This window comes from Musca vetustissima, unplaced genomic scaffold, assembly GCF_032173495.1.
Source record: "Musca vetustissima isolate MV318-11 ecotype Yass unplaced genomic scaffold, APGP_CSIRO_Mvet_v1 utg16475, whole genome shotgun sequence".
In the NCBI taxonomy this organism is placed as follows: domain Eukaryota; kingdom Metazoa; phylum Arthropoda; class Insecta; order Diptera; family Muscidae; genus Musca; species Musca vetustissima.
The window spans coordinates 123,630-195,718 of NW_026879763.1; the positions used below are offsets into that span (position 1 = coordinate 123,630).

General features: G+C 35.8%; 4 protein-coding genes across 4 annotated transcripts; 1 reads left to right on the plus strand and 3 right to left on the minus strand.

Moving 5' to 3' along the window:
- Positions 1–7,340: 7,340 nt before the first annotated feature.
- LOC133324887 (uncharacterized) lies at positions 7,341–8,219 on the minus strand. Its single transcript, XM_061533713.1, has 2 exons — positions 7,980–8,219; positions 7,341–7,667 (listed from the first exon to the last, which is right to left on the minus strand). The coding sequence occupies exons 1-2, from the start codon at positions 8,217–8,219 to the stop codon at positions 7,341–7,343; spliced, it is 567 nt and encodes a 188-aa protein (XP_061389697.1).
- A 6,076-nt stretch (positions 8,220–14,295) lies between these two features.
- LOC133324890 (protein TAPT1 homolog) lies at positions 14,296–18,682 on the minus strand. The gene is made up of 5 exons (XM_061533716.1): positions 18,478–18,682; positions 17,694–18,289; positions 14,943–15,730; positions 14,779–14,849; positions 14,296–14,715 (listed from the first exon to the last, which is right to left on the minus strand). Exons 1-5 carry the CDS (start codon positions 18,680–18,682, stop codon positions 14,306–14,308), a joined length of 2,070 nt encoding a protein of 689 aa, XP_061389700.1. The 3' UTR covers positions 14,296–14,305.
- Positions 18,683–27,972: 9,290 nt separating this feature from the next.
- LOC133324888 (peroxisomal N(1)-acetyl-spermine/spermidine oxidase-like) lies at positions 27,973–60,328 on the plus strand. The gene is made up of 5 exons (XM_061533714.1): positions 27,973–28,240; positions 55,701–56,106; positions 56,175–57,003; positions 57,089–57,209; positions 60,143–60,328. The coding sequence occupies exons 1-5, from the start codon at positions 27,983–27,985 to the stop codon at positions 60,323–60,325; spliced, it is 1,797 nt and encodes a 598-aa protein (XP_061389698.1). The 5' UTR covers positions 27,973–27,982; the 3' UTR covers positions 60,326–60,328.
- A 6,024-nt stretch (positions 60,329–66,352) lies between these two features.
- Positions 66,353–69,621, minus strand: LOC133324889 (protein takeout-like). Its single transcript, XM_061533715.1, has 4 exons — positions 69,539–69,621; positions 69,103–69,340; positions 66,730–66,863; positions 66,353–66,665 (listed from the first exon to the last, which is right to left on the minus strand). Exons 1-4 carry the CDS (start codon positions 69,615–69,617, stop codon positions 66,364–66,366), a joined length of 753 nt encoding a protein of 250 aa, XP_061389699.1. The 5' UTR covers positions 69,618–69,621; the 3' UTR covers positions 66,353–66,363.
- Between the last annotated feature and the right edge of the window lie 2,468 nt (positions 69,622–72,089).

A 72,089-nucleotide genomic window follows, 5' to 3' on the forward strand; every position in this document is an offset into this window, starting at 1 on the left:
ATTTAAAAAAATGTTGGCAGGCCTCGAAAATTTGGTTTTTATACCCTCCAACATAGTATGGAGGTTATATTAATTTTGTCATTCCATTTGTAACTCATCGAAATATTCATTTCCGACCCTATTCTTGATTAGGGTAACATTTTAAGACGATCTAGCAATGTCCGTCTGTCCGTCCGTATGTTGTAATCACGTTATCTTGAGATAGGGTGCTGAAGGGTTGTCTTTTGTCTGCAGGCAGGTCAAGTTCGAATTCATTGAAATTTGGTACATTGGGTTCTTATTTGTCTCCACCAAAAATTATAAATATAGCCCCCATTATAACGGTACACATCAAGTTTCGGTATTTTGGGGTTCTTGAGCGCGGTTTTCAACCGAATTCGCTGAAATTTGCCACATTGGGTTCTTATTGGGTACTGAATGTCTCCACAAAATTATAAATATAGGTCCACTTTTTCTGGTAGCCCCCATATAACGGTACCTCCTAATTTTCAATATTTTGGGGATTTTGATCGTATTTTTCTGCCGAATTAGCTGTAATTTATAGTATTTTGAGTTCTTAATAGGTCCCAAATCTATCCACAAAAAATTAAGAATAGAGGTCCATTTTTTCGGATAGCCCCCATATAAAGGTACCTCCAATCTTCGGTATTTTGGGGTTCTTGAGCGCGTTTTTCAACCGAATTTGCTGCAAATTGGTATTTTGTTGTCGTATATGGTACCAAATCTCCCTACCAATTTTGGGGTAGTCCCCATATAACCCCCTTTTTTATATTAAAATGGTTATATGATTTGTTCCGCGTTTTGAGTTTGGTTCTAAGTCTCTGATGTAATCATTTCACCTGCGGAGGATATCGAGATAAACAAGTGGAACGTAAGTTTCGATAATGAACTATAACCCGCATTTAGACCTAGCCCCTCTATGGAGGTTCCAGAATAAGTGGACCGATATTCCCCATTTTCGAATTTCAACTAAGATTGGAAGAAATAATAAGATGGACAAAGTTTGGATGAAATGTAAATTTTTTGGAACGGATTTGGTCCAAAGAAACGTGGGGTCTAAAACCAATATTTCGATTAGTCACATTTTCACCGTGTTAAAGTCGGCCAGGTCGAACTTAACGCTTTTTCACTTGTTTAAATTCAGTATGCTATGCAATATAAGAACTTTGGTACATTATTTACATTAAATCGGACGAAAATATATATATGTATATCTATACCGATTTTCACAAAATTCGGCACACATCAGTCCAGACTCAGTTCAGTACGCTATGCCAAATTTCGTGCAAATCGAAAGATTTTGGTGCACCTTTTACATTAAATCGGACGAAAATATATATGGGAGCTATATCTAAATCTGAACTGATTTTTCCCAATTTCAATAGGGTTCGTCCTTAAGTCAAATAAATGAGCTGTGCCAAATTTCATCCAATACCAACAGACGAACGGACATGCATACATCGACTCAGAAAGTGATCCTATACATATTCTCAAAAGGAACTATGGGTATATCATGTTTCTTTTTGTCTGTTACAAACATATGCACAAAGACATAATATTCTGTACCACAGTGTGGTGAAGGGTATAAAAAATCAACGCCTATAGTCCTTTAAAAATTATTTTTAAAATTCCAAGTTTAAAAATTACACTGTGCGACACGAAAATTTTTCAGGTGTTCTAATGTACCAATTCTGTTTAGTTGAAGTCCCTGGACCACGAAAATACCTTTGGTTTTTCTGGGTCACTTCGAAAATTAATTTTATAACGGTAAATATGGAGAAAAACGTAGTTTCATGGATTTTCCATTTGAAAATTGAATAACTTATTTACTTTATAACGGATTTATATTATTCTTTTTTTCTTTCGAATACTACAATTTTTCCTTTTAAACAAGATATATATTTGGTAAATCGGTTGAGGATTGGCTGAGTTACAGCGGTTGAAATGTGAAAAAATACGCATAAAGTGACAAAATTTATTTTTCTTCGGACTGTACGATGAAATTATGATATCAAGCCATATAAGTTTTATTATATTACGGGGAAGAAAATTAAATTAGCTTTCGAAAATGATAAAAATCAAAAAAATCGGTTAAAAAATGAATGACTTATACACATTTTTGTATTGATTCTATGCATATTCTCTAAAGGAAATATGGGTCTATCTCGTTTCCCTTTGCCTGTTGCAAACATAACGGTTTGTAACAGGAAACGATACAGACCCATATTTCCTTCAGAGAATATGCATAGAATCAATACAAAAATGTGTATAAGTCATCCATTTTTTAACAGATTTTTTTGATTTTTAACATTTTCGAAAGCTAATTTAATTTTCTTCCCCGTAATATAATAAAACTTATATGACTTGATATCATAATTTCATCGTACAGTCCGAAGAAAAAAAAAATTTGTCATTTTATGCGTATTTTTCCACATTTCAACCGCTGTAACTCAGCCAAACCCCCACCGATTTACCAAATATATATCTTGTTTAAAAGGAAAAATTGTAGTATTCGAAAGAAAAAAAGAATAATATAAATCCGTTATAAAGTAAATAAGTTATTCAATTTTCAAATGAAAATCCATGAAACTACGTTTTTCTCCATATTTACCGTTATAAAATTAATTTTCGAAGTGACCCAGAAAAACCAAAGGTATTTTCGTGATCCAGGGACTCCAACTAAACTGTATTGGTACAATAGAACCCCCGAAAAAAATTTTTTTTATTTTGTAGCACAGTGTTATTTATAAAAGAGTTCATGTCGTTTGCCGATCATTACTAAATATTAAAAACCGGTGAGCGGAGCAGTATAGTCGGACGGGGCCGACCATATGATACCCTACACAACTACCACTGAATTCAAATTTTCTACGGATGTGTATTCTGAGCCTGGGCAATATTTCGTGATATTTGCACACTCTTGCCCGATTAGAGGTAAACAGCACCTCTTCCCCACACTGACATATTTTCCGAATATTACGAGTATTCAGTAAAGTTATTGTCCAGATTCCCTTCACCGTGGGTTGTGTTGTTGTAGATCGACTCGAAAATAACACAAAAAATTAAGTTTTCGGTCCACTTCATTCCAAAATTATTATCTGATCATCACCGAAAATTATAGGCGTTGTCCTTGACCATAACTGGAACCTCATGAAACATTTCAAAGCGATCAGCGCTATGTTCGGCTCTCTAGAGTGATAATGGGTTACTAAATAACATACAAATACGGAGATACCTGTAAATATTTAGGTGTAACTCCCACATCAGAGCACATGCAACAATATAATTGGTCTTAATTAAAAGGTCAACCACTCCTCTTCTGAAGGTCTATGTCCTTCAGGGGTAAATATATACGCTATAGAATACAAATTTTTTCATTTTTCACACAAAAGTCAGGGTCTATTTGACCCGCTAAATATTGACCGATCTTTATCAAAACAGACATGCTTATTCTTTGGCCCGACCCCCTTCTCCATGCAAAATTTCACGATGTTCGGGCCATTATTGCGGCCTGTGGAGCGACCAGAAAAACTGACAAAAATTTAGTATTTGGTCCATTTCATCCCCTAAATATTAATCGATCTTTCCCAAAAACAATAGGGGTCTTCATTGGCTAGAACCCATCCTACATGCAAAATTTCGTGAAGATTGGTCCATTACTGTGGCCTGTATCGTGTTTACAAATTATAATGGACAGACGGACGGACGGACACACATGTCTAGATCGACTCAGCTAGTCGAGATATGACGGTCGGTATACTTAAGGTGGGTCTAGGACCAATATTTCGCGGCGTTACAAACTTTTGGGGCTGCACAAAGCTATAATACCCTGACAACATAGTTGTGTAGGGTATAAAAATATGACCTTGGCACATCTTAAACCATATTTTTAAAAAATCCACTCCTGATATTTTTTGAAAAAAATTTTAACATATTCCTAAAAATCCTCTCTACTATCGAAAAGGCCTTTCCTGTTCTATCATCTATGCAATCACTTCAAGCCACAATTGTTGCATTGATTCCCACACACACATGTTTGAATTTATAAGTTCGCATCCAACATGTTTTGGTGTGGGGTGCATAAACGATAGTGGATATCACATTCATGGACAATTCCTCGAAATAGAACATAGAATATTTATTTCACTATTAGCGTTGTTTTGTGCTGCAACGACTTTCCATTGTTTATAATTGCTGGAAAATTTTATTGTCCAGCAGGAGCTCCTACAACAATTTAACGGTAGTTCAGTTGTGGTGATTAGTATACAACAGTATCATAGTTCAGATTGCAGCATTCAGCTCGTCTATAGAGACTTCAACCTTTAGCTCGTCTATAGAGACTTCAAACTTCAGCTATAGTGACTCCAGCCTTTCCTAGTCTATAATGACTCCCATTCAGCTCGTCTATAAAGACTCCCATTCAGCTCGTCTACAAAAGTCTCCCATTCAGCTCGTCTACAAAAGTCTCCCATTCAGCTCATCTATAAAGACTACCATTCAGCTCGTCTATAAAGACTCCCATTCAGCTCGTCTACAAAAGTCTCCCATTCAGCTCATCTATAAAGACTACCATTCAGCTCGTCTATAAAGACTCCCATTCAGCTCGTCTTATACTATATTGGTACAGGTGTCGCATGATTAATCTAAATACTAATACGCCACCATGGATATTTGGAATTTATTTCCCTTTTAAAGATAAAGGTAAATTCGTAGAGCTTCTCAAATTCGTCTTCTATCGTAAGAGAATTACTACCCTTTACCGTGAGGGTGTTGGTTTTAACTTTCACGTAGCCATGTAGAGTGTGTGACATTTATTGTAATTTATTGCACAAAAATTGGCAAAAGTAGTGGAAATGACTCGCCACACACACACACACACACACAAACACACAGTTTATAGTTGCAGTTGCATACGACTACGCACGATGCAGCATCAATGAAGAGAGGTGTGTGTGTCTGATTTTGTCATCTGGGAGTAGGTGTTTAAATGTGTATGTGTGTGTTTGTGTGATATTTCAAGCTCCGATTGCAACGTTTTTATGAATGAATTTTTATTCCCGCGTGTGTGGGTTTCTAGTGTAAACACTACGAGACGCATACAAATAAGGAGCAAAGCGTAAAACCAAACAAAAAAGTCAATTTACCTAGTAAACTTATTTCATGCAAACATACATACAATATTTGCCTACACACATGTCTGTGCAGTTTTTACATGGATTTTAGAAATGGCGGAATATGGAAATTGCAAATGGATTTTATAAATTTAAAATTAATTACAATATTCAGTATTCTTTAAAAAATCCGCGCTTTGTTAGGTTGTTTAAAAAATATTTTTTATAAAATCCACGCCTTGTTAGGTTGTTTAAAAAATATTTTTTTATAAAATCCACGCCTTGTTAGGTTGTTTAAAAAATATTTTTTATAAAATCCACGCCTTGTTAGGTTGTTGAAAAAAATATTTTTTATAAATCCACGCCTTGTTAGGTCTTTGAAAAAATATTCTTTAAAAATCCACGCATTGTTAGGTCTTTGAAAAAATCTCCTTTAAAAAATCCACGCCTTGTTAGGTCGTCGAAAAAAATATTCTTTAAAAAATCCACGCCTTGTTAGGTCGTTGAAAAAATCTCCTTTAAAAAATCCACTCCTTGTTAGGTCGTTGAAAAAAATCTTCTGTAAAAAATCCACGCCTTGTTAGTTTGTTGAAAAAAAAAATTCTTTAAAAAATCCACGCCTTGTTAGGTCGTGAAAAAATTTTCTTAAAAAATATATCTAAATCTGAACCGATTTTCACGAAACATAGCAGGCGTCATTCTGCACATAATTCAGAACGCTATGCCAAAATTCGTGCAAATCGAATGATTTTCAGGGACTTTGGTGCACCATTTACCTACAATCGGGCGAAACTATATATGGGAGCTATATCTAAATCTTATCCGATTTTCACGAAACTTGGCAGACATCATTCTAGACTTAATTCAATACGTTTTGCCAAATTTCGTGCTAATCGAAAGATATATAGGGACTTTCGTGCATCATTTACTTGAAATCGGATGAAACTATATATGGGAGCTAAATCTAAATTGGACCGATTTTCTCGAAACTTGGCAGATATCATTCTAGGCTCATTTCAATACGTTTTGCCAAATTTCGTGCTAATTGAAAGATATATAGGGACTTTGGTGCACCATTTACATGAAATCGGACGAAACTATATATGGGAGCTATATCTAAATCTGGACCGATTTTCTCGAAACATCACTCTAGGCTCTATTCAGTACGTTATGCCAAATTAGGTGCAAATCAAAAGATATATATGGACTTTGGTCCCATTTACATGAAATCGGAGGAAACTATATATGGGAGCTATATCCAAATCTGGACTGATTTTCACGAAACTTGGCAGACATCATTCTAGGCTCAATTCAGTACGTTATACCAAATTTCGTGCAAATGGACAGATATATAGGGTCTTTGGTGCTCCATTTACCTTAAATCGGACGAGCTATATCTAAATCTGAACCGATTTTTCCCAATTTCAATAAGGTTCGTCCTTGGGCCAAACAAACGAGCTGTGCCAAATTTCATCCAAATCAGATTATAAATGCGACCTGTACTTTGTTTACAATTTAACACCAACAGATGGGCGGACATGTATAAATCGACTCAGAAACTGATTCTATGCATATTCTCAAAAGGAACCATGGGTCTATCTCGTTTCCTTTTGCCTGTTACATACATATGCACAAAGACATAATACCCTGTACCACAGTGTGGTGAAGGGTATAAACAAAAACATGACCTTGGCAGGCCTTAAAATCATATTTTTAAAAACCACGCCTAATATTCCTTGAAAAAAATATTTGAAATATTTTTAAAACTCCATCCATACGTCTATATCGAAAAGGGCTTTCCGAAATGCTCTATCATTTCCTATCACTTCAAGCCACAATTGTTGCATTGATTCCCACACACATGTTTGAATGTATAAGTTCGCATCCAAGAAAAACTAAATATTTGGTCCATTTCCTCCCTTAAATATTAACCGATCTTTACCAAAAACAAAAGGGGTCTTCATTGGCCAGAACCCAACCTACATGTAAAATGTCTAGATCAACTCAGCTAGTCGAGATATGACGATCGGTATACTTAAAGGTGGGTCTAGGACCAATATTTCGCGGCGTTACAAACACTTGGACCTGCACAAAGCTGTAATACCCTGACAACATAGTTGTGTCAGGGTAACCCTTCCAAAAAATAATTTGTATTTGCTGGTGTGGCTTCTATAGATTTTTATTTAAAAATAAAAAATGAAAATTCGTGAAAGTTTTTCTTTCTTTCATTTATGACTCCTCTTCCGTGTGGGACTCCACGCGATATTGCAATACCTCCTCTTCATTGTGTATAACCGTAGCCACAACATGATAGAAACCAGGACGTAAATAATTTTGAAATTTAGATGAATCTATGGGATAATCCATGATTTCATATTTCTCCTTGGTAACAGGACAAACATCTGGATCTGGAGCATTACAATGCTCCTTCAAACTGTCGTAGAAGAATTTCTTATAATGACTTTGCATTACTTCGCATACACCCTTCTCTGGCGTTTTCATTACAGTCTTGTATTCCCCATCCTGTTCCTCGGAATGAGATATATCAAAGGTGACCTGAAAATAAAGAGATGGATATTTATTAATTGGAATATCATATGGTTTGGTAGTTCCAGAACAAAGTAGTTCAAACTATCTATTCCGCAAAAGGAACGATCGGTACTAGATTCAGTTCTATCATTCATCTGATATCTTTTGCTCTTGTTCACGTAGTTCCTTTTGACCCAATCATTCGTCTAGATCTTTCCGTTCATTGACTATGTACCAATGAACGATTGAATTAAATGGAACTATGGAACTAAATGCTTGGCCTAGTTCATTTTCCCCTTCCGTATCTTCAAATATCATCCTTTTGCCATTTCAACTCACCTTATAGTTATCATCGAAATCGACCAACTGCTCCACCACACCATTAACCTTCACCTCATCATCACCCTCAGCTTTTTCAAACCTCAAATCAGTTTTCACCAAATGTTCAGCATCAATGATCTTCTCCAGCTTATCGAGGACAATTTTTAATTTCTTTTTCTCACCATCCGCCTGTATGGGCGGCACCACCAAGGCCTGTAGTAACCAGATACCCAATAAAATATGGATTTTGGAACCCATTACGTTAAAGACAAAGACTAATTCCCAGTAAATGCAACTGACAGTTATTCGCTTTTATAGTTTTGAATATCGGAGAGCATGTTGTTTTGCGAACTTATCTGATTGCATTTTTAACATCGAACGGAAATGTTTTTAAGTAGTGAAATTAATTTGGGGGTAAAATACAATTTTTATTTTATTGTTGTAAATTATTTATAAGTGGGTCGAATGAAATCTGATATTAAATCGATTATAACCTTGATAGAGTTTCGTAATTGAGAAATTATTATTATTATTACATTACATTGTCCCGTATGTTGGACTACCAAGTGTCTACAACTTCGTTTGGGATGTTTTTTAATTAAAAGTGCTATTTTTTATATTTATTCTGAGAACTTTAGAAATATTTCTAACTCAAATTAACTGTAGACTTATATTTAGCTATTTATCGTTTTCATTATTTGGAGGCATAGATCTTGCACAAAGCATCACCTATTCTTGTATTCGCTTCGTTATTCATTTTTTTTTATTTTCTAGCTAAGCAGATGATTGGTATGCTGTATGTATGGGGCTGCCATCTATCGTTGTCTAGAAGCAATGCATCCTGGAATTTTATGCATTGGTTTTTATTGTAAAAGTTTGGCTGTATGTGAAAGTATTTTCCTGAAAATATTGATAGAAGAAATATAAAATATATTAATAAGGAATTGGGATTTGAAGAGGGTAGCCGGAGATATAGCGCTACCTCTAAGTCTAAGTCTATGGACAATTGACTTATGGGCTCGGACAGAAATTTGAATAGATGGTGTGTGTCGAGAGGGCTCTGTTGACGGGAGGGACACCTCTTTAGGATTCTGGAAACAATGCGCTTTTGATACGAATTGAGAACATTGCTGTTCCCGGATCTTAGTTGTGTCAGAATCGAACGGGTTTGCCTAGGATGAAGCTTTACACTATTCGAAATTACAGGAGGATGTTTCCATCTGTACCCATTTATGGCTTCGGTGACCGCCTGTAAATGTACGGATTTCATCACGTTCGCTATCGACGATCTGTTGAAGATAGAGCTGAAGTTCTGACGGATAAGTCGTGGAAGAGGATTATGATGGTTGGGATGACACGACAGATAACATGCCAGCGGAACTGTCTTGTCAACAACACATGATTTTGCTGGCTGACAGCATTCTGTTCTTCTTATGGAGGTGATCGACGATTGTCATCGGAACAACCCCGGTTGCAATTTCAAGTGCATTATTTTGTGTAGTTTGTAATTATCTCCATTGTGAAAGAAAAACGAAAGAAGTCCAGACTGGGGCAGCATAATTAAGGATGTCGTTACCAATGTTTCGTTATCCTTGCCCCAGGTGGTGAAAATGGAAATGCCGTCAGGACCATTAGAGGAATTTTGCCCGAACATACGGGTGGCGGCATAGGACTTATGGGTTCCTCAATAAATTTTGTGAACCCGTGCCAGTTGGCTTTATTATAATTCATGAATGTACGCTGGTCGAGCTCCACGAAATTGCTGGGTTTCTCTACAGTGACCAGGATGGGAATGTGCTCTGCATTTAAAGCGACCTTGGTTTGCCAGGAAACATACAGAGGGAGCGATGGACTGACTATAGTAATGTCCAGAGACCTCGAACACCTGACAGTGACTCTGGTGGAGGATTCCTCATTGATGGAAGCGAAATCGGATCGGGCTATCTGGTTCGCATAAAGAATATCGCGAGAATCGTTTGGAAGTTGAGAAAATCATATCTCATGATGAGCGTTAAAATCGCCAAGAACAATTTTATTATCTCCCTGCAGCAGATGGATTGATGGATGGACGGGCGGAATATTCATATTTAGAATCGTCGGAATGAGCTGAAATCCTCAAAATTTTTAGGAAACGATCAGACACGGAAGGAGACGGCAGGGAAGTCGGATATATCTGGCATCTCGCTGGATATTGTCTCGCCGAATGATGTTGTAATTCCCGGAGGAGGATAGGGAACAACTTCTGGTCAGCTTCGTTTCTTACAAAGCAGCAATGAGTATGTTGGTGTTTTAGATGCAATTGTGGAGGCGGCCGGGTGGAATAATTCGAAACATATGCCTATAACGCAGTCGTCGGGATAGGATTTTATGAGAATCCGATATTGGACTTGAAGGACTAGAAGAATTGCTATTCAGAACACTAGAATGAAAAGCTAGACGGAGTGCTAGTAGTAGAATCGAATAAGAAGCTAGTAGAATATCTAACTTGACTACCAGCATGAAAACTATTAGTAGTACTACTGGATGGAGAAATAGACGGAGTGTTAGCCGTAGTACTGGAATCACTAGAAGGATAACTAGTCGAACTACCAGCATTGGAGTGCTAGTAGTAGAACTGGAGGAAGTAGCAGTACTCGCGAATACAGAGCTAGATGACGTTGAAGGACTCAATTGGATTCTAGCGTATATTGCTGGATTATTAATGCAACAATCGGCTACAAAGCCGGAATACCAATTCCTGTGTGAATACAGGGTGGTACATCTTCTCATATGGCACCAGTTACTGCAACTGTTGCACCTTACCGAACAGTTGAAGTTGGAGTTCTGTGCAGATTCCTTAGAGACCATCGAATTTATCGGGGTGTTGCCAAGGAGCTGGATGTTGTAAACTGCAGACAACAGCTGGCAATAAAACTATGCTACCTTCGTATTTTGAGGTGAGACATGGGCACCTCAAGTGGCACCAATTGCAAACATTCCATCGTACTGAGGTGTAATTAGCAGCGACGCAGTAGATGACACTTAAACCAAAACCAAACATTAGGACCTGGGTTTTGTACAACCCCGGCACGAATTAAAAGAACGGCGAGCAGAGCTGCCGACATGATTTGCTCAGCTGTGAAAAAAAAACTTTAGCTTGGTTCGAAGTACCATTTTAATCGACTGTAAAAATGGAAGAAAAGTCGTCATATTTTCACCCACCCTATAGAATCGAACGATTGTACCCAAATCAATCCTCAACTTTTTATCATCGCTCGTAAGTTTTCGCTTTTTCTTTGTACGTTCCGTTTCCACGATTAATGATGGTCTAGGATGGTAAAGAGGTTTTTGTACTCCAAAGAAAGTTTCAGAGCTACCCATACATTGTTGGTAGACAAAACGTGAAAAACTTACTAGTCCACCTTGCATAATGCCCGATATTGTTGATAAGAATTTCCCGCTGATCAGTACTACAACATCTTTGGCATAATCAACTACTTTCTATCGCAGGTGGCTCAAGTTAACAAAAATTTCGGTTATCACTAAGCCAACCAGGTATGACATTGGACCAACGCGCTAAGCAAAGCGACTACATATCTCCAATCCTGAGATTCGACGATGTAGATGTCGTCATTCCTAGTAGAGACGACTGGAAACGAAGTAACCCTCCTCTGGCCGGTCTGGCCTTCTATACAGACGGATCCAAGATGGAAGAAGGTACTGGAGCAGGCGTCTACTGTGAAAGGTTAGGCGTTGAGTTAACCTACAAGCTGGATTGCAACTGTAGTGTTTTCCAAGCAGAAATCTTCGCGATCTGGAAGGCAGTGGAATTGATAAAAAGTCTGGATGCAGAGGTCGTTGAACCGGTGACTATCTTTGTGGATAGTCAAGCGGCTCTTAAAGCCATCAAATCCTCAAGTGCAGATCAGTTCTGGAAGAACTTACCTATAGCTATCGGTTGTGTTGGGTACCAGGACATTGTGACATCTTGGGAAATGAAAGAGCGGACGAACTAGCTAGACGAGGATCACAATCCACTGATCTAGAAACCGATAACTCAATCAAACCACCCATATGTCTTTTTTATCGGAAATTTGAGGCTTTCGTAGACGAAAGAGCCTGTGAACTTTGGCACAACGAACCTAGGTGCAACGTGTCAAGATCCATTTGGCCGACTCTGTCTACCAAAAGAACGCACTCACTGTTGAACCTGAGCAAAGCTCAAATTAGAATGATGACAGGAGTCATTGCTGGTCATTGCAACATCAGGGCTTTTACTAGCAAATGGGATCTCGATGCAATTGATTACTGCAGACTCTGCGTTGACGAGGAAGAAACAGAGACAATTGAGCATCTCCTGTGTCATTGCCCAGCCGTGGCTTACAGGCGGCACAGGGTGCTCATTTTCTACCGAGTCTTAGCTTCTTCTCAACAACCGAACCTGCTCTAATCTACGGCATGATTAGAAATATAAAGTGGTTAGGAACTTACAACCTTGACATGTAACAAACCTTCTGTCTGATTCCTATAGCCATCGATCTTCATTCATTCCTTCATTTAAATTATGTATGACTCTCAACTCTCCTTTAATCCTTCTCCCGCCTTTTTATTTCCCCAGATTCTTAAAGTGGCCTGTTATGTTATGACTTGCTCCTACTCCTTTATTTCTTCCATCAAATCATCAAATTTTGAAACAAAAATTTTTTTAAGTTTTTCACTGTTAAGCAGCTCATCAGGCAAATTTGGTTTTTCCATAATTTTTATTTTTTTTTTTCTTGAGAGACAGATCCTCACTCAAAATGTCTGTATTTAGCCTCCAAAATGCATCAAACTCGACTTAAATATTCCTTATTACCTTCATACATTCCTTGGCAATACTTGGTTCAGCATGCATCGTTATCAATAGGATTTCCAATGGCATTTTATTGGTTGTTTTCCAGTTAAAAATTAGCTTACTATCATTTATAATATTCTAAATCATCATAGAATAAGTATTGTGTAAATATTTTACATAACAATAGTTATTACTTATGTTTTTGTAGTCAACTCCCTTTAAATTTATTAGCGAAAAATTTCGCACAAAATTTCGTCTCATTCTCCTACTCCCTGTAATTCAGAATACCTAATTTTTCCCCAAAGCGGATTTTTTCGCTTTCGAACTTCATTCAGAATAAGGCGAAAGCGAGAATGCGAAAAAATTCACAGGAAAATGTTGTTCAGAATAAGCCGAAGGGGAAGAGCGAGTAAATTCACATGGAATTGACATCCAGAATAAGGCTGTATATCTCTTCTTGTAGATGATCACAACGGACCTAACCGGTTTCAGAGTGCTGCAGTCACATAAGTGACTGCACATCCCCAAACCTAACCTAAGGCAAAGCTAGGGCAACAGCAACCCGCCTTTGGGAGTCTCTCTGTTAACAAATCTCCTTATGGAGCTCTTCTTATTCCCGTGTTAATGGGGGCTACGTGGATAAACTTTATGTTGTTAAAATCTCCCCTTATATCGAGAAAAGTTGCCAAATTTCTCTCAAGTAAAGCAGAAGAATAGCCTTTGATGTAGGCGCGCTGGGATTTGCTAATTTTATCAAAGTTAATTTATTTCCTGATCTCAAGATCTATTAACCTTTCCATTGTTTACAAGAGAAAGGAAGAATCTTCATTATAGTTCTTCTTTTAATTTATTTATTATTTCTTTTATTAATACGCAATCAAGGTATTTCTTATAAGGCAATGCGATTTAATTTATAAATGTGAGCTAAATTAAATAATAGCTTATATATAAAATATAAAAAAAACATAAATAATATTAACAAAACTCCAAGGAACAAAATTAGATCGGTTTATTAAATAAACTGCCAAAGTTCAGACATTTTAGAGATAATAGCGTGTAATTTGTGGCACAAAACCTCCCTACCGGTTCTAACCGTTTCCACGACAGAGGGGTCTACGATCCGAAACGACCCGAGTCTTACTCGGCCAACGTCTGTCATCTCAGCCCATTGTGTAAAAGCAATAGGGCTGCTACAACAACAACAACCGGTTCTAACTGAAATGTTATGATAATGAAATCAAAAAAAAAAACAAAATTTTTGGTGGATCGATTTAAAATCAGGAATTTCAACAAAGAAATAATGAAATAACTTATATTTTATAAACAAATATACGATAAGAAACATTGTATTGAATGAAAAAAAACACTTTATTTTTAAATTCTTTAACACTAAGTCTCCAATGAGCAAAGGCCAACCAAAACAAGCATTAGGTTGCCATGTCTTTTCTTTCCATAGTTAATAACATGCATGCAAATACTTTTTGTCTTTTGTTTGCCAAAAATCACGATCGCAGTCTAAAGATCGTTACAACTACGCCTGATGTGCTGCAGATGATTCACTGGAATCCGATGAACCAACTATGCTCTGCATACTTGGTTCCGATTCTGAACGTTTATGGGTACGCCTTCTAATCTGTTGGGTATTTGTGACCTTTGCCGTTGGATTACTCGAGGTCGGTGTGGTATTGACACTTGACGACTGTTGTAGATCTGGTTCACTGCGGGCCAAAGCCTCTTCTACAAACCCAGTTGTAGTTGAAGAAGTATTTGTATCGAGGACATGTTCATTCAGACAAACATCATCCAAATCCACGTCACTGTTGGAAAATAAAGCTGTTGCACCCAATTCCAGTGAACTTTTTACATCTAATTCTATGTCATTGTGTGTTATGTTTAGTATTGCACCTTTTGATGTGGTGGGTGATGTTGTAATGGCGGTGGCTTTATTTAACACACTGGGAGCACTGTTACAGGCTGTCGCATTATTGGAATTATTTTTACTACTATTCTGTTTTGGTGTGGAGGTGGCTGAAGACATAGTGGATGATAAATCAGTCGTTATGGATCTTTGTAGAGGGAAATTAAAACTATTTCCAGAGGTATTGCCTTCAACTGGTCTACCTCCACTGCCACTTCCTCCTCCCCCTGCACCACCACTACTATTATTATGTGATGAAGGATGTGTTGGAGATGTAGACACATCTGTGCGATGTCGATTTAGAATTGGTGAAGATGATGCCAGCACTGATGAGCCCACCAAACTTGCCGAACCCGGCTTTGTTGCTCCTGTACCCACCGGTGGTACATTTGTCATGGAACTTGGCGTCGACGTATTACACTTTTCATCCTGATGCTCCTTCATCAGTTTACATGCCTTACCCAAGGCACAAATTGTCAAAGCAATCCGCATACCCAAAGCAAACAAATATGCCAAAGAAAATAAAATCCATGCTGCCAAATTATTAAACGAAACCGCTGAATAGATGGCCTTAATCAGTACCACTGCCAGGGGAAATGGTATAAAACCCATACGTCTGGCCACTAAATCTGAATGATCTGAAAATGCATGTTTCTGTCGTGTCTGAGTCATATCATAAGCCAAACTTGTTGTATACTCGCGATAAATGCATTCTGGCAATTCATTAAACCTCGTAATAAAGGCATGCTTAATCCAATCGATTAGAATTTCAGTTATTAATACGGAGAAGCAATCTGGTAGCATTACACAGAATTGTGTTATACTCCAATCGAATTCCTTCATTGTTTGTATCATAACAATGAACAGCAGGACGGAGAGATGGAAACGTTCTCGCACATCACTACATGTCAGCTGGAAGAGATTATTTTTATCGAATTTCTTAAATACCGATCCTTTGAGCTCAACGAAATTATTCGATATCATGATGGTTAGTAGACCTTTATTGTTTGAATTGACGGCAACATTAAGTGTGGTGGCCTGAAAGGAAAGAGAAGAAAACATTAATTAAGACTGGGGTATTTTGGAGAACTTTTCCTATAAAAATCGTATTTTTATAGATCATCGTTGAGACGATTCGCCCATAATAAATGGAGAGTCTCAGGAATAGATATAACCAGATATCATTTTTATCACCAGACCACCTGCCCATAATTGTCTCCATCAGCGGACCGCCTGGTTTAATCACCTCTAAATTCCACAGCTTTAGGAATGTGAACCGGCAAGGATCCAGAGAGTTCAGCATTCTTGTGGTCTATCGGCAGTAGGATCCCCATTTGTAGCGTATTTATCTGGTTTTAGAATTGGAATAATCCAACATCTTTCCAAATATCAGGAATTATTTTATTTTTTAATTCCTTTGAAATTTAAGCCAATTTATAATTTATGTGGCCAATTTAAAGTAAATTACAAAGATTCCACCTGTCCACCACCAACTGTGACATCGGCTGACATAACCCAGTCCTATTGCACCAAGCTTCCTTACCATGAACATGTATATGTCTTATGGACCAAAGGCTTTGGATGGCTTGGATTTGGAGATAATTGCCTCTACCTCGTTGGATGTGATAGATAGGGGCTGCAAGTCTCTTTTAAGATTTTTGCATCTTCGGATAACTGTTCCCTTGATTCCGTTCTGCGAAGATAGATGCTCAATGAATTTTCGGAAGAACTGCATTTTCTGGCATCAGAATGTTGAATATTATTGAAGGAAATAACAGGGAGATTTTTATTTCTTTTGGAATAAGATATGGAATAAGATGGTCTCTTCATTGTAGACCATAGCTGTTTGGAATTTATATAGCAGTGGTTAAGGTGTTCTAACCATTTAGAGCGCCTTAGACTAAATCACCTATTTCAGCTCTTAGATGCGGGATTCTGTCGTTAGCGTGGCTTTCGGATTGACAACCTGGAGGCCCTGTATGGATAGTTTGATATTTTAGTCTAATTGCACGGAATATTTTCTAACCCTTTCTGGCACATACGAGTGGCGGCATAGGAGTCCTCAAAGTATTTTGTGAAGTCGTGCCAGTTGGCTTTATTATAATTCATGAATATACATTGATCGGGCTCCATTAAATCGCTGGGATTCTCTACAGTGAACAGCGAGATTGGTTTGCCAGGAAGTAGATGGAATGAGCGATATACTGACTATGAAAGTCCGGTCCGGAAAGCTCGAACGCCTAACAGTGACTCTGGTAGAGGATTCTTCATGCAGTCCTCATGTCAAGATTCTGGCAAAATTGAATTTATTTGCATTGTGTATTTGTTTTCTTATTTCAAAATTCCACGTACAACTGTTCACGATATGTATGCCAACCCAGCAAATATATACAATTCTATCATTAATCACTTAGTGAAATATAAAACGGCTCTAGAATTAACAACTCCGTGAATGCAAGCACATATGATAATTCGTACTTTATTACAGGGTATCTAGTTCTCATGTGTTAGAACATCATCCATACTCTGTATCGAGGCCTTCAAAAATAGATACGTTTCAAACTTGGAGGCTCGAGACCTTCAAAAATAACATAAATGTGACCATCCAGACTGTGGTGGAGAGTACTGTAAATACAGCTAACTTTTAAGCTATTTTGAGCGATGGAGTAAAATTTGGGAACAAATCTAATGTATGGTCCGTTCGGAAATAGTTTTGTAATTTCTACCACATATAGCCTTAATTACAACGATATACTTTTTTGCGGAGATCCCTGGAGCGCTGAAGCCCTTGCATTTTCCCTGCCTTTGAAAATTATTTAAGGCAACATGGGTAACAGTTTAAAGCGGTCGTAATCCTCATTACAAAAATGTCATCATCCTATCGAAGAAGTCCATACATCCCGTGATATGGGTTACATAAATAATCCCTTATATAAGGCCTTTTGACACGTTCATTCTAAAAAACAAAATAATTAAATGTATCTCAAAATTATGCACTCACCTGAAACATAATCAAGAAGCTATGCAGCACCACATATATTAACGCAAACAAAATATGCGTAATAAGTCCAAAATGTTCCCGTTTGGAATTTTTCGGTTCGGTTGCTGTCCAAAACAAAGCATCTATTGTATCCTGACCAAAGGCCGAGAGCAGACGATCTCCCACCTCCAACATATTGTAAAATAAATACAATTTTATTATCGATTGACTTTTTATAATGTGATACACTCGATTTGTATCGACGGACAGCATCAGTAGTGTCACCACAATCCATATTGATCCTTTCAGTAAATCACATATTTCGGCAGGTGTCAGCAGGCGTTGTTTTCTTCTTCGCAAACCCAAACAACTGGCGATAGGTCGTGTCAACATACCCCACACTGCCAATGTAAATCGTACCGGCAGGAAAGTGTGAATGTATAAAAATGAATCGGCACACTGCATTATGCCATACACCATGAAACGTTCCAAATCACGGGGTATACGCATAAACGAGTAGATCTTTTTACGTCGAGCCGTATAACGTTCCTCATCGTGTTCCAATAGATAGCCACGGGTCATTTCCAATTTGAAAAAATCCATAAAGGAAGGATATTCTGGGTGTGGTAAGAAAAAAGAGCAGAGAGTCGACAAATTATTTGTTTGTTTTTCTTGTGCAGCGAAAATGAAAATCTATGCCATGCACACAGCAGCCGGCCGAAAGACAGACAGACCAACAGACATTGGCCGACTGAGCCAAGTACACAAGAAAACTCTAACAGGTTTCTTTGTCGTACGAACTTACCCTCTTCCTCCTCTGCCTTTTTCTCTTTGGTTGATTTTATATCACTGTTGTCTTTGCCAGTACTCCCACTAGAACGTTTATGTATGCCATCCACCACCTCCGTCGCATCCACATCCTGCAGTACATCACCGTCATCAACGATGTCATCGATGCGATTTGTAGCTGCCGTTGCATCGCCACGAAATCTTAACTTTTTCGATGCCATTTTAAGCGAATTTCACATCTATATTATATATTTGTACGTAACATTTGCGAATATTCTATGATTTTAATCTAAATTCACTGAGATTTTCGGAAAATCGCATTGAATTCTTTCAATTGGTTGACGCACTAAATTCAAAACAATTCGACACACGAATGATGGGAATGGGACAAAAATAGCAAAATCGCTGTTACGAATGAGGAGACCATGGCAACAGAGGAATAACAGCTGTTAAGAATATAGGTCATTCACAATCGAGTCATGGTGTCATTGTGAATGAATAAGAAACAGTGTTTTGAGATAATTAAATGATAGGTTGTAAATAAAATCAAAGGTATGACGTGTTACTAAGTGAAACTAAGCTAAATATAAGGGTAATAAAATAAAATAGATAAAGGTATCAATATGAATGTCAACATTTATAATCAAACCCATGGTATAATTATACATGGTAGACTCATGCAGACATATGATTTCAATTTTTTCATAATTTAAATTTTGAAAAAAAATTGCGCATCAACGAAACGATTTTTACGAAAAGAAAGAAGAACTAGCAAGTTTGGGAAAATGCATGGAAAGTTTAAGTGGAACAAAAAATTAAATGAATTAGCTGGTGTTCTAATCGTTATTGGATGTGCACTGTGGATCAATTCCACACAGTAATAATATAATTTTAGTGTTTTTGAAACGTATTAAAAATAGATTTTCATTGAAGGCAAGGATAGAAAACTTCAGCAGTCTTTTACAGGGAATATGTATGCCAATAACGGAGAATCCATTAACAGATAGGGAATTGAGAGTTAAAAATGCCTCTATCGAAGGAGACGAGCCTGTGAAGGAAAATGTGCCTTTGAAGGCAGTAATACATTCTCGCATCCTGTATATTAACATTTCAATTTTTGCTGAAACTACAATTCCTTCTTAAATGTGGAGATGATATAATAGACTTTACCTCTCGGAAGTCTGGTAAAAAACTCGTGGAAAAAGAAGAAATTAAACTGCAGGGGGAATAAAACTGATGGCAAATCGAATTATTAGAAAATTTCTCAAACCGCAGAATCTTTAAAGAACATTGCAAATTCCATTATAATATTTTCAATTGTATATATTATATAATATATTTTATTATGTCAATAGTATTTTTAATTATTTTACGGCTTAATCATGGTATAACAAATATGGTAACCTCATGCTCACAGATGACTATTTTTTTTAATTTTGACAACCCTTCATTGTCAAAATAATTTTGACATACCCTATAAATATTGGTCTTGTAGTACGGGAACAGACCACATATAAGTATATGTGACAAATAAATACATACATTTGTCAGTTATAAAACAGAAAGAACATTTGTTGAGAAATTGAAAACAATGTTTTTGAAACAAACGTTTTCTGAATACATGTGAAAGCCGGAGAATGTCATTTTGTAGCTAGGATAGGACAGCCGCGAAAGGGTAAGTCATTCAATAAGTATTAATCAGTTAATAATAGCATTTAATATTTTCCAGAAACGATTTTATTTTTCAATCAATGACATCTTCAACGTGCATTTTAAGCCAGTAAGGAAAATAGTAAAGTCGAACTGGGCCGACTATATCATACCCTTCACCAATTTGGTTATATTGTAAATATGTATCCTTACAATTACATATCAATGTTCCCTCGAAGGGCGCTATTCGCTACGCCGCACTGTTAAACAATTAATTTCAATCAGACACCCTTTCGAAATACATACGGAAGTTATGGCTGCATCTACACCAATTTTAACAAAATAACGTCATTCAAGTCTCAATTTGATACGTTGTGCAAAATATGTGTTAATCGAACAAACATTAGGAGTTTGGTGCACCAATTATGTAAAATCGGACGAATATATATGCATATGTTAAAGCTATACCGAAATTTGAACCGATTTTACCGAAACTCTCCACACATCACTCTAGACTCAATTTATTACGCTTTGCCAAATTTCGAGAAAGTCGAAGGGTATATAGGAACTTTGGTGCACCATTTACATAAAATCGGACGAAAATAAATATCGGAGATTTATCTTAATCTGCACCGATTTTTTCCAATATCAATAGGGTTCATCCTTGGGCCAAATAAATGAGCTGTGCCAAATTTCATACAATTCGAATAAAAAATGCGACCTGTACTTAGTTTACAATTTAACATGGACAGACAGACGGATGGACGGATATGCATAAATCGACTTAAAAAGTGATTCTAAGCATATTCTCAAAAGGAACCATGTGTCTATCTCGTTTCCTTTTGCATGTTACAAACATATGCACAAAGACATACTACCCTGTACCACAGTGTGTTAAAGGGTGTGTATGGTTGTGAAATAAAATTAACTTCGTTTTTTAGAAGTGATCATGTGTTAGTGTTATATCTGGAGGTATTCTTATAGAGTTCGGGTCTTATAAGAAATTCGGAAGTATAGCTGGAGGTATTCTCATAGAAGAGGCGGAGGTCTTCTTATAGGATAGCTGGAGGACTTCTTCTAGAAGAGCTGGCTATCTTATTAGAGAGCTTGAAATCTTCTTACAAAAGAGTTTGAACTGGATAAAGATCTGGGTGTATTTTTAGCTGGAAGTCTTCTTAAAGTTGAAAGTCTTCTTAATTTTGTAACTTTTTTGAATAAGCATAGTTGGGACGAACTCCACCGGCGCATTTGAATTTATATACCTTTGCAGGTGTGAAGTTCACCTATTGCTTTTCCGAAATGGAGCAAACAGTGTGAGTGTTGCGTTTGCCTTGCAACGAGCCAGTTGATAGAAGAACATTACTTTACCACCAGGCCTCAAGATACTTTCACAAGCAGAACGGAAAAATTGAATTGAACAACAGAAACAGTTAAACTTCTTTGTTTAGGCGCTTGTAAGCTAAATTAAATTAAAATGCTGAACATTCTTATAGATGAAGCGAATGCCTCCCTATGGAATAGCTGAACGCCTCCTTAATTAAAAATGTTTATACAATAGACCACGGATATAAGAACATCTAACAAAATCGAGAAATTTGTTCTTATAAGCGGGTTTTCTTATATGAATGTATTTTATATAACAAACTGTTTTCATTTTTGGGTGAAACATTTTCTTATATCCGTGTTTTTCTTATATACGATTTTCTTATATCTGTGGACTACTGTATTGGTTTTCCTCTCTGTTCCCATCGCCGCCTTTTGCTGTACGTTGAAATATTTGATTTGATTCATCATTTCTCTTTTTGGACGAACGAAATTAAACACAAAAGGTAAATAAACAATAATTTTTTATCAATGAAATTATTACGAAAAGGAAAATGACGGATAAATAACACAAGAACATCTAACAAAATCGAGAAATTTGTTCTTATAAGCGGGTTTTCTTATATGAATGTATTTTATATAACAAACTGTTTTCATTTTTGGGTGAAACATTTTCTTATATCCGTGTTTTTCTTATATACGATGTTCTTATATCTGTGGACTACTGTATTGGTTTTCCTCTCTGTTCCCATCGCCGCCTTTTGCTGTACGTTGAAATATTTGATTTGATTCATCATTTCCCTTTTTGGACGAACGAAATTAAACACAAAAGGTAAATAAACAATAATTTTTTATCAATGAAATTATTACGAAAAGGAAAATGGCGGATAAATAACACAACGGCCACATAAACTCAAATCAAATTTTCCAACTAAAATTCACACGTTATTGTCCGTTAAAGTGTTAGCATTAGCGAATTTCTTTGCTCAGTGAATTGAAAATTTTAAGTAAAGGTAAAAATGCAAAAAAATTGTATTTCTCTTTTTTATAGACATTTACATATTTTTTCAACCGACGATCATGAATATTCATTGAGCCAATTAAAAAATGCTGCGAATTACTACAATTAGGCATATTAAAGTTAATAAAAACATAAGAATATGTGACAATAATTTTGCGTCCGATTATTATTTGTTATTATACTTGTTATGAAAGCTTCAAACTGGTGTATATGGTTACATATAATTCATACAGAAGTTTTATAGGGTTCTTAGCATTCTTTGTTTCGAAATATAGTTCCCTAATTCAAAAATTATTTTTATTTCAATCTATCTATTTTTAATTAAAATTTAGTTTTTCTGTATTCTGTGTGAATTTTTCGTATGTATGAATGAATGTTTCGAAATTATGTTTTCGTTTCGATCTAACAAAAGTTTTGTAATAAAATTCGGCAATTTAATACTTTACTAAAATAGTGCTGTTGCAAATTCAGAAGTACCCACTCAGGTGCAATATCGGTACTTAAACCTACATTTAAGATATGTGCCAAGAAGCCAGTACCAATAATGATGTATAAGCACTGTTCCTGAAAAAGAGAAACTTTTCAATAACATTTAAACTGTAATCATTGACTCCGTTATTCGATTTCCGTAAGAAAAGTTCGCAATTGACATCAGCATTACTGTTTGCATCTCATATAAAAAAATCACAATTCCGTATGACTATTAGAAACGTTGTGATATAAATAAAAAATTCCGAAATAATTGGGAAGCAACAAGAATTTGAAAATAGAAATATTAAGGCATGAAAAGAGATTGCTGTAAAAAAAGAGGTGCTTCAATATATCGATGGCTATGTCCTTTGAGACAATCCACCAGTGCGTGCAAGGTAAGAAATCAGCTTATTTCTCTAAAAGAATATGTAACACTATAATGCACTACATTATATTGCCCAGTCGCTATAACCTAGTTCCTGAAAGATTAAACATTTTATGAGAAATGAGCTGAATTTTATGCTTCTGCTTCCTGAATGTTTTTTTTTTTTTTTTTTTTTTTGAATTGGCGTCCAATAAGAAGGGTAGAGATGGGTATTAATCCACACATTAAAGAAAATTTACAGAAAGTAAATAGAAGTACGCAAAGAATTAGAACTCAACAAACCGAATGTTCCTGTGGATGTTACCAAGATTTTAAAGTCTAGTCTTCATGATAAAATAGTCATAAAAGGGTGCTACAGCAATTGGGAATATGTTTTGCGGTTTTAATCCTTCTCAAATGCCGTACATTCAGACAAACTGAAAATATATTGTTTGAAAACCTATACGCTGCCAACGATATTGGTATTGTGATGTGAGGCATATCATCCAATTTGAAAAGACACGGGAAGTCTGTATGAAGAACGGCCACTTCTTCTACTGTTGTAAAAAAACACGAAAAACTGAGAGGAGCTTCGAATAAAAATGAAATAAATGACGAAATGGAAGTACACAAAGAATAGGGATTCAACAAAGCATTTCAAGATAGTCACCAAGATTTTGGAGTTTGTTACGTTCCGCTTGAAGGCGTTGACGAGAAGTATCGCCGGCTAGCTCATCCGACTTGTCCTCAGGGTATGAGTCCATCCCATGTCAACACAGCAGTTACAATTATAAAACAAAACTTGAAAACACACACAGGAGTGGGTGGAGGTGGACCATCAGTCGCCCATCCCAGCCATGGTCACTTAGATCCATCTACGATGTTGAAGTGAGTCCCATTATTTTGCCCACACCTATGCGAAGCTCCACGCAAATTTTTTTCACTCCAGGGACGAATCTGCGGGTATGGAGCGCACGCAACAAGTTGGCAGCAGAAATGGAGCTATTGCTTCAAGAGCAATATGGAACATGCGAAACTTTTAGTGCTTTTACATGTGAGAATAAGCTGGGAATGTTGAAAATACTTTTAAAGAAGAAAATCTTATATCGGCACAACTATATAATCGACTAGTGGAGCAATGTATCAACATCTCATATAGGGATGAAGCACAACACAAAACAAATGCATTTTTCAGCAGCCCTAATAATTATTATTAAGCTGAAAATAACTCATATCGCGAGCCATCAATAAGCAATATAGATGGTAAAGTCATTGGACAGCAAGTTTTGATTTGAATGTTCCATAATCTCTTCTTAATATTTGGCACACAACCAAGTTAACAGTTTCACAACATTGAAAGATATTACTAAAGTGGGTGCTTTGAGAAATAAAAATTATGAATTTTTTTCCAGTTATGAATGAGGACAGTAATATAACAGTATAACAGGACAGTAATAATCTAAATACCTTGCAACCAGTATTTAATAATATGAGTCCCGTATGTCAAATGTCTACTGATTAAAATATGTACAAAATAAATAATAAACTATAAAACATAATAAAATTTAAACACTTATAAAACCATTATGAAGATAATATAATATTATACATTATCAGAAAACTATTTTCCTTGTTGCAAACTATACAGATATATTTTTAAGAATTTAGTACATAAGCACAGACGTAAGAAAACTTAGACTGTGACGTTAAATTAATGTAGACGCTTTTCCTCTACAATAATATAAATGTCAGATTGGTGGATTAAAACAAATGTTCGTTTACCAATTTGTAACTAATTTTATTCTTTGTAACAGATCCCTGAAGATGATTGTCGATGACAATCGAAATATTGGAAAAAATAAATAAAAAATAAAGCTAAACAGAAACAACATTGTTTTCATTGGCCTTCAGCCGAACTATCATCAAACAGAATTAAAAAATTCCAGGTCAACTATAAACAATAACAGCATTTAAATTTATTTCTATAAAATGAAGTGCTCTTGTCAAATATTGGTAGTAAATAATTATTTGCCTGAAATGGGTGAAAATGTGTTGAAGCCAAGAAGTTTTCTTTCCTGATTTGTGGCTAAACTACACAATGCACGCACATGTGATCAGTGACTACGTTGAAGAATACCCCATGGACAATATGGTTCTAATGTATGATATTTCGGTATAATCGCTGCATCCACCCAAAACGGATGCTGATATTTTGAAGCTGGATTTTCGGTGTTTTTTGAATTTTTCTTATAACTGGGACGCGGAACCTAATAATGGATTAAACTGATTATAGGATTGTAGAACTCTTGATTTTGCTTCGTTTAGTGTATATCTCATGAATGTGCCTACAGTAGCTTCTTTGCAATTGTATTTTAAAGACGAATATTTTTATAAAAAACCTATTTTTTGAGTCTAAATTTAAGAAAGTCCATTCAAATGCCGTGAAATCCCGCGTGGATTTAGTTTTTTTACGTACTGAATTTAATGAGCCCAGCCATGTTCAATTCCGCCCAATAAAACTGCTATTATATGTATCTTGAATGTAGGAAAACTGCAAAAACTTATTTTGACAAATTCGGGCAAATAATCGCGTTTTTCTTCGATTTTTTTACATACATTAAATTTTTGTATTATCCTATTCGCGAATCTGTGTGAAAATAGGTCAAAAATACACCGATGCGTGCGTATTTTATCCAAAATTGATTGTGGCGGCACATCCACCGTTTTTAACCATCGATCGGCACAATTTGGCAGCTAAATGAAACATCGATGAATGCATTATTATTTGCGTGTACCGCAAATTCTGAACAGGCAAAGTTTTGTTTTTCTTCCTCGCACCCCTCTCGCCAACAAACGCAGAATTTGCCAAATAAAAATTTGCCGATTTACAACAAATAGGAATTCCTTTAATTTATATTTGAAATACAAGATTTAAAACCGCTATAACTTTTGTGCGCAGCATCCGAATTTGTGAGCAGATTTCGAATCAGCATATTTTCCTTCACCTATGTACCAAAAATCATGAATGAATTGAAATTTTCAAAAATTTTTTTATGGAATTTTAAAAGAATTTTGAAATTTCCCATATGTTTTTTGTTATGACATACCCTATAAACCAAACGACATATTAATTTTTTTCAACAACACAACATAATTTTTTTCATTAGACTTCTATAAACCAAATTAAAGTTTATTAGTTTTCATCCTTTTCTTTGATTTTCAATTAAAAACGCGTTGATGGCGTTTCTTTCAAACAGCTGATTTCCTTATATTTCAGATACAAAAAAAGAGCGGGTCCTACTCGGAAAAAAATACATATGTAATATTACATATTACATTGACATGTTGGAATTTCCTTATGTTTCACGCAAGTACATATGTAAATAATGTGACAGCACAAATGTAAAAACATATAGTGTAATATCACCTTTTACTGAGTAAATGCTTTATTTATTGTACTTTTACTATTACCTTGTATAATTGCACCATGACTTCTTTTCTGTCTGTCACTTGTCTTACGCTACGTTACGTACACTACGTTGCCATTAACTGAAAAAAAACAAGAAAAATACTCTAATTGGCAATGCCAGCTGTGATGAGGCAATGCCATTGCAGAACTTGACATTTCATCCATTTGTTTTTGTTATTCTCATTTCGCACGAATTGTCAAAACTATCGGGTCTATCGGTAACGTCGGGTCGGTCGGTTGATGCAATATTAATTATTATTATATATATATTTATTTTGCTTATTTCGAATTATATAAACGAAAGAAAAAACAAAAATACTAAATAAAACGAATATGAGGAGTCATAAAGACAGTGAATAAAGAGATTTGTGTGTGTGTATAATTTGTTGTTGTGCAATTAGAATTGAGTGACAAGCATATGCCGGTTGTGTGGGTTTTCCAATTGGATATTCCTTTTTCTTGTTAGCTTCTTGGGGTTCTTTACGACGGGGAGTTAGGTTACGTGATTTGTGTGCCTAACGATTGACAGAAGCAAAACAAAACATTCGAATGCCTTTTGTCTGTCGATGAGAGGAAGAGAGTGGCAAAAAAGGCACACGCTTAACTCCAGCGATTGCGCAGTACGTGCATGTTCCAATGTTTTGTGTCAGTCGTCCGTCTGTTCATCAGCCACCAGCAGAAACACGCCACAGAGAACAACAACAACGCAAAGCAAGGCAACACAAAATATTTTGACATTAATTGTGGATCTGCTTTTTCGTTTTCCACAAGAGTAGAGAAGAAATATCAGCAGTAGTAGTGAAGTGAATACCTCAAGTACTTGTGAAGAAGAAAAGAAAAAAATATTGAAGAAAAAATCCAAGCAAGTTGGCCAATTCAACCAGCCAGCCATTGGCTAAGCGAAAAAAGTGAAAATTGGGCAAATAAGAAGCCTAGAAAAAAGTTATTAAAAAATATTGTTGTTATTTTTCTTCTGAAGAAAATAGCCTGTGCAAAAAACAACATAGATGCATTGAAAAAAGAAGAAACAAATTCTTGTACTTCTATTCTGAAGAAGTATATTATTGATTATTTAATAACGTTCCGTGCGTGTGTGTGTTCGTCCGTGTCTCCATAGAAAGAATTTGAAATTTTGTAACAATATTTTGAAGACGTAGTCCTCGTCGCCGTTGTCGTCCTTAGCACCCAGCACCAGCACTTGGTTGCACCATCAAGCAGCAGGTATGGGAGAGACAACTCCTCATACACCAGCTCCTTCTCCAACTGAGGAGCATGCTGCTGCCATGGAAGCAGCAGCAGCTGCGGCCGCTTCCAGCTCTTCTCAGCCTACCAATTTTAAGGTAATCATAATTGGAGCTGGTATGGCTGGTCTATCGGCTGCCAATCATCTATTGCAAAATGGCTGTGACAGTTTTTGCATTTTGGAAGCTCGTGGTCGTATTGGTGGTCGCATTGTATCCATACCATTGGCCCATCAGAAGGTAAGTTCCGTCCCGACGAAGACATCATGTACTTATGTAAGACATCGTAGAATGTTTGTTTTGTTTTTTCATATTTTCTTTTAATTTTCCTATTCTCTTGAAGCAAGGATGTTGCATAGGAAGAGATGGTGGGTGGAAAACAAAATAGAAAAGAAAATACCTACTATATATTTGGATAAATACATGGAGGAAAAGGAAATGGAATCTGAGTATTGTTGAATTTCAAATCACTAGGGAATAAAATGAATTTATTTGTTCTTTTTTTTTGTAGTATGGGGGTACACCATATATGACCATTATCATGTACTACACATGTACCTACATAGATTGATATATGCATACATACTATATAGGGTTAAGATAACGCAAACATTGCAATTATCTATATTGCGATTTGTATAAATGAAAGATTGCAAAACAGTTTGTTTACGGCCATTGCCTGCCATATATCGGATTGGAATGCAGAAAAGATTTACAGGTGGTCAAAAGCATGTGAAGGAATTTAAATATTTCGATAGGTATTAAACTTTGAAATGCCATATATTTTAACTGTTTTAAAAGTTAGTTTCTCTTTCAGTATTGAAGAGTTAATTTTTCGTGGGCTGTAATCTCTAGCGTCTTATGCGAATAAATTCCATTTGCACTTCGTTGGAGCAAAAAAAGGCCATGACATCATTATCATTATTTTGCAGGGAGTGCATACAAAAAGGCCTTGCTTGAAAATTATTCTGTCCATTCATTCTATATCGACATGCCCACATTCTTTCAAGTAAATAATTATTAAATACTGTATACCGAAGAGATAAGCTCGAATACAACCACTGGAGAAATGCATATAATGGAATTGAAGACGACTGGAGATTAAAAATTGCATAACAAATTTAAGCTAAGGGGTTTTAAAGCGGGAAATATATTAAAAAAATGGATTGTGATCGAAATTCGTGCACGATCGATCATAATTTTCAATGGTTGTGCAATTTAAGAAAGTAAGAAATTTGAAAGTTTCGGAGATATAATATCTACTTGGGGAACTCCCTCTTTTAATCTACTGGTCTTTGACTTCTGGTTTCTGAATTTCAATTATGACAGGCTATCACACATATAGTTCCGTATAGGTAAGTGTTGCATTATAAAAAATAGGTCTTTTCAACACTAACGATAGTTAATGTTTCTTAAGAAAGACTTGTATCTATATTAAAATTATATATTTTTTATAATAAGGACTTTAACCGGTTCAAATGAATATCCATGTACCTATCTTAGGACTATAGACCTACTAGCCTATCATCCTTTCTGCTCAAGACTCAAAAGATTGATCGACCTGTAGATTAGGAGTCGTATAGACACCACCTCTCTTAGCAATTCACAACACGACTGTAGAATCCGCACTACACGAGGTGGTAACTTATACTGAGAGGAATATGGAAAATTCGAACTTTACGCTTGCCACCTTCCTAGATAGAGGGAGCTTTTAACAACGTTAAAATTGAGTCCGTAAACAACTCACTTAAAAATGTTGGCAATGTTAAACAGCGGAATTATAAATTCAAATGTGGGTGATACAAAAATCAGGAAAACAGTAACTAGATACATCAATCTGGGAGGGATGCTCTCACCGGGAAGGACGGAAAATACATCAAAGTCGAACGACGTGATATTTATTTCCGGAAAATTTCCGTCAACAATCTCGGAGCTTATGCAAAGAGCATTCCTGACACTGTCACGCTGGGCCAAGGCGAACGGCCTTGGTGTAAACCCAACAAAGACGCAACTGGTAATGTTTACTGGGAAGCTCGGCGTCTTTGCTGCAACAACTCTGGATGGAGTGCAGCTTCATCTGGCCCCCGAAGCAAAATACCTTGGCACAATCCTGAACTGTCAATTAGGATGGAACAGGAACGCCTAGGAACGAGTGAAGAGAATTCAAATTGCACTCTATGCATGTAAGAATTCCATTGGGAAAAGTTGGGGGGCTAAAACTATCGACTATACACTGGTTTTATAACACCGTGGTAAGGTCCATCCTTTCCTATGGTTCTCTTGTCTGGTGGTACTGCCTGCGCCACAAGTCAACATCCAGCAAACTAGACAATGTACAAAGAGCCGCCACGATTCTAATAACTGGAGCACCCCACAAGCAGCTCTGAACGCAATGATGAACTTAAGGCCTCTGGGTCTCAGCATGAACAAAATCTATGGCGAAATTGTACCTACGGACATGAATGTATCCTGAACGAAGTTGGTATGACATTGGACCAACATGTAAAACTAAGCGACTATATATCACGTTATCACGTAGAGACGACTGGAAACGTAGCAACCCTCCTCTGGACGGTCTGGCGTTCTATACATACTGATCCAAGATGGAAGAAGATACGGGGCAGGTGTCTACGGTGAAAGGCTAGACCTTGAGCTTACCTACAAGCTGACTATATAGCAACTGTAGTGTTTTGAAATCTTCGCGATCTGGAAGGCAGCGGAATTGATAAAAAGTCTGGATGCAGCGATCGTTGAACCGGAGACTATCTTCGTGGACAGTCAAGCAGCTTTTAAAGCCATCAAATCTGAGATCAGTTTTTGAAGATCTTACAGCTACCGGCTGTGTTGGGTACCAGGACACCGTGATATCATGGGTAATGAAAAAGCAGACGAATTAACTTGAAGCGGATCTCAATCTACAGATCTAGCAATCGATAGCTCAATCAAACCACCCAACTGTTACCTTTTTTGGAACTTTGATGCGTTCTTCGACGAACGAGCCAATGAACTCTGGCACAACGAACCTAGGTGCAATGTGTGAAGATCTATTTGGCCGACTCTGCCAACTAAGAGAACAAACTCACTGTTGAACCTGTTTAAAGCTGAAATCAGAGTAATGACAGGAGTCATCATTGCAATATCAGGGCCTTTACCAGTAAGTGGGATCACTATGGAACCTGCTTTAAACTACCGAACCATTAGAAACCTTAAGTGGTTTGGAAAGTGCAACCTTAGCACGTAATATGTCTTCTTTCCGAATTTCTTTAGCCATAGAAACTACTTACCAAATTCCACATACTCCCTTGGTTCTTAGCTTCTTTGTTTTTTCTTATCTCTTCTATACCACCCAATTTTATTCTCCCCTAAAGATATCTCCATATCGTTCATGCATGATCATAATGGACCAGTTGGTCTCAGAGTACAGCAGCCACATTAGTGGCATATCCCCAAACCTCACCTAACCTAAATCAAGACCGAAGATGGTACGTCTTCTGGTACCTCCACAAAATCCGATAATGCGGTCTATAGGGCATCTTCGCCTGTTACCTTTTTTAATTTTTTATTACAATTTTTCATTAGGAACGGTTGGTGAGGAATGTTAGATTATATAGCTACAAAGGTATCAATGATTTACTATATAGACAATAATGTGTCATAGTAACGTTTTAGAATACATGTAATCGGATCCGTCTAGCACGCGTGAGATATTAACACATCATAATGTTTCATCCACTCTATTTTTGGCACCTTTGTCAATAAAAACAACATAAACGAGCAGCATTGTCGCAGTCTAATTTATCAGATGGAATAACATCTGGATTTCAGTGATGAGTCGCCACGCTGTCTCCTTAAATACTGATATTAGAAAAAAGAAAATGTTGTTGTGTAGAATCTTGCACGTATGTGGTAATACCAATTGTGGTGTATTATGTTTCTGTTTTTTTCTGTATTATAACAATGTGTACAGATTTCAATTTCATAATAGAAAATGTTTTTAAAAAAACATTTACTTTCTGCTTTAATGGATTTTTTATCTCAGTTCAATTGCTGTTTTTTTTCTAATTGCCTACATCTTCTATACGGCAGAAAACCAAATTTCCTCCTCCATCATATAATAATATACAAGTGTTACCCACTTGTATATCACAATATCGCAAAGTAATATTCCATTTATGCCGCCTCTTCTCCTATATGTGTGTTTGGGTTTTTTCACTTCGATTATTTTGTTGTTTTGGTTTTTTTCTGCCTCTTCTCATTCTGATACCGAAAAATTTCTTTATGCCAAGTTTTTCTATATCAGCGTAAAAATGCCAGTAAACATTTCATAATTGCAATAATTATATAGATGCTATTATTATATACATATAAGAAGAAAAATATTGAATTCGAATTCAAAACAACAAGGGGTAAAAGTAAAAAAACACGATTAATCTCACTTTACATAGTTGGTAATTTAATTAGACTCGATTCGATTAATCACACTCTTGTTAACAGCGTTTTTAAATTACAATAGGTGTGTGTGCGTTTTTTTGTTACACCTGAGATATTGAAATGGAAAATATTATAATTTTTTTTTAATTTTACTTTTTAATGTACAGTGGTTGTTGTGAATATTGGCTTCGATCAAGATTGTTTTAAATGCATATATGCTAAATATGTAGGTAGTATTTTGTATTTACTCGGAGTTTACACATACAACTTTTGTAAGCAACTCTGCCCAGTTCTTAGGAGAGAGAGGTATGAAAAGTGACAAAGAGGGAGAAATTCAAAATAGAATCGTAAAGACAATGGCTTTCAGTTTTTAAAGATTTTGAAGGCACTCCCTGGTATCTGGGACCATCCAAGTCTATACGACGAGAAAATTGCTATCACATCGTTCACAAAAGTAACATCCCAGAGGTTTCTTAAGAACCACAAGAAGTAAAAACCGCATTCAAAACAGTAATAACTGGCATACGTTTAGCCATTGCAATACTTTTTTCCCCACCTGGTTGAGAGAAACGGAGCTGGCCTAGCCGCAGATCGCGTTTTCGTCTCTTATGTTTGCAGGTTGAGCAGCTCTAAAGATTGGTTGTTGTTGTTGTACCACCCCAATGCTTTTACACAATGGTCGGAGGTGACTGACGTTGGGCGAGTCAGACTCGTGTCGTTTCCGATCGTAGACCCTTCTGTTTTTGAATTAACTGAAATACATGGAGGGAATTAATTATATATTGTCAGGTTCTGGCTCCTCTTTATCAACATCAACGAAGGTCGCAACCTGTATGTGTTGCTTCGATAGGGAAATCTGATACTGGTGAGCGGACTTAGCTGGGCGGTAGAAATTGATGAGGTTGCAACATCCCAAACTTAGCTGTCTAAACCTACATGTGTCTGTCTAGACAGCTGCTTCTCCTCTGCAGCTGTGGATGGTCTCCGAGTACAGTATCCGTACGGTATTGTTCTACTGTATGGCGACGGCTGTTTCTGTATGAATGCGATTTAGACTAACCTGGACTTTGGTCCTACTCCTCAGCTTATCGCAGACGACTTGAAAAGGTTATCAAACGTTACCCCCCGTATCTTGGGGTAGTTTGTGGCCGGAATCAGTTCTCCTCGATTATAATGTTCAACCGGAGCTTCATATCAGCCGCCCAAGTAGTATGGTTGTTGATTTGGTGGCGGATATTTTCGTATTCCTCAGATCGAAAAACTCACAAGTTTGGTTATGTGGACGTTTATCTTCACAGATGTGTCATCAATAATGGGACCCGACTCCATGATATTGCTATTATCCGCTTACATCGAAGACCCGTAATGTTAAACGTCTATGCGGTCCGGTGATTGTGAAATAATAGAAAGGTAGATATTTAACTGTTACAGAGAAATCACCCCACCTTGGGGAACTATCTGTCTCACTCTACGGATCTTCGACTTCCGGTTTCTGAATTTCATATATGACTGGAGTCCACACCTGTAGTTAATTATGCAACGTTTCAAACAAGGACGGACGTTGGTATTCTCTATGTCCTCGAGCAGTTTGGCATTGTTGAATGGTATAGAAGAAATTTTATAAGTCGAGGGCCACTATGACCGTCCTCTACTACTTATAAGTGCGGAAATAGAGTTCAATGCTGTTGTAGTACTGTGCCTTTTACGGAATACATGTTGTTGTTGGCCTTCTGGATTACTCCTTCTCATCGATGGGAGGAGGAGTAGCTCCTCAAGAGCCTTTCCTACTGACAACATAATAGAAATCTCCCTCCTTCATTGTCAGGTTATTGTAGCGGAAACACCCTGGCTATGTCCCAGGCCTTAGGAACAATGTGGTTGACTAGCGAAAAATTTGATGTTTTTTACTACCGTTCTAGCCCAACACTTGATGAAATCTGCAACATCTTGATTTGTTAATTTTGGTGGAACTCTTATCAGACGTAGCAGATAAGACTATAAAATATCACGGACACACTTACTTCGTTAAATGTGACAGACGTCCTCCCTTTCAGCGTTCGAAAATGTCTAATCGCCATAAATGACTTGTTCCAGCCATAATGTTTCACTGTTCCGACCACAATGTTGTCTGTCCACTTTTTTCCTGTAAACTGTATAACGTGAAGAATAAGTTCTCTCACCTTTGGGTTTGGTCATTGAAATTCCCTTCTAAATGTAAAGTAGTATCTGGTAAATAACAGCTATTAATAGGCGGTATGCTACCCCATCCATTCAATATATGGGTCACCAGAGTCTAGCTTGAACGAGATAGGTTTGCTACGATCCTTTCGAACAATGTTGTAACCATCGGTCTCGGGATATAATGCCACTTCTTTGACTAAAATAAATTCCACGCACTTGCATTTGTTTAGGTGTCAGTCTGTGAACGAAGTTTTTTTATAAAATTTAGAAAATCTACTTTCGAATATTATTTAACATAATTTACATTTGTTAAGCATTAATTTATGAGTCACAATTTCTATTATTAACAGTATTTTGCACAACGAAGTGCAACATATCGGCCGACAACCAACATTTGCCACTTCCTCTTATGGTGGTGGTAGCCTCTTTCTGTCATTCCCTGAAAAATGCATTGCATGTTTTGGCTTTTTCCTTAGCTATCCCGAATGGTTATTTTTACACAGCTGTCATACACAAACACTTATCACTTTCACCAAAACCGAACCAGACCGAAATTGGGGACATCAGTGGTCCCTAGCGAAGAACCACAAAAAATTCATAATCATGCAAAAGGCATTTTTTTTTTGCTTTTGTTTGGAAAGCAACTGACCACAGTCCCCAACCAGAAAAACGCAAAAAAGAAATGATAAGCAGTGGCAGCAACAGGCATGCAGACTCTCTGTCAAGAATCATGTGTTGCATTTAGCCAGTCAGTCAACCAGGCAGAACGCCAGTTGTATGACGTGTTTATTTGGTGCCAACATAAACATTTACCTTGTAATCTTTAGCTTCCGTATGGTGAGTTAATCGTCTTTGTAATGTTTTTTATTTGTTTATTTATCATTTCTTTTGTTTATTTCATTCTAGATCAGGGGTGTAGCTAGCCTTTGAAAATACTGAAGGAACTCCATGCAAATTTTCGGTCGATCGCATATAAATTAACGAGTCACCACATAAAGTCTTTGAAAGTGTTTCAAAAATGAAATTTGTCAACCCAGTACAAACCCCTCCTTTCTCCCCCTCCTTGATTTCCTTCTCAGAACATCCATCCATCTGACCATCACATGTTATTTGTTTGGTGGCTGACTTCAATGCGTACGAACTTTGCCAACATCGTCATGCATCTATCGCAATGGGATGATGATGAAGTGGAGGTGTGTGTGCGTGTTCGTTTTTAAACGTCCTTGTGGTAGGTTATTTTACATTGTTGCCAGCAGTCGCAACATTTCACGAGTGAAATAATATGTGTGCAAATATCTTTTTTGATATTGCGTATTTTGTGACTGACAGCTTATGATGTTAACACCCTACTTAATGCTTTGTGGATTAGACAGGTTTTTGTTCATGTGCGCCTTTCATTCCTTATTTGTTTAGACGGGAGGCAGACAGGTTCATCAACCTACCTTGAAGTGAAATTTTAATTTGAAATTTAATTTTAAATAAGTTGAAATTTTTATTGTTTTTCTTTTTAGCTGTTGTTGTTGTTAATTGTTTTAAATTGTGTTTCTAAGCATTTTATTAAATTACACAGGTCTACAGGGATTTTGAAAATGTAGATAGATGTATGGGTCCTTGGGGGAATACATAGTTTTATGACTTACACGTGTCACAATATATGAAATGACAAATTACTGTTAGCTGCAGTGTTGGCGCCATCAAATTGCAACAGCAGGAATACATGCGATAGGAAATTTTAGCAAGTACGTAGGATGTATGTAAATATTTTCCATTGCTCTCAAGAAGATTCCATTTTGTTCCTTTTTGTGGGTTTAGCAGGGCAATTAAATAAATGCAACGTCCTTGTTCGCAGGCCATGTGTTTGTTATCCAGACCACAATTCGGGACACTTGTTTGTCTAGGCAGTTACTTCTGCTGCTGCTATGTTTGAGAGACGGACTTGGACCTCAACGTCGGCTAACAGGGTGACTGCTACAATGAGAATTTTATTCAGTCATGGTTGTACCTTTGTACCTCCTTGTAGATATAATTACTAGGCAGTTACTTCTGCTGCTGCTATGTTTGAGAGACGGACTTGGACCTCAACGTCGGCTAACAGGGTGACTGCTACAATGAGAATTTTATTCAGTCATGGTTGTACCTTTGTACCTCCTTGTAGATATAATTACTAGGCAGTTACTTCTGCTGCTGCTATGTTTGAGAGACGGACTTGGGCCTCAACGTCGGCTAACAGGGTGACTGCTACAATGAGAATTTTATTCAGTCATGGTTGTACCTTTGTACCTCCTTGTAGATATAATTACGATCCATTCAAATTTTTGGATGCTGGAATTTTATCCATAAGACAATGGGTAGAACGATCTTGGGTAGAGCAACCATGCAGGAACCTCATCACCAACGTCTATAAGTAAGCATATTGGGCGATCGTTGTCCACATGCTGGGAATGTGTCAAGAATCCCCATCAATTCGTACTAAATACCAATTAAAGCCACAGCCTCCTGCTATGGTTGGGGGAAGGTCTCTGTGCACAGCATTCACATATTGTATTGATCTATTAACTTGGTGAGGAGAATCTTCTCCGAAGGAAACGACGACACGACAGATGGTCTCAAACACCGATGGGCGGATAAGCGTGAGTCAATAGCTGCAGTTTGATTGTCATCTGATAATAATTTCTCTTTAAGAACGAAGTTTATCAGCAACGGCTACACTTCGGTGGCAGTTTATTGAACTGGAGTAAATGCACCGGTCTTCATATGGATATTTGGTGCAATCTCAATACTTTAAAGAAGAACGGTTGTATATATTCCACGAATATGATGGGATAGGATTTTTCGAGGAGTAATAGAGGTTATGTTATAGATTGGGATGGATTCATACAAAGGCAAGGCAAATTAATGCCAACAGTTTTTGTTACTTACGACCGAAGTAAAATCGTATTGGTTTTAATACGGGTAAACTCGGACGATTTTCCAGATTAGGGAACTATGATGGATGTAATTGGGGCACTGTGGCATTTAACGTCAGAACTGTGTAGACACTTGTGTTATTATAACAGGCTGTTTATGTCTTCCAAAGCATTGGGCGCATACGGAATATCTATGGTAATGCTTAAACAACTGGATGAACCTGGAGGCCCTCAATTTGTCGTTAGCCACGAACATTGTTTCTGAAACCTGGAAACTAAGCATGGTGGTATCGCATCTGTATTCTGCCAAGGATGCCGGCAAAGGTGATCGCATAGACCGATTTAATTTCAATCGTCAGTTGAAAAGGCATTTCTGACGCTAACGCGTCTGATGTTGAAATGAAAGTATTTCAACATCAAAATGTAAGGCGGTATACTCTCTATAAAAAATCTGACAGTCGGAAATGATAGTGAGATGCACATCACAAGATATTTCACACTTCATTTCCACACATATTACAATTACCGAACAATTGTGGTGGTGGGTATATTTATGGAATGCCGTCGATACCGTCAACCATGGTAAGCTGTTCGAGGACATAGATATGGCAATCGATGGATAATCAATTATGTTTATGGACACCAATCATATGTGGAGGTAGTTGTAACGGGGTGTTTGTGTTCAGTTGTTTCCAGCTCTTCCTCGTCCTCACATAGACGGCAATAATCCACTTCGTTAATGTCCCATTTGGAAATGAGAGATCTAATCCTGCAGTGACCTCACAACGATTTTTATCTCCCTCTTACTATGAGAAAACAGTGAAGAAGTTCTACGGCGAGACAATTCCTTTCAGATGGTTTTGTGAAATCCTGCATCAAGGCCCAGGTTCAGATGACAATCTGTCGCCGACTACCTCACAGTAGCTCATACCGATTTTGCAAATAAAGAAGCCAATATGAGGTTGTACAGTATTGGACGACTGCGAAACCCCACGAGCAAGCTCATCGGCTATATCTCCCCTTCTCTGTTACTATGTCCTGGAACCCAACATAATTTAATTATCTGTCGTATATCATGAAGAGCATCCTTGCAGTCCCGAACCGTTTTTGAGTTAACTGTACACGGCTTGAGTGCCTAAAGGGCCGCCTGACCATCGACATATGTAATCACCGGCCCTATGTTGTCGGCAGTAAGTGTTTTGCCTGCCTGGTATACACAAATTTAGCTCCATAGAAAAATTGTGAGAATTTGAGTTCGGCAATGACATAGCCTCTTGTTGAGGCGTCCAGGTATCAACAAGGCCCCTGACTGCAAACCGTAAACACGTATGGGCACAAGGTCGCCTAACAGTTGATTATATTGCTTCCCTAATCTGGGACCACCTGCTCGATTTTAAATATATTAAATTTTTTAGTTATCCCCATACAGGACGATATAACAAGTTCGACCTGATTGAACTTTAAATATAAGTTTTTACATGTTCGTGCTTGCACGAATCTAGTTTTTTATGCTTGACCGGCATTTTTACCTCACATGTGTCTGTTGTCATTTAGTTATGGTCTCATGATCGATTAGTTTTCATTATTAATATGGATCGTTCGCTCGTTTTTTGGTTTCTTTGTAATGTTTTTTCTTTTTTAGTAGTTGTTTTCTTGACCAGACTTTTTAAAAGGCTTTTACACATATCAAACATAACACCTTTAAAGACATTTACTTTGTAATGTCATTGTAAACGGCGCACCAAACATTTGATTTTCTCATTAACGCTTTTGTTTTCCATTACTTGGTGCGATGAGTTGCGCTGCGCTTCGCTTTAAAAAATATGACTATTTAATTGAAACCAGCAACAACAAACACTATTGTGTTGTGTCATATATAGAGGTGGAGACGAAACAGACATAGGCCGTTGTCTGCAGGTTTTTCTTTTCTTTTTTTTAAATTTATGTTGTCTTCAAAATTTTTTATTTGCTCTGAGGCTAAGTGCATTTTAATTTGTGGTTAATGAATGAATGGCTGACTGACGAATGGTGTGTGGCTTTTCGTTGATAACGAATAGACAAACAATATGTTTATTCAGAAGACAGAAAAAAATTTTCATTTCGAAACCCTTTTGGGATTTACTTGGGTTTTCGTATTTTCGGAAAACAATTGTTGGGAATTTCAAAGTAATGATGTATCGCGTTTTAAACACACATGTGAATAGACGACAGACAGGTTTTTGTTTGTTTTCGCCGGGTGTCAAAACGAATTAGAAGTAGTTTAAAAATAACCCAAGTAGAAAATAATAATAATGTAGGTTATAAAAATACTAATTTTTTAATTAAACAAAAAACTACTGATGGCTTGAAATATTTCGTAGAATGTGTTAGATCAACTGGAAAATAAGAAAAAAAAAACAAGATTTTAACCCGAAAAACACTTGGGGAAAATTGAAAGTTATGACCACCATGGTAGTCGATCTGAATACAGGTTTCTATAATCTCCACTATAAGGTGTAGTGTATATTAAATGTATCCTTATATTTGCTACACCTCGAAATACGCTATTAGGATGAAATATATCAGTTCATGTTTTAATTTTGGCTTCTCGTATTTTACCCACAAACTTTTCAATAAATCTTTAATATTTTAACATTTGATGGAAAAATACTAATCAGACATTATAATCTGGCTGCCACCTACTTTTATTAGTAAAGGTCAAGTAATAAAAATCTCCAAGGATTGGTTGGCAATGAAATTTCAGTCGTTTGTACGCCAAAATTTCAAGGCCAAATCAATTTGTGTTCTTATTGATTTCACTACACCCATAGTTCCAACAGACAGTTAGTAGATAGAGGTTGACTACACCTCGGTATCTACATATATGGATGAGTAATACATTGTTTTACCATTTAGCAATGGAAAGGAAGTAATAATGTAGACAAAGAAAAACAAATAAACCATTTTTGTTGTAAAATAAAGAAAATCTGAACTAAAGCAATGGAGAAGAAAACAAATAGAAGGTGTGGGATTTGTAGTTGTTTTTGATTTAATGTTCAACGTTAGTCAGAAGACTGTTTTAAAGAGTGAGAAGTGAAAAGGGTGTTAAGTTTAACCGTACTGAACTTTGGATGAAATGAAAATATAGGGAACATACCAAAAGTATACCTATAACAACAATTGTTTTTGTAAACCATAATGTATAAAAAATACAAATTTCAGCAATTTTTTATGGAGATTTTTCCTAAAACGCAAAATCTCAATTGTTACCTTATACGGCTAAAAAACACCAAATTACAGCGAATTTGTTTGAAAACACTTTCAAAGAACCCCAAGATAACAAATTGAAGAGATTTGTTACCCAATAAGAACTGAAAGTACTAGATTACAGCCAATTCGATTGAAAAATATGTTCAAATCCCCAAAATACCTAAAATTGGGCGTTATATGGGGGCTACCAGAAAAAGTGGACATATATTTATAATTTTTAGTCGTTGTTATTGTAGCAGTTTATATGGATATAGTTTTCCTGTTTAAATTCAATCTGGTTCTATCTCCATGTTAAGAAATGCAACTACTTCCACTGGCTGCAACCACAGATCTTCAGGATTAAGATGAGTAGATTTGGCTGGGCAATTGAATAAATGCAGAGTGGTATGAGGCCCGTATAACATACTGGGCAGACATTCTGCACCTGGTCATCAATCCGTGTCCAATACGAATTGAGACGACTGCACGCACCATCCTGAACGTAATTGGGCCAAAACTACTCTGGTTTGTCTTTGCAGCTCCGAGGACGGCATTCATTCTGTATCGTTTAGCGCTGCGGCAAGTGCATCAGTATGAATGCTATTCTCCATCTAGATCATGCAGATTCTTCCTGACACGACTGGGTGGGGAAGTCTTATCCACCATGGTTGGGATAATTGTCCCTGAAGCACCCGAGCAGGTACTGCAACGAAAGCATATTGCTATGCTGACGTAATGATCTTCGTCTCCTCATGAAGATGGTCCACTGGTGTCATGAGGAGGCACCATGTCGCAATTCTCAGGTCGGCGTTCTGACAGGTCTGAATACTTCTCCATTGCGTATCACTACTGTTCGCACACCACACTGGAACCGCATAGCTTACCACAGACCTATCGCTTTGTAAGAGATCAACAAGGTTTCCTTATCTGCGCCCCAAGTCCTGCCGGCTTTTGATAGGTCAAGCGCTACAAACACTGTTCTATCGCAAGACCGGTTTTGGTTAAGTCCTCCACTTGTTGTACTGCAAGAAAGATATATAACTGGAGTGGCAGCCGCTGGCCTAGGTGAATCGGGTCAATCCGGCTCCCAGGTATCAAAAAGGCTCAGTTTGAGTACAGTCGGTACTCGGACTTCAAACCGTAAAACACTGATGGGCAAGAGGTCACCTAATACCCAGTGTTATGATATTACATTAGGAATAACGCCTCGTCAATCTTCAGATCATATGCACTTGGCCATTTCCTCCGAGGCTCCCCCCAAGACGCACTGATTGTCTGTGACTGTTTATTTAAATTCACAGCTATTCAATGAATGTTATTATACTATCCGCAAGTAAGGTTAAAAATAATCTTCTCCATCCGATGGTTTAGAATGCTCAACAGTTTTCGGAAGTGGTTGAAGAAAATGTTCATTATAGGAACATGTTATATGTTCAATCCGGGAACACAAGATCTGGAAATGTTGCCTGTATGAAACAGGGGTGCTCGTATCAATTCTACTGATGTAATTGTTAGGGGCAACCCTCATGAACAATATGGCATCTCATATGTTCTATATTAAATATGGCAATACTGATGAATATGACGCTTAGTCGTGCAACCGCCAGTTCAATAAGTCACACATTCTCGCGAATTCCATTTTTATCTTTTAAATTAGTAGCTGTGAACGCTCATCTCAATAAATAAGCTTTACGCCTTTAGTAGTATTACAACTCGACTTTTATTTAACAAGGAATAAAAGCACAACAAAAGTGGCGACGAGGATATTGGAATTTTAATCAACAATTTCGCAGACAGTAAATTGCCAACAAACAAAATGTCGCAAGACACAATTTTGCATTTGCTAGCAGAGCAACAAAAAGCAATGTTACAACAGACGCAATTGCTAAAGCACATGGCAGAACTCCTTCAAATGCAAAGCACAGCAAGTTCTACACAACAACCACAAAATGCAAATACGTCTAAAGCAGCGCTAATGGAATCACTGGCACACTCAATGACAGCATTCGAGTACGAACCAGAAAGCGGACTTATATTTCAAGCGTGGTACAACAGGTTTGTTCATGTTTTCGAAAAAGAGGCAAACACACTCGAAGACCATGACAAAGTAGCACTTTTATGGCGGAAAATGTCAAACCAAGTACACGAAAGATTTGCCAACTACGTTTTGCCAGCAAAACCGGAGGACATGACACTCAAGGATACAGTGGAAAAACTCAAGAAACTGTTCGGCAAGACAGAAACACAAGTTGCACAAAGGTACAAATGCCTTCAATTATCGAAAAACGACAGTGAGGATTTCAGAGAATACGCAAGCAGAGTAAACCTACAATGTGAACTATTTAAAATGAACGAATTGAAAATCGATCAATTCAAATGTCTCATTTTCGTCCTTGCAAAAGACAACGAAATAAGAATACGGTTACTAAAGGTGTTAGACGATGAATCAAAAGCAATAAATCTAGATCAACTAGTGGACGAAACACAACGAATTCTCGACCTCAAGGCAGATAACATTTTAATTGAGCATCAATCAAAAACCGTATGTTCACTCAACAAGCATACACAAGGCTCGAAGAAAAACAAAATACCTAAATCACCATGTTGGTACTGCGGAGACCTACACTACGCAAAATTTTGTACATACCGGAAGCACAAGTGCACCAAATGCCATCAAATTGGTCACAAAGACAACTTTTGTGACATCGCAAAAACAGGTAAAAATTTCAAAGCAGTGTCCGACAACAAAGAAAATAAATCCAAAATACCCAACAAGTCGAAGAAACCATTCAACACGAATGCAGTTTTCCAAACAAAGAACATCAATTTCCCAGATCTCAGAAAATATACAACAGTCCTGATCAACGACAAACCAGTAAAGCTTCAAATTGATACCGCATCAGACATATCAATAATATCAGTCGCAACATGGAAATCCATAGGTAAACCAGAAGCATACACAACAGACGACAGCGCTAGCGACGCAAACGCAAATTCAATCAAGCTTCTAGCAGAATTTGAAAGCAAAATTACGATCGGTGACAACACAAAAATATTAAAATGCTATATATCAGATATAGACAAACTCAACATCACGGGAATCGATTGTATACAGTCTTTCAATTTATGGCAAAAACCAATAACGTCCTGGTGCCATCAAATTACATTTGAAGACGACATAGCAGAATTAAAAAGTAAGTATCAATCTGTCTTTGACTACAGCACCCTAGGCCTGTGCAAAACAAAAGTCAACATAAAGCTATTGCCAGATGCAAAGCCAGTATTCTTTCCTAAAAGACCAGTTCCCTTCGCAGTAAGGACTGAAATAGGAAATGAACTTCAAAGGCTAGAAAAAGCGGGTATCATTACTCCAGTAAATTCATCAAGATATGCAGCACCAATTGTGGTCAGCAAACGTAATGGAAAAATCAGAATATGTGCAGACTATTCAACAGGTCTCAACTCAATAGTAGAACCAAATCAGTATCCATTACCAACACCCGAGGAAATTTTAGCAGACTGCCACAACTGTGTAATATTTAGTCATCTAGATTTATCAGACGCATACCTCCAAGTCGAAGTCGACGATGAAAGCAAAGAACTGCTCACAATCAATACGCATAAAGGATTGTATAAATTCAACCGTTTAACCCCAGGTATAAAATCAGCTCCAGGAGCATTCCAAAGGATTATGGATGAACTATGCGCTGGTGTCAACGGAGCAAAAGCTTACATAGATGACATCATGCTCGCAAGTGAATCAATTTCTGAACACAAAGAAAATTTAAACAAACTTCTTCAAAGAATCCAAAAGTTCGGTTTCAAATTAAAAATTGAAAAATGCAATTTTTTTCAAAAACAAATAAAATATCTTGGACAGGTAATCGATAAAGATGGTATCAAGCCAGATCCAAATAAGATTGCAGCCGTTCAAAACTTAAAAATCCCAGAAAACATTTCTGAGGTAAGGTCATTACTAGGCTCTATCAACCATTATGGAAAATATGTAAATAACATGCGAACATTACGTAAACCCCTTGACGACCTATTAAAAAAGGATACAAAATTCGTATGGACACAACAATGCCAAAAATCACTTGACGATTTCAAGAACATATTGACTTCAAATTTGCTTCTCACGCACTATAACCCAAACATGCCTATACACGTCGCAGCTGACGCATCATCCCATGGAATAGGTGCAGTGATATATCATACGTTTCCCGACGGAAGTATGAAGGCCATATACCACATATCAAGAGCTCTAACACAAGCTGAAAAGAACTATAGCCAAATAGAGAAGGAAGGATTAGCACTTATATTTGCAGTGCAACGGTTCCATAAAATGTTATTTGGTCGCAAATTTACATTGCACACTGATCACAAACCCCTTTTGGCAATATTCGGTTCAAAGAAAGGAATTCCAGTTTACACAGCAAATCGGTTACAACGATGGGCACTTATATTACTCGCATATGACTTCGAAATCAAATACACAAACACCAAGGACTTTGGTCACGCAGATGTATTATCAAGGCTAGTCAAGAATCACGAAAAACCAACCGACGACTTTATTGTAGCAACAATATCATTCGATGAAGACATACGCAGCGAGGTAAACGAAACCGTATCCGTTCTTCCAATCACCTTCAAAATGATTGTAGATACAACCTCAAACGATGGCGATCTACAAAAGGTAATACAATATATGCAAAACGGTTGGCCTGACAGCAACAAAAATGTTGAACCATCAATTATTCAATTTTACAACCGTAAAGAAAATCTCTCAATTATTGACGGATGCATTCTTTTCAACAACAGAGTTGTTATTCCTCAAAAATATCGGAATAAAATTCTACAACAACTTCATAGAGGACACTTATCATCAGAACGAAGCAAATCAGTTGCCAGAAGTTACGTATATTGGCCAAACATTGACAAACAAATTGAAGACTACGTTCGGAAATGCCAAAAATGTCAACTTTCTTCAAAAAGTCCTGTAAAAACAAATTTATGTCCATGGCCTACGACTACACATCCTCTTGAAAGAATTCACATAGACTATGCAGGTCCAGTAAAAGGAAAATACTATCTCCTAATCATTGATTCATACTCGAAATACCCAGTTATTTACGAGACATCTACAATCACCACATATTCAACAATAAAAATGTTAAACGAATATTGTGCATTCTTCGGAAACCCAGAACAATTAGTCTCAGACAATGGAACACAGTTTTGCTCAGAACAATTTGAAAATTGGTGCAGTAAAAGAGCAATTAAGCACACAAGAACTGTTCGTTTTCATCCAAGTTCCAACGGACAAGCAGAAAGGTTCGTGGATACACTTAAACGTGCATTAAAAAAACTCGAAGGGGAAGAAACTCCTACAGAAGCACTTCAAACATTCCTGGAAGTCTACAGATCTACGCCGAATCCAAACTCACCAGAAGGCAAGTCTCCAGCAGAATCATTCATCGGAAGGAAAATGAGAATAATATTAGACTCGATACTGCAGCATGAACCTACCGAACGGGAAATCAATCACAAAATGGAACAGCAGTACAATACCAAACACGGTACAAGATACAGAGAATTCAACAACGGAGATTTGGTCTGGGCAAGGAATTTCAAAGGAAACAAAAGTTATTGGACAACAGGTGAAATCATAGAAAGAAAAGGAAAAGTCATTTACAACGCTCTAATAGACGTTGGAGACAGAAAAATTCTCGTACGAGCTCATACTGATCAACTCAGACACAGAGATGCAGGAACTTCAATCAACGAAGAAACTTCAAAAGTACCCCTGGATATCTTACTCGAAGAGTTCGACATCAATCCACCAGCACAACAAGAAGACTTTGCAACTCCAACGGGTTCTCCACATTGGTCCCCCAAAAGGATTACGGCTAGAAGACAACCAGTTGAACCAATTTCAAGATCACCCATTTCATCTTAAGGAGGGAGATGTTAGGGGCAACCCTCATGAACAATATGGCATCTCATATGTTCTATATTAAATATGGCAATACTGGGGAATATGACGCTTAGTCGTGCAACCGCCAGTTCAATAAGTCACACATTCTCGCGAATTCCATTTTTATCTTTTAAATTAGTAGCTGTGAACGCTCATCTCAATAAATAAGCTTTACGCCTTTAGTAGTATTACAACTCGACTTTTATTTAACAAGGAATAAAAACACAACAGTAATAGTATGAATAATGAGATATACTGAAATTTATGTAGAGGTATCCATATTATAATATGGTTTAAGGGAACCCCCCCCATTCTCGATTTTAATTTTTCAAGATTTTCAATGGGCTGGTATATCAATACCAATGCTTGTTAAGGTTTGTAACTTTGCACATATATATTTAAAGATTTAAAAGAGAAAAAAAAAATAATTTACAAAACAGAAAAACGTGTGCAAATTTGGAATCGATTAGGTTATTAGTTTTTGAGTTACCGTGCCCGCCATTCGCAAAAGAGAAAAACGCGTTTAAAGTTTGAGAAGCCCTTTAGCCGTCACTTGATGCTGACACAATAAATCGGCTATATCTTCAAGAGTTCTTGAGATTTTCACTTGAAATTTTGTAGAGACATACTTGAATTAGTGTAGATTCGAATTTAATCAAAAAAAAATTTTGACCCCGAGAATGGGGGGTCCCCTTAATATTACCACGCTAGATCACGAAACTTTGCCCAAATTCTTTGTTGTTGTAGCAGCTTATACTGCTGTGTATTTTCTCTTTAATTTTTAATCTTGTTATACTTCTAACTCCAAAGGCTGCGACCTGTATAGGTTGTGTCCAAAGTGAAGATGGGGTTAGATGAGCGGGTTTGACTGGACAATTGAAAAGGTGAAGCGTGTCATGTCGGGCAGATATTTTTCACTGTGGCATCAATTCGTGCACAATATGAATTGAGGCGGTTACACCATCCAGATCTCACTTTCGCCAAGACAACTCTGGTTTGTCGCGTTAGCTGCTGCTATCTTAGGTGGGTGATCTCCGAGGATAGTATTCACTATATTTTCTTGAATTGCTTCCTCAACTGCATCCGTGTGAATAAAATTCAATCCTGCTTGATAGACTTGTTATACCTTTGGTCATCTCTCTCCAGATCATGAAGACATGCCTAAGTGGTGAGTGCCTGACATGCCTAGGCGTATGGATGAGGAAAATTATGATAAGGTTATGGTTTGGGTGGCAAAATGTTCTGCTGTAGTTGTGTAGAGTATCATATGGTCGACAACGTCCTACTATACTAATCGTCTTACTGGTATATACATTTATTTTGAAAAACCAATTTTTATTATGTTACTGTGTATTAAACATAACATCAGGAAAAGATTCATTATACTGCAGTTCAAAATTACCATCTATAAAACGAAAAATTACCCGCACAAATAGAAAACGTATGGATGAGGAAAATTATGATTATTTATCTTTCCAAAAATGTTTATATAACAACAACAATGAGTTCATAAAACTGATTTCATCCATTTATATTCAGTTACTATTCCCCACTGTTTGCCTCCGCTGCCACCTCCAACCATTCAGAACATTAGCAAATAATTAAAGTCATTAGAATTCAAATTGTTGTTGTTGTTTTCGCTCTGCTCTTTTTAATTCATTTCTATGTCAAAGAAACGGTTTCTTGTTTTGTTTGTATATTTTTTTGAACGATGTCGTTCATTATTCCATGACATTTGACTGAGAACAAGCAGACAGACAGTGAGATGAAAAGAAGATGAATGTGTAACCAGGTTGGCCTAACCCAACAAGCATCATTGTAATTATTGTAAAATTGTTTTAGAAAAAAAATTCAAATGCGAAATGAAAACACACATACGAAGAGAAATGACAGTAGGGCATTCCAAGCCAAGAGATCACCTGTTATCTTGAATGGGGAAACCTCCTTTCCTGACATGATTACAATGAAATGCCTGAACAGAAAAAAATAATTACAATGTCTAGAAAATGCGAGATATTTAAAAAATTCAGCTCGCATGTGAACTGCAAGTCAAAGATCACACCAAAATATCACCTGTTATCTTTTTTAGGGACCGGAAAACACAGATCATGTTTATAAAGAAAAAGAAATAATAAGTAATTACAAAGGGCAAACATGTTACGCATTTTAAACATTTAGGTCTGGAGAAACGTTATTACTTAGTCCCAAATGAAAAAAATCAATTTACCTCTAACACTTCGTGTAACAGCTTACAATGTAATCTGTAACACCACGAATGTTTACACGATCACGTTCGTGAACACAATATCGACATTGACCCAATTTCTGAAAAACAATTGAGAATACCTTTTTTGATTTGAAATTATGCTTGTCATTTTCAATTATGGAGGGATTGATTAGGTTGAAAGTTTTGTATACCAATTATAGCAGACTCGATTGCCTTACAAAGATTGGAGAACAACTTAGGAATTTCCAGAAATGGTATTATGCAGGTCTTCTGAAGATATACATATGTAATTAATTTTTTGTCTTCTATTGAGATTTGTTTTTGCAGCCACATATCGTCTGATGATAGCCTCGGTGGGGCTACTCAACGTAAAAGCAGCGTGTTGTGCCGCGACGTTTGCATCATCATTGGTTTGTCTAGGCAGGTGACGTTCTTCTTCGAGTGGAGGTGTGCTCCAAAGTCGACTTTCGCTCTGTATTCATTCAGCACGTCCGCACGTGTATTCATGCTATTTAGACCGGCGTTGTATCCCTCTAGATCATACGGATCCTTCTTGATACGCATGGATGGGGGAGTTTTATCCGCCATTTGATTGTTAGGATGACTCTCTGAGCCACCCAAGCATTTACTGAAACGAAAACATATTGGTATGCTGACGTAAGGGAAATATCTTCGTCACCCCATGAAGATGGTTCACAAGAGGTGTCATGGCGGCGGTCTGACAGGTCTGAATGCTGCTCCATTCCACTGCACCTGGCCACAGATCGCTTCATGAGTGGTCAACAAGTTTCCTTATCTGCGCCCCAAGTGGTGCTGGCAAGTGACTTGAGAACCTTGATCCTACTTTTCAATTTATCGCAGATAGTTGTGGATTTAAATATGCTGTGGAATGTAACCCCGAAAAATTTGAGTTCTCCATGTCGTAAGGAATGTGGCTTAAGATTTCGTGGCGGAGATTTCCCGCATATTCCTCGCTTGTGAGATCTGCTAAATCGAAGAAGTAGGCGTTCCACCACCGTAAATAAAACAATTACATTTTGCAGAAAATGCGAGGAACAGAGGAACTTCTACCGCTTCCCAATCAGAGTGTGAAAGAGACATTCAGTATTAAACCTGATATAGCGATGAATTCTGTATCATATACTTAAAAATGTACGCGTTTTATAATCTTGATTTTTTGGCCTTGCAGCAAATACGCGATATTTCCTCAACGAAAGAACCTGACGCTTTGATCGTACATAACGATCAGGGGTCCGGAGAATCATCCACCCTGGAGAACTCTCTGCTTTCTTCTAACGGGTTTGGACATCCTATTTCGGAACCCTCCCCGTTTTCAATGTCCTCAAACATTGTGGCTAGCGCTATCAACACTATTATGTATGACACGACCGGTTCTGATTTAGTCCTCGACTTATATGTGTGTAGATGATGATCCGCAACTGGATAGCTGTCCCTAATGCCTCACGAGTCTTCGCTACTGGGGACAAAAGAGACATCGACCTGTATGATTCACCTTTACTGGCATAATTGCCTGGCTTTAGTAGCGGGACCACCCTGCCCATTGTCAGGGCCTCTGGTGGATACTTATCGATCAACAATTTGAGAACTTTACGAAATATTCCACTACTGACTCATCCAGCTGTTACAGTACAGGGCCATGATATTCCGACAGGGCAAGATGACTTGGTGCTACGACTGTCACATGTAAACCCTTTGCAAACCTTCTCGCCGAGAAGAGATCTTTTACGACGTTATACTCTTAGCTTCACCCAGTCGCTAACTGGCGATTTTTTTCGGTTCAGTCACAGTTTCGTCGATAATTTTGTTTATCCTTCTTACAAGGGTCCGAGAGCAATCTAACCATTGCAAACAGTTTTCTCACACCAGTTCTAAGGTTGCAAAACTTCAGATGTTCTATCCATTTATTTCGATTTATTTGCTTTCAATACAAAGAAAACCATTTATGGCCAATTATACATGTATTGGGAGAATATAATAAAATAAAACTTCGAGATTAATCTACCGACCTCCAACCTGCTGCCCCGGAATTTCATTTCTAATGGGAAGTTATCTAAAACAATTGTTAGTGAGATCTCAGTAACTCTGCCAGTTGGCTACGATCAGAGATAAAGAAATCAGGCGGACTGCTGAGCGGATGACATAATGGTTATGTCTGAAGAACTGTGACAGTCTCCCCTTATTACGATGGGGCATCCTCATTCAACGTGCAAAACGGGGAGATATCTATTCACTCTGCCTTTAATGTTCCCCACTGGTCATTATCTAGTCAGCATTGTAGTTCCCTAGTACTCTAAAGAAAATTACCACCGATTTAAAATCTTGTTGCTCCGTGTTATTTGAATCCAAAGACAACAAAATAAAATGATGATCAAGATAATGTTATATACAAAAAATGTTTAGCCCTCGAAAAAAATATAATAACTAGTATCAAATAGAGGTTAAGGTATTAACGAAATAATTATAATTTTATACGATTATTTTGCAATTAATTATGCAGTTGCGGCAAGAATTAAATACAAAATAAATACAATAACAGAATGCAAATTAATTGCTACGACTAACAAAAACTCGAAAGAGAAAAACAGAATTTATTCGACATCACGCAATTTTCAAATCAGCAAAGATAAACAAGAAACAACTGCTGACACCAAATATAGATCGCACAAGCTTCATTTTTTTTTTCTTTATATAATTTCAATTTTATAGAACAAAAAATAAACAGATTTTCTGTTTGTTGTTTGAATTTTTTATCGATTGCACTGCATGGAAGCTCTACAACCAGAATAACTATTCTATGCAAAAAAGGGTAAAAAGAAACGCGGCAACCTACATTCTGTACATAATATATGGAAACAAAATACAAAAATTATATAAAAAATGCATTTGTCGATCTGCACAGCGGCAGCTGTTTATTTTATCGACTCGGTTTGATGTTGTAATGTAGAGCGCAACAGCAACAGAAACAAAACTCGACTCATTTAAAATCACTGAAGCGATTACAAATTCAATGTAATATGCATTGTGGTGTCACTTGCAAAGGTGACTTCATTATGCCACTGCATGAGATGCGCTCTAATGCATGTGGGCGGAGGTGGTGTTTACAATGGTTGCGATCACTGATGTTTAACGAACGATAAGATCTAAAATTTCATTTACTTGTTTGTTGTTCGGAAATGTGATCATGACAGTGATCATTTATCCAAGCTGAACGTCAACTGGAAAAAATTCCTTAATGCAAACGTCAAAGTTTCAAGAGCACCGAGTGGAAAACCAGTATACATCTAAGTCCGTTTTTACATGGTCTTTTTTGTACACGGTTTTGATATAACACGGTTTGAAAATTGAATATTTTTAATTTTTTTACACGATTTTATTCCATTTAGCACGATTTGAAATTTTATGTACTTAAATTTTTTTTTTGTCAAATTTAATTTTTGCGAATTATGTTCATATCACAAAAAAGTATTTATGAAAGAAAAAAGTTTGAAACCATCGATAGTATCGATAGTTTGCGAACACTAGCTTAACGATTTAAGTGAATTCCCCTTTAGCGCGTACAAAAATTTTTTACTGGTCAAAGCAAATGTGAATAGGACTAATTTAGGGGAATTCCCTTTATGTATAAGATCAATGTCTTTTTTACACGGTTTTTTTTTACACGGCTTCTTCTGGAACCAATCTACCGTGTAAAAACAGACTTAGGTGTATATGATAGCCTACACCATTTTGGTTACAGTAGATGTTTCTTAGATGCTTATTTTAAACTAGCATAAAATGTTCATCTATAATGTGTTTGATTGTGTGTGTATAATGTCCTGTCGATCGGACATCTTTGCTGGACCTTTGACATGAAACCGGAGGAAATTAAATATGTGATCTATATTTTTACATGAATCATATACATGCCTCTCTGTAAAATGTTAGTGTATTATCACATTAATGGTTCTCGATTTTAAGTTTTCAAGATTTTCATTGGGTTGGTAAATGAATACCAATGTATGTTAAGGTTTGTAAATTTCCACATATATATTTGAAGATTTAAAAGAGAAGAAAACTAATTTGCAAAATTTGGTTGTGGTTGTTTGGTTGTTGTTTTTTGTGATTAAAGAAAAGTCCTTATTTTTGATGGCGGCCATGATAACTCCTCACTGGAACATCAATCCTAGTATGAACTAGGTTTATTGACTTCTCAAAAATGAACAAAATGGCGAACTTTTGATTTTTTTTTTGTGAAATTTGGTATTTTTGCACTCCCAATTGGATTATTAGTTTTTGAGTTATCGTGCCCGCCATTCGCAAAAACACAGCTTCGAGAAAAAATGCCGTCACATAATATCGAGAATGGGGGGTCCTCTTAAAGCAAAATGTTCTTAATCGGACAAAAGTTGGTTATTTGGATCACAATTTGTATGACATCGGACGAATATATATATTGGGGCCTTATTTAAATCTAAACCGACAAAATCGCAACTTAACAACCTGTTTTTAATTTCGCGCTGTGTAAATTTCCTCGGAATCGGACAAACTTTGGTTTTGGGGACACCACTTAGATGATATCGGCCCAAACATACATGAGCTTCTGAAAGCAAAATTCCAACAGAATTTGAATGGTTACATGGTTCTCGTATGAACTAGGATTATTAACTCGCGGACCTATAAACAGTAAGGAAAGTAGTAAAGTCGCACAGGACCGACTACATGATACACTTCACCACTTTGCGTACACTTTATGCAAAATTTCGTGTCAATCTGAGAAACATGTGGAGTTTGGTGCACCATATACTTAAAATCGGACGAAAATATATATGGGATCTATATCCAAATCTGAACCTCTTTTAACGAAACATGCCACAGGTTATACTAACTTCAGCACGTTTTGTGCCTGTCGACAATATTTTGGGTCCTTGATGCATTATTTACATAAAATCGGATGGAAATTTATATCTAAACTATAATCAAATCCGAACCAATTTAAACAGACTACAGACTTCAATAACTTCAGTACGATGTGCAAAATTTTGGGCCAAACGGAGAAACTTTTGGTGCACCATTTACTTAAAATCGGACGAAACTATATATGGTAGCTATATGTAAATCTTGACCGATTCCAACAAAACTTGACACACGTTAGACCACATTGACTTCAGTAAGTTGTGTAAAATTTTTCGACAATCGTCCTAACTTTGGATCTTTTTTTGCACCATTTACTTAAAATCGAACGAAACTCTATATGGTTGACCGATTTGATTTAGGCTATACTATTTGGGTCTTCGGTGCACCATTTTATTAAAATCAGGCGAAACTATATATGGGAGCAATATGTAAATCTGAACCGATTTCAATAGCGTTCGTCCTTGGGCCAAATAAATGAGATGTGCTAAATTTCATCCAATTCGGATAAAAAATGCGACAGATGGCCGTACGAACATACATAAATCGACTCAGAAAGTGATTCTATGCATATTCTCGAAAGGAAACAGGTGTCCATCACAAGACATAATACCCTGTACCAAAGTGTGGTGAAAGCTATAACAATGTTTAGCGTAAAACACGTTTAAAGTTTTCTTAAACTTTCGGATCATAGTTTCGGATCATAGTTCATTCGGATCATAGTTACGACCTGTATATTGTTTACATTAAATACATGAACACACGGACATGTATAAATCGACTCTTTCGTTTCCTCGATATTTATGACCTCATAAAGTTCCTATGCTTTGGGATGCCCTTTGTCTCGAAATGACATCCTCCTCAATATCAGAATTGTCAATAACTGCAATCAAAAGTCCTGGGATGTTCTCTTTTTGTTTTTCAAAATTCCAATTTTAACTGATTTCTCCTCAATGTCAGAACCTCTGAGACTCTCTTATTGTTACCAGTTAAAGTGCGTAGTTATCTCCGAGCGGTTTTTTCAAACCCTTCTCAAAGACTGTCTCCCAACAGATAAGTTTGGCCCTTTTAAAGAGTTTCTGCACTTATGGCAAAATTTCTTAAATTTTTTTAGCCAATCTACCTTAAGATATAGCGCCGGTAACTCGCATTGGGGATTATGATAATGATTTTCAATTGATATATTTTCCGTAACATAATATTTTGGAATTTCATTGGATAGAAAATCTTCTTCCTTTAGGTATAGTGGCTCCTAATTTTCTGTATTTGAAGGATATTGTGTGAGGTTATATACTTCATTTAAAATAAATCTATGCAATCTTATTGCCCTATCAAATATAACGACTCTTCACTTAAAACCTTTCCAAGTTTCTAAGACCCATTCACCAAGTTTTATCTTCAAATACAATGTCAAGAACTCTAAGGGAAAAATTGGGCTAACAGGCACGCGGCTGCATTTAATCAAACCACAATTTTAATACCTGTTTACTTTAAACTTGTCCTGATAAGAATTATTTTTGATAAACATAACGTACCGCCAATAACATTATAGATACTACAAGTATAGCGAAAAAAACATTTAGTTTATGCGCACAAGAATAGCCAACTACTTGTCGTTCAACATTCTTGGCTATCTGCCCGATGTTGTTGTTGTTGACAATAAAAAAACAGTTTGTTTACGGATATAGTTGCAATTATAAAAACATTTTGCGTAGGCTTTATCAATGTCAGTGCGTAATAAAATGCAATATTTGTTTTATATATCTTACTCTCTCTCTCCCTCTCTCTATAACATTTTTTATTTGCACTTATATCTCTTTACTTTTTTCTCCTTTCCAGGTTGAACTTGGCGCTAATTGGATACACGGCGTCTTGGGTAACCCGATATTCGAAATAGCGGTACAGCATGGTCTAGTCAGTGTTGTTAATATACCAAAACCCCATAAAGTGGTGGCCACCACCGAAGATGGCCAGCAGGTTCCTTTTAATATACTACAGGAAATCTACGAGGCGTATGTATGTTTTTTACGCCGCTGTGATGAGTATTTCCTTTGTCAGTATAGTCCACCGCCGGACATTAATAGTGTTGGAGAACACATCAATTTCGAAATACAAATCTATTTGAGTTCTGTCGAGGATCCCAAAGAGAAACGCTTGAAGCAATTGATTTTCAATTGTTTGTTGAAGCGTGAAACATGTATTACCGGCTGCACAGATATGAATGAAGTAGATCTCTTAGAATTAGGTGAGTCGGATGGGAACAATAAATATAATGTGATATTAACATAATAGTTGTTTTATTTGTATTTACAGGTAGTTATACAGAATTACAAGGTGGCAATATTGTATTGCCGGCCGGTTATAGTTCGATTTTAAGACCCCTTACAGCACAAATACCCAAAGAGGCTATCATTACCAAATGTCCCGTCAAGAAAATCCATTGGAAACGAAAAAAGACTTTAACAGGCCTCGACACTGTGGATGAGAATGATGAAAACGATTCGGATGATTCCGAAAAAACCGTTACAGAATTTCCCACAGCTGGTGGAGGAGGGGTGTCAGCCGGCCCCGGTAGTAGAGAAAGTACACCCTCATCTAGCAAAAATAACTCACGTTGTGGTTCTGTTGAATCAGACACCGCCGCTGTAAACAGTGACTATCCTGTACGTGTAACGTGTGAGGATGGTCGTGTTTTTAATGCTGAACATGTGATATGTACCATACCGTTGGGCGTTCTTAAATCATGCCATAAAAATCTATTCGATCCGGAGTTGCCCCACTACAAACAGGAATCCATTGAACATTTAATGTTTGGGACAGTGGATAAAATCTATTTGGAATATGATCGACCGTTTTTAAGTGCTGATATATCGGAAATTATGTTACTTTGGGATGATGATAAATACGAAGAACATGCGTCCGATGAAGAACGTGCTACACCTGAATATTTAAGTAAACATTGGTATAAGAAAATCTATTCGTTTGCAAAAATTTCCGACACCCTACTGTTGGCATGGGTATCGGGTTTAGAGGCTGAATTTATGGAAACGCTACCATCGGATGTTGTGGCGGAAAAATGTACAGAAATCTTAAGAAATTTCCTGCAAGATCCGTATGTGCCGAAACCGAAAAGATGTGTGTGGTAAGTGAAAAAACCATTAGTAAAAACGTCCTTAAGTTCGGACAGCATGGATTAAATCCTGTACTAATTTATTTTTATATTACAGCACAAGTTGGAAATCTCAAACATATACTATGGGATCATATACCTCAATACCAGTGGGTGCTTTACAAGAAGATATAGAGAATTTGGCTCAACCACTCTATGCAACTCCTCATGCCTTCAAGGTAAGTTTGTAATTACAAAAATATAATAATGAATTGGAAAAATAAAATACAAAATTGGGACAAACACATAATTTTAAAATACAGTAGCGAGCCATAAAAATGCAACGCTTTGGTCAAATTCCGCATTAGTTTTTCAATTTATTTTACTCTTCGAAGCCTACAAACGGCATGATTGTGTTGTTCAATCATCATAAAACTTTTCAACACACACACACATAACTTTCTGACGAAAATCACCCAGAGATCTAATTACGACATTTAACATTAAGCTTCTCAAAAGACAAATAGCCAGACAGTCTGGCATGCTAGCATCTAATAATTAGGTAAGAGGGTGAAGGAACTATGTATAAATTTAGAAACAAATGTTCATTTGAGTATTTGATGCCATATGTTTATTTTGAAAACATGTTCGAATTTATTTATAGCACATCACATTATTGATCGATTTCAATGTCATGGATTTATTTTTTTTTTTAAATTTTAAAGCAAAATAGACATTTAGCGGAAGTAATGGAGATGAACTTTTCAATTAGCAGCTAATTTTGTCATAAATGTTTTAAAAGTGATAATATGTGGTAATAGCAAGGTGCAAAAAGAAAACAATTCTAAATAGAAAAATTAATTTAATTCTTCGGGACAGAACGCTATAAATTTGAAAGATGCTCTTAAAGCCTACGATTGTAGCTATAAGAGAATCGATAGCTGGTATAATGAAAATCCAAAATTCCATTAAGATTATTACAAACGGTAAAACGCATGCAAAGTGTGAAACAAGAGTCGGCTATAACAGTAGAATCAAAGTGTCTATTAATAACGATCGTTCGTCGAAGGACAAAATTGCAAAATAGAAGGACACGCATTTTAAAGTAAAAAAGTGCCTTTTCTCAAGAACAGTATAATGAATCTAGTCACTTATTTAATTCATTCATTGGGTTTCTGCGGCCACGGACAATCAGCGGGTTTTGGGGGAGAGTGTCGAAGAAAATGACCGAGTCTATGATCCCTAGATAGGCGCCCCTAAATAATAATTTCCAACACAACTATATGTTGTATATACGGTCCACATGACAGTTTTAGGTTAGGTTAAGGGATGTACGGCTGTCGTTCACAGCCGTTCACTCAGATGCGTTTGTTCATTGTTCTCATCCTTATTACCTGAAAAGAAAGGCTTAGAGGAAAGTGGAAAAGAGGGAAGGTAGAAAGTGGAAAGAGGTACTGCTTATTTTAGTTATGTCAAAATCTTAACAAAGCTTAGGATCTAATTGGGGTTTATTCCGGAGAACAATGCTAGATTATCAATTGCATATTTGCCGAACTGTCTGTGCCTTCTGCCACTAAGCGATGGGTGGACCTACAGAGTATATGTTCAATTGTTTCCAGCTCTTCGTAATCTTCACATAATCAACTCCGTTAATGTCCCATTTGGAAATGAGAAATCTAATCATGCAGTGACCTGTTATGACCACCACAACGATTTTTATCTCCCTCTTACTATGAGAGAACATCGAAGAAGTTCTACGGCGAGAGAATTCTGGGCAGATGGTTTTTGCAATCCTGCATCCAGGTTCTGTTGACCTTCTGTTGCCAACTACCTCGCTCATACGGATTTTGGCAATAAAGTAGCCAATAGGAGGTTGTACAGATCCCTTATTTGGTAGATTGACTGCTTCTCTAAAAAGTCACAAATTGGCGCCGTGTTAAGGATACTAGCGTGGCCAAAATTCCAATTCAAGACTGCATTGAAGGCTGCCTGTGGTGTGTTTCTTAGCGCTCCGGTAGTCAGGATCAACGCCGATTGCTGTACCCATTTTAGCCAGCAGTGTCTTCTTGTTGACTCCTTGCCGCCATACAAGGCAACCATATTTAAGTATTGGGAGTACAATCGTTACAGTCAGTGTATGATTTCTCGTTTTAGTCCCCAACTCTTACCTATAGAGTTCTTGCAGGAGTACAGTCCTATTAGACCTTTATTAGCGCGTTCCTCAACATTCCTTTTCACCTTAGTTTGTGGTCAAGGACTCTATCAAGGTATTTTGCTTCCAAAGAACCCTGCATGATGTCAGAAATAGTCGGCAGAAACTTCCCTCCGGCTAGCAAGACTACATCATCGGCATAGGCTACAACATTTATACTAAGGTGGTCGAATTTCTGCTGCATCTCATTTATCACCAGTAGCCATAGTAGAGCAGATAGTACTCCTCCCTGTGATGTGCCTCAGTTGACAGATTTCCTTAATGAACTCTCTCCAAGGGAATAATTAATATTTCTAGGATGGTTGGCATTGAAAATGGGATCGATAATCCACGTTAAGCAATATCCCCACTTAAAGGTACCCCCAAATGTTCATAATTTTGGAGATTTTTGGCAGGTTTTTTTATAACTTTGAGTTAATTTAAAACTTTGAGTTTCCATTTAGTAACACATCTCCCTACCAAAAATTATAAATATTGGTTCACTTTTTAGGATGGAGTGTTCGGGCAAGTGTTTCACCAAATTGGCATTAATTTATTATTTTGAATTATCATTGATTAGCAAATCCCTCTACCAAAAATAACGGTAACCCCATTATTCGGTATTTTGAAGAGTTTGGACATGTTTTTAATTGAATTGACTGCAATTTGGTACTTTGAGTAGTAGGTAGCAAATTATAAATATCGGGCTATATTTTTGGTAATTCGAAATTTTGTGGGCACGTCTTTTAGCCGAATTTGCTCTAATTTAGTTACCATTGAGAGTTAATTTTCAAAAAATTGGCATGGCTTGGCGCACCATTTATAAATGTCTCGAACGATTACAGGTATCTTAAATGACAACCTAATGGTGAATGGTAGAAAAAGTTCGATCTGGCCGAATTTAATGACGTTTTTGCTTCTTTATTGTTATATTTTTTTAATGTTATATTTAAATTCCTAATTTCTTCTTTTTCATTTCAGCCTGTTGTTCTATTTGCCGGCGAACACACCCATTCCAATTTCTATTCAACTGTACATGGTGCCTATTTGAGTGGTCGTACTGCTGCCCAATATTTGGTGGGTAATGATGAACCCGATGAGATTACCCTAGAATCGGATGGAAGTGATTTAAGTGCATGGATACAAGGCATAGCTTTAGATTAAGTGTTGTTGCTTGTTTTTCAATTTGGCTTTTGTACAAAAAATACACAACACACGTTCTCACTCACAAAATTGTATTAATATACAGCGAATGTGGCGATAAACCAAAAAACAACTCTTTAACAACGTCAAAATGTAGCACAAAATACAAAAAAGAAAACACAATTGGATGTGCTGTGTGAAATCACTGGCAGCAGCAGCCTATATTTCAGCTACCACGCCCAAGCCCATGAGACCATGCTCCTCCTCTGCCTTCTACCCCCTTTAAAATGAAATATTAGATTTTTATTTTTTTATTAAGAAAAAAAAACTTAAGTAGTGGCTTTTTTTATATTTTATAAAACAAAATATTTGTTAGTATATTCCCAAAAAACTGCAACAACAAAAAAGGGGAGCAAAAGTTAATTTTATTAATGTTAAAGGAATTTTGTTTTTTGTTAAAAAAAAAATTTAAAGTTAAAAATAAAAAATGTTTCATTATCATGACATGTATAATAGTTATGTGTATTTAACAAAAAAATAAGCAACTATACAAATTGTACGTATGTATGTATTTTTTGAGAAAACCCTTAAAAATTATTGTTAAAATATTTCACATTAAAAAAAAAACTTAAATCTCCATTTTTAAAAATTATGCGAAAGAAAAAGTCACTATTTTTTAGAAGAAACGAAAAAAACACAACTAAATTTGTTTTATATAAACTAAACGAAAAACTAGTTAGTTAAGCTAAGCGAATGAAATTATATTAGTTTTTCTTTTTTTAAGCAATCATCGAAATTTTTTGTATTTTCAAAGTTTTCTATTTGTCATGTGAAATGAAAAAACACACACATTTGTTTTGTAATATTTATTAGTGCTTTTATAAAGTGCATTTTTTCTTCTTGTGGAACGACATACATATGTTTATTCAATTTCAAATCTTGTCAATTTACCAATTTGTATTCTCTTATCACTTTTGTATTTTTCTGCAATATTATTATTTTTTATTTTATTTATAACATTGTGTTATTAAACTTAGGCCTAATTATTTCACTTAAAAATGCAATGCAACTAATATCCACAAAAATCAATTTACAGTATAATATTTTTAATTTTGCCAAAAATATTGTCTCCTTCTATTTAAATATAGGCACCATTAATTTTTTTTGTCTTTAAGGGTTAAAACAACTCTCTCTGTCTCTTATAGTCACTATTATTTTAAAGTCTGTATCTAATTTGTTTATGCAAGTTTTTTTTTTTTGTAATATTCTCAAACAACAACAACAAAGTTCTAATCATACATCTGATGTAAAATCTGTTAAGAAAATTTATAAAATATGTAAAACAAATAATAAAAATAAAAGAAATTAAAATGCATAAAATTTATATAAGACAATTTTTTTATTTTAATTTGTGAACAAATTTTTATAACCTCCACCATAGTATGGATGGTATTATTATATCATCGAAATAATCTCATTTCTAACCCTATAAAGTATATATATTCTTTATAAACGAAAAATTCTATGTCCATGTAGGCATTTCTAGCAGGCTGATCAAGTTCGAAGATGGCCTATATTCGTCCACGTTTAGGCATTGCCCCCATATAGCTAAACTGAATTAGCTGTAATTTTGTATTTTGGGTTCGTATTGGATAGGAATTATTCCTGCCAAAAAATATACTTATTTTAGGGAGATTGGTTCCATGAATATGTAACACTGTGAAGTGTTTAGTGTATATCAATTAACTGAGTCGATGTAGTCATGTGTGTCCGACAGTCCATTATTATTTGTAAACAAAGTACAAACTATAGTTATGGACCCATGGTAACGAAATTTTGCATGGTAGTCCGCCAAAGGACAGCGATATGTTAGTGCTTAGGTCGCTCTAGATGCCATAATTATGACCCGAACTTCTTGAAGTTTACGTGGGGAAGGGGTTTTCGTCAAATAGTAAGTATGAATGCTTTGATCAGGAAAAATTGCCAGTGTAAAAAGAGGAACTGTTGACATTAAATCTAATATCAATTATATTTATGAAACAGGTCCGACATTAGACAATTACTAAAATATTTTTATGGGTCTTCATATTTTCGTATTGCTTAGTATTAACATTATCACACTAGAGGGTGAAAATATTGCGCCGTCTGCTCACTGGTAAAAAATCTTCTGGAAGAACATTTTTCATTTAGGTCTTTTTTTGACATAGCCCCCATGTAAAGGCCCTGATTAACCTTGGGTGTTTGTATGATTATAGCTTCATTTACCGGGTCATTTTTTTTTTTTTTTTTTGACATAGAATAATTTGAAGTTTTGGGTTATTGAGGTATAAAATTGTTCCTGCCGTGCGTTCAGTCACTCGTTTAGGGTGGGAGTAACACTGTTTAATCCAACCTTTTGCAGTAATTGCTAGCCAAGGATTGTAACCAAATAATTGACTTTCGAAAGAAAAGTTAAAATATTACGCCATTGAAAAATTATAGAGGGAAAATAAGCTAATTTATCAGTTTTTACAAGGTCTGATAAATTTCACAACAAATTTCTTTATCAGCTGGAACCACGGCAGATGTGAGAGTGTTCTATCGTCTAGGACACAAACATTTATTGTGCTAATCCTAAGTTCAGTCAATTTGTAAATGTTCGGCCTCCTCCTGAAGTACCATGTTGTCATCTGGTAGACGAACTTGATCAGAACTTTTTTATATGTGGCTATAAAATTAGAAATTGTTGCCAGGAGAAAATGCCATACACTAAAGTTGGAAAATTGGACAATTTACCGAAAATTACTATCGAGCTTTGTATTGCGGCTATGATGAAAAAAAGACTTGAACATTTTATGGAAAAAATTTGTTTACCCAACAAGATCTTGGAATGTCCAATTATAGCTACATTGTAGTGCTAAATTATAGTACCTTCAGTGGGAAAATGCGACCAGGACCACCAAAATGCCAAAGCTACCGACATATATTTATTATTTTTGATAGGTAGATTTGGCACCAAATGAGATCTCAAAATTTAAAACGCGAGCCTACTCGGCTGAAAAATATGTCAGAAATTCACCAATCCATAGTAACGACATGTGAATGCGTAGTTTAGTACCGTTGAATCCAATTGTTTATACCGTAAACCATGAGGACAGGGACATTCAAAGTACCCAAAATCGATCGGAGTTTTCAGTGGAACTTAAACATACGCCTGACCGTTTAAAAATTGGTCAAAATACTTTTGACATACTAAAACAAAGATCGATATTGGTAATTTTTGGTAGGAATATTTGAGACCCAAGGGAAAACGAAAAATAAAATTATAGCAAATTTGCTTGATAGACGTGCCCAAACCAATCAAATACCGACATTAAAGAGGTACCGGTATTGAGGGCCAACCTATAACTGATAATGTTTAGTAAGAAGATTTGCTACTCAATATTATCCTATTTGGAGGTATATCGTAATTTCAACAAATCGATTAGTTCATTTTTTCATAAATGGAAGAAGGTTTTGACGGTTCAGTTGTTTTTGTTTTTTACTTTGGTAAAACATTTAAATAGCTTTTTAAATTGTAATATATTTAAGTTTTCTTATCAATAAGAAATATTTAAATTTAATATGAATATTTGATATTTTAAATTTAATAATAAATTACAGAAATTGTTGCCTTTATACAATGTCTAGATAATTCCGTTATTAGAGACTATTTAAAATATAGTTGCAAAAAATTGTATTTTATAGATTTTCAATGTTCAAATATAACTTATAGCATTTTAGACGATGAACATTTCGGGTCTAGATTTTGCTTGGAAGTTTTCATGTTTAAACCTTTTAGAAATCGTTTTAAATAAAATAAAATATTTTCACAGCTATTAAGGCCATGTGAACATACATTTTCGTTTATATATTTTTTAAGAGTTAAAAAAAAACTGTATATTCAATTTAAAAATAAGTAACAACTACGCTGGTTACATATGCCATTCTTTGCTACCTATGAAATAAGGTGTCTCGAGAATAAGTTCTAATAACTTCCCCAATAATGCGACAGACAGCTTTTGAATGTCTTCTTCATTGCACCATAAACCCTAAGTACTGTATAGTAATACATAAATATCTAAAATATATTTTATATAATATTTGTTAAATAAAAATAAAAAAATATATATGATTTTGTTGAATGCTTAACAATTTTTAATGGTGATATTCGAACAAATACAATTTTATATAGAAACTAGTATTTAACACATGCATACTTTATTTGTTTATTCAAAACACAAAATATATGTATTATTTATGTATGTACAAAAAATACAAATATTTATTTTAATTAAAAAAAAAACTTAATTATTTTAACTAGCAGTAAACATTACCAAAGACAAATTCTGCAGCTAATCAAATAAAGGAAGAAAAAAACGAAATACACGCTGATAAATTATAGTAATTATTATTATTATTACAAACAAATATTGACAAGTTTACGACTAACAAGGCGTGGATTTTTTAAAGAATATTTTTTCAAGGGACTAACAAGGCGTGGATTTTTTAAAGAATATTTTTTCAAGGGACTAACAAGGCGTGGATTTTTTAAAGAATATTTTTTCAATGGACTAACAAGGCGTGGATTTTTTAAAGAATATTTTTTCAAGGGACTAACAAGGCGTGGATTTTTTAAAGAATATTTTTTCAAGGGACTAACAAGGCGTGGATTTTTTAAAGAATATTTTTTCAAGGGACTAACAAGGCGTGGATTTTTTAAAGAATATTTTTTCTCAAGGGACTAACAAGGCGTGGATTTTTTAAAGAATATTTTTTCAAGGGACTAACAAGGCGTGGATTTTTTAAAGAATATTTTTTCATAGACTAACAAGGCGTGGATTTTTTAAAGAATATTTTTTCATAGACTAACAAGGCGTGGATTTTTTAAAGAATATTTTTTTTAACAAGGCGTGGATTTTTTAAAGAATATTTTTTCATAGACTAACAAGGCGTGGATTTTTTAAAGAATATTTTTTCATAGACTAACAAGGCGTGAATTTTTTAAAGAATATTTTTTCAAGACTAACAAGGCGTGGATTTTTTAAAGAATATTTTTTCATAGACTAACAAGGCGTGGATTTTTTAAAGAATATTTTTTCATAGACTAACAAGGCGTGGATTTTTTAAAGAATATTTTTTAATAGACTAACAAGGCGTGGATTTTTTAAAGAATATTTTTTCATAGACTAACAAGGCGTGGATTTTTTAAAGAATATTTTTTCATAGACTAACAAGGCGTGGATTTTTTAAAGAATATTTTTTCATAGACTAACAAGGCGTGGATTTTTTAAAGAATATTTTTTCATAGACTAACAAGGCGTGGATTTTTTAAAGAATATTTTTTCATAGACTAACAAGTCGTGGATTTTTTAAAGAATATTTTTTCATAGACTAACAAGTAGACTAACAAGGCGTGGATTTTTTAAAGAATATTTTTTTCATAGACAAAAAGGGCATGGATATTTTAAAGAATATTTTTTTCATAGACTAACAAGGCGTGGATTTTTTAAACAATATTTTTTCAACAACCTTACAAGGCATGGATTTTTTAAAGAATATTTTTTCAACAACCTTACAAGACATGGATTTTTTAAAGAATATTTTTTCATTGATTTTTTAAAGAATATTTTTTCAACAACCTTACAAGACATGGATTTTTTAAAGAATATTTTTTCAACAACCTTACAAGGCATGGCTTTTTTAAAGGATATTTTTTAAAAGACAATGTTTTGCATATAATCATTTTATTTATTTACATTTTATAAAAAAAATAGTAATTATATTTTATTTGTTTACTAACTTAAAGACAATTTTAATCATTATACATTGGCATATCACGTATGCCCAGTTGTTTTTTTTTTTGAATATTTAGAAAAAATATATTATATAATACATATGAAAATAATAAAGCTATAATCACAATGACCAATTAGGACCAAACAGACTACAAATAAAAATAATTTCCGCACAACATTTACCAAAAAATTGTTAAATTTTGTTAATTTTTTAATTTGCTTCTTCTTCGTAAGTGTGTATTTTTACACGGGGAACAATTCATTGTATGTGAAATTTTCAATAATTTTACGTGATATAGCTAAGAATTTCTTCTCTAAAGCCCGTTCAATGGGTCCAATCAGCTCATTTGTAAATACTTCGAAATTTTGATTGATGGTATCGTTGACAACATCACCCAAGGCCTTGTCACCATTGAAGAGATTCTCCAGACGGATACGTCCCTTGCCGGTGCGAATTTTCACTTCCAAATTATTGATTTGTAGATATTCTTCACCATTCACTACCTTGACATCGAAAAGGATTTTCACAAAGGCATAAAAGTTGGCTAAATTAAAAAAAAAGATTTTTTTTATAATTTCAGAATTTTAAATTTGAGGCTCCAAACATACTGAAATTGCCGGTAAAAGGTCCATTGCCTCGCAGTGGTAGTGTTAAAATTTGACCATTGATGTCGTAATTGCCTTCTCCCTGCAAACGTGGTAGATTTATTTCGAAATCGTAGCGCATGCCATTATTGGAGTTTCTGGAATAAGAAAAATAATTCAAGGCGTAAATTTCTGTTCTGAATTTATAAAAAATATTTTTTGAGATACTAAGATGCCAATATTTTTTCAAAGAATACCAAGTCCTGGATTAAAAATTTTTTTTTTTTTGAAAGAATACAAAGGAGTGGATTTTTAAAAAGTATTTTTTAAAAAATATATAAAGTCGTGGATTTCTTAAAAATTCTGTTTTTCAACGAATACCAATGCGTCTTTTAAAAAATACTTTTTTTCAAAGAATACCAAGGCGTGGTTTTTTTGAAATATATTTTTTCAGAGGATTTTTAAAAATATTATTTTTTCAAAGAATAGCAAAACGTGGATGTACTGCTTTTTTAAAAAAAAATATTTTTTTCAAAGAATAGCAAGGCGTGGATGCACTGATTTAAAAAAATATATTTTTTCAAAGAATAGCAATTCGTGGAGACACTGATTTTTTCAAAAAATATTTTTCCAAAGAATACCAGGGCGTGATTTTTTAGAATTTATTTTTTTCAGGGAATACCAAGGCGTGGATTTTTTAAAAAATATTTTTTCGAAGAATAGCAAGGCGTGGATGCACTGCTTTTTTTAAAAAAAAATATTTTTTCAAAGAATACCTAGGCATGGATGCACTGATTTTTAAAAAAAATATTTTTCAAAGAATACCTAGGCGTGGATGCACTGATTTTTAAAAAAGAAATATTTTTTAAAGAATACCTAGGCGTAGATGCACTGATTTAAAAAAAACCAGTAAGGAAAGTAGTAAAGTCCGACGGGGCCGACTATATGATACCCTTCACCACTATGGGTATATTAAACAGGACTATTAACATGAAATTGGATGAAATAAAATATGTGATATTTATCTAAATGTGAATCTACCTAGATCAATCCATAAATTACGTAAATCGACTTCAAACAAATATAAATAGGTCATCCGTTGGGCTAAGTCTGTACTTCTACAAAACGCAACTACGTAATTCTATGCTCAATTTTGTACGTTGTGCAAAATTTGATGTCAATTTGACTAACATGAGCACTTTGATGCCCAATTTACTTGAAATCGGGGGAAAATATATATGGAAGCTCTATACAAATATTAAGCGATTTCAAACAAACTTGTCCCAGGTTAGGTTATACTAATTTCAGAACGTTTTGTTCCTATCAGCCTATTGGTTCCTTGGTGCGTCAATTACTTAAAATCAATATATAATAAAAGGGAGCTATATCTAAATCTGGACCGATTTTCACGAAACAAGGCAGACATCACTCTAGGCTCAATTCAAATTTTATGCAAATCGAAAGATATAGAGGGACTTTGGTGCCCCATTTACCTTAAATCGGACGAAAATATATATGGGAGCTATATCTAAATCTGAACCGATTTTTCCCAATTTCAATAGGGTTCGTCCTTGGGCCAAAGAAGTGACTTGTGCCAAATTTTATCCAAATCGGATTATAAATGCGACCTGTACTTTGTTTACAATTTAACATCTACAGACGGACAGACGGACGGACGGACGGACATGCATAAATCGACTCAGAAAGTGATTCTATGCATATTCTCAAAAGGAACCATGTGTCTATCTCGTTTCCTTTTGCCTGTTACAAACATATGCACAAAGACATAATACCCTGTACCACAGAGTGGTGAAGGGTATAATAATTTTCAACCTATGGTGGAGATTATAAAAAGTTTGTCCCGCCAGAACTTAATGACTTTTTACTTGTTCAGTTATTAGATCTCCATAATGATGGTGGCCGACTGTTAAATATTAAGATCTGATAGGTTTAGATATTATTATCAATCGGATTATATTCGATACTTAATAATCTTCATATGAAATGAGGGTCATGGCGGGTTATTTGGGATACAATCTGTATTTTGTTTTTGCAAAATAGTCAGGCTGAATTCCAGGCGTGGATGCACTGATTTTTTTAAAAAAATATTTTTAAAAGAATACCTAGCCGTGCGACAAAATTAAATGTAAATATTTTTTCAACAAATATCATTGCGAAGAATTTTTTTAAAATCAGTATAGTGTGTGGGGGTCATAACAAGGCATGCATTTTTTAAGGATTGATTTGTCGACAACTATAAATTGAGGACTTTTAGAAAAACATTTTTTAAATCGCTGACTTTTATTTTTTTTAAATCGTGGACTTTTAATAGTTTTTTTTAAATCGTAGACATATAAAAAATCTTGGATATTTTAAAAATATTTCTATGTGGCTTACTTCAGTTTCTTAATTTCAAAATTCGATGCTCCATAGATGTTCAAATCTTTCGCCTTAACATTAATACCCGCACTGCCACCTTCCAAGATATTGAGATCACCGATGAAAAGCGGCTCCATGGCGGGGACATTCAATTCTTTGATACCATCCTTGAGGTAGGGTCGCATATCGTGAACAGTATTCTTAATACATTCGTTTATCTTTGGATCATTGCGAGAGCAAACCTTAATGTAGTCAGCTGGAGGAAGGAAATGAAACAACAACAAAATTCAAATAAAAAAACAATAATTATGATGTTAGCTCTTCGAAAAAATTAAAATGTGAATTTTTTCTCAAAAACAACTCGGTCTAAAAATTACTGCCTACTAATATCAGTTTTCACTGTAGACGTTTTTTTTAATTACGATGTTTATAATTCTATATTATTAAAACTTACGCATTGTGACACCACAAATAGTTGTCGTCATTTGAGCAATGATCAGAAACAATGCAACGGTTGCTAGTGTTGACTTCATCTTGACTTAGTGTTGAGGAGTGGCGTTTCGTGTGACTATAATTAAAAAAAAATGGTTGTAAAATATAGAATTATTATCTTAATTATTTTTTATCGATTAGATTTTCATCACTCTTTATAAAGTGTTAATTTGAAATGGGCAACAAACTTCTATTCAAATTAATGTCAGATTATTACTATCATCCATTTATCGGTTTAATGGGAAAACGAACGAACGAACACTGGCAGTCATTAAATTTAATTACTTTTGTTTCATTTCTATTCACAATTGTAGTAGAACACTGAATTGATCTTGCAAAACACTTCCCAGTACAATAAACGTGATAAGCATGCGAATTTTCCCATCAACACTTTCTTTAATTGTTTTCTTTTGTTGGTTTTGGTTTACTGAATTGTTGGAATTTGATTTACTGAATTTTTTGATTTTGTGCCAATTTTTATATTCACTTCCTTTCTAATAGAGGAGAATTATAATTTATTTATACTGAATATTTATTATTAATAATAAGCATATAATTTATATGAGGAATTTGTTGCAAAACAAAAGACTTAAGAAACAAACTTTTCTACCGAAAGTGAAAGGGAGGTATCAAGAAAATTTACTCCACAAACATAATAAAGTTTCGAAGATATTGAAGTAGGCTACAATCCATATTTTATGCCAATAATATTATGTTACACATTTCATAGCCACCGCGAAGCAAGTTCAAGACTAATTAGGTAAAGTTCGAAACTGGCACAACTATGACATTCTAAATACTGAATACCAACAAACTAACGGAGACAATAGTCAAAAAGTTGCCCTCTTCGATAGAGGAAATCTGCCTTTGAAATATCCTGGATCCGTTGACTTTACAATAGAGCACTCAGCGAAGAATAAACGTAGGGTCTTTGGCGCACCATTACATAAAATCAGATGAAAATATATTTTTTTTTCATCCTCGAGCGGAATGCATTCAAAAATGCCTTAAATCTCCTGGATGTTTATATGTAATAAGTTCTTTAGGCTCTGAGAAAATAAAATACAAAATGACAAAGACTCAGGTTGGAAAACTGGGCTAGAAACGTCAACGTAGCGAAAATAAGTGTGACCATTATACGGGCTCTATTAAATAACAAGGATCTGTATTGGTATAGGAAATTCAAAATTGCGGTCACATCGGTGGGAAATTCGGTTAAAGCTTTCAAAATACCGAAAATATGGCGGATACTATGCCGAAAACGAATGTATATTGGATTTTTTTAAAGCTTAGGTTGGGAAATTCGTCTAAAACTTTCAAAATACCAAAAATGGACGGGGCCTTTATAGGTCTATGTAAAAATGTGGATCTATATTGAAAGATGTTGCAAAGATGTTTATACCTCTCCGAAAACCCGATCGTTACAAGCGATATTAAATATATGGCACACATTTTTTATTCGTAATTTTTGGATTTCGTGATGTCGTTATAAATAATTTTGACTGTACTTTGATTGGAAAATGCTGCCAAAAAAGGTTAACATACCGAAAATTGCCTTGGATTACGTATAGGAGCTATGTCAAAACGTAGAGCGATTCTTCTGCGCTTAAAACCTTCATAATACCTAAAATGTCGTGGTACAATTATAAACATGGACCTATATTGCTATTTTTCAGCATAAATGTATAGCCTGATATTGGATTTATAAATATTGAAAATTTTGACCGTCTGTGGGGGAGGTACCAGAAGGAGTGGACCAATAGATTCCATCTTCAAACTTGATGTAAGTTTGATAAAGGTAAGAGCTTGTGCAAAGTTTGGTTCAAATCATTTCATTCGCTTGATTTTGGATTTATAAATATTGAAATTATTGTGGAAATATCGGTCTACTCCTTCTGGTAACCCCCTTAGAAGGAGTGGACCGTTATTTCCCATCTTCGAACTTAAACTAAGTTTGGGAGAAATATCAAGATGTGCAAGGTTTGGATGAAATCGATTATTCCCTTCAAGAGTTATCGAAATTTTCTGAAACGGAATTGGTCCAAAGAAACACGTGGTCTAAAACCAATATTTCGAGGAGGCACATTCACACCGTATCAAAGTGTATATACCCTCATTAGCCATAAGGCAACATGATTTCCTGGAGTTTTTAATTTAAATATTAGTTGATCAGATGACATTCTACATAGAAAATTTGTAATGTTCGACTTATCATTGTGGCGTTTAGAGCGACCAGAAAGCCAGACAAAAAGAAATTTTTCAGCTCTCTAGTGCGGTAATGGTAATACTTCAGGAGTAAACACAAAAGTCTGGATCGATAACTATAACTTTCACATCTAAGCACAATAAAATTGGTATCAATTGAAAGATCAGTAATTCCTCTTGGATATACCAACAACTTCTACGGTATATGTTCTTCAGGTGTAAATATATGCGCCAGGGAATGTAAATTTTGTCGTTCACACAAAAAATCTTCGCCCATTTGACCCACTAAATATCCGATCTCCATCAAA

Bases quoted from the DNA above. Each gene is read 5' to 3' on its own strand.
- LOC133324887 (XM_061533713.1), bottom strand. From the start codon at position 8,219: ATGGGTTCCAAAATCCATATTTTATTGGGTATCTGGTTACTACAGGCC. The intron at 7,668-7,979 runs GTGAGTTGAAAT...CTTTATTTTCAG, and splicing joins ATTTCGATGATAACTATAAG to GTCACCTTTGATATATCTCA.
- LOC133324890 (XM_061533716.1), bottom strand. From the start codon at position 18,682: ATGGCATCGAAAAAGTTAAGATTTCGTGGCGATGCAACGGCAGCTACA. The intron at 18,290-18,477 runs GTAAGTTCGTAC...TACCACACCCAG, and splicing joins AAAGGCAGAGGAGGAAGAGG to AATATCCTTCCTTTATGGAT. The intron at 14,716-14,778 runs GTAGTAAAAATA...TGTTAAATAAAG, and splicing joins CTCCACACCAAAACAGAATA to CCACCGCCATTACAACATCA.
- LOC133324888 (XM_061533714.1), top strand. From the start codon at position 27,983: ATGGGAGAGACAACTCCTCATACACCAGCTCCTTCTCCAACTGAGGAG. The intron at 56,107-56,174 runs GTGAGTCGGATG...TTGTATTTACAG, and splicing joins AGTAGATCTCTTAGAATTAG to GTAGTTATACAGAATTACAA. The intron at 57,210-60,142 runs GTAAGTTTGTAA...TTTTCATTTCAG, and splicing joins CAACTCCTCATGCCTTCAAG to CCTGTTGTTCTATTTGCCGG.
- LOC133324889 (XM_061533715.1), bottom strand. From the start codon at position 69,617: ATGAAGTCAACACTAGCAACCGTTGCATTGTTTCTGATCATTGCTCAA. The intron at 66,864-69,102 runs GTAAGCCACATA...TTCTTATTCCAG, and splicing joins TTTGAAATTAAGAAACTGAA to AAACTCCAATAATGGCATGC. The intron at 66,666-66,729 runs GTATGTTTGGAG...TTTTTAATTTAG, and splicing joins ACCTTTTACCGGCAATTTCA to CCAACTTTTATGCCTTTGTG.